At 36.1% G+C, this 66,568-nt stretch overlaps 6 protein-coding genes across 9 annotated transcripts in view; 1 reads left to right on the plus strand and 5 right to left on the minus strand.

The window, feature by feature from the left end:
- Positions 1-39, minus strand: part of LOC133863293 (uncharacterized) — a 1,765-nt gene extending 1,726 nt beyond the window's left edge. The window contains exon 1 of the mRNA XM_062299244.1: positions 1-39. This exon is cut by the window's left edge and continues 461 nt beyond it. Coding sequence (XP_062155228.1) covers positions 1-39 — 39 coding nt within the window.
- Positions 40-249: 210 nt separating this feature from the next.
- LOC133863294 (uncharacterized) lies at positions 250-1,851 on the minus strand. The gene has a single exon (XM_062299246.1). It carries the CDS (start codon positions 1,849-1,851, stop codon positions 250-252), a length of 1,602 nt encoding a protein of 533 aa, XP_062155230.1.
- Positions 1,852-16,227: 14,376 nt separating this feature from the next.
- LOC133864979 (pseudo histidine-containing phosphotransfer protein 6-like) lies at positions 16,228-17,625 on the plus strand. Of its 3 annotated transcripts, none has more exons than XM_062301436.1 (5): positions 16,228-16,613; positions 16,711-16,841; positions 16,939-17,082; positions 17,260-17,332; positions 17,435-17,625. In XM_062301436.1, exons 1-5 carry the CDS (start codon positions 16,545-16,547, stop codon positions 17,486-17,488), a joined length of 471 nt encoding a protein of 156 aa, XP_062157420.1. In that variant the 5' UTR covers positions 16,228-16,544; the 3' UTR covers positions 17,489-17,625. The 3 variants fall into 3 exon arrangements, with proteins under 3 accessions (XP_062157420.1, XP_062157421.1, XP_062157422.1); XM_062301437.1 differs by having other exon boundaries at positions 17,414-17,512; XM_062301438.1 differs by having other exon boundaries at positions 16,939-17,086; positions 17,435-17,500.
- Positions 17,626-32,035: 14,410 nt separating this feature from the next.
- On the minus strand, positions 32,036-34,093 carry LOC133863296 (uncharacterized). The gene has a single exon (XM_062299247.1). It carries the CDS (start codon positions 34,091-34,093, stop codon positions 32,036-32,038), a length of 2,058 nt encoding a protein of 685 aa, XP_062155231.1.
- A 12,765-nt stretch (positions 34,094-46,858) lies between these two features.
- Positions 46,859-48,179, minus strand: LOC133864867 (pseudo histidine-containing phosphotransfer protein 6-like). Of its 2 annotated transcripts, none has more exons than XM_062301297.1 (5): positions 47,953-48,179; positions 47,720-47,850; positions 47,482-47,625; positions 47,229-47,301; positions 46,859-47,145 (listed from the first exon to the last, which is right to left on the minus strand). In XM_062301297.1, the coding sequence occupies exons 1-5, from the start codon at positions 48,019-48,021 to the stop codon at positions 47,134-47,136; spliced, it is 429 nt and encodes a 142-aa protein (XP_062157281.1). In that variant the 5' UTR covers positions 48,022-48,179; the 3' UTR covers positions 46,859-47,133. The 2 variants fall into 2 exon arrangements, with proteins under 2 accessions (XP_062157281.1, XP_062157280.1); XM_062301296.1 differs by having other exon boundaries at positions 46,859-47,124; positions 47,953-48,175.
- Positions 48,180-64,840: 16,661 nt separating this feature from the next.
- Positions 64,841-66,568, minus strand: part of LOC133862546 (palmitoyl-monogalactosyldiacylglycerol delta-7 desaturase, chloroplastic-like) — a 2,158-nt gene continuing 430 nt past the window's right edge. Inside the window, exons 1-5 of the mRNA XM_062298378.1 lie at positions 66,297-66,568; positions 66,066-66,206; positions 65,832-65,972; positions 65,451-65,557; positions 64,841-65,349 (exon numbers count right to left, since the gene is read on the minus strand). The exon at positions 66,297-66,568 is cut by the window's right edge and continues 430 nt beyond it. Coding sequence (XP_062154362.1) covers positions 65,136-65,349; positions 65,451-65,557; positions 65,832-65,972; positions 66,066-66,206; positions 66,297-66,568 — 875 coding nt within the window. The 3' untranslated portion in view covers positions 64,841-65,135. The remainder of the gene's footprint in view (positions 65,350-65,450; positions 65,558-65,831; positions 65,973-66,065; positions 66,207-66,296) is intronic.

The raw sequence follows: 66,568 nt of genomic DNA on the forward strand, positions 1-66,568 counted from the left end.
ATCGTTAGTAAATGGATGTAGTGTTGGTCTCAAACACATTTTTTGTAGGTCCTTACGTGCTTCATGGTTGTCTTTTGTTTTTCCTTTTATGTCCAACAGTGTACATATAATATTATCGAGCACATTTTTCTCTAAGTGCATCACATCAATGTTGTGGCGTAAAATATTATCTTTCCAATAGGGCAATGTAAAGAAAATACTACGCTTCTTCCATATTATCCCGTCATCATCGGCAACAGTACTCCTTTGTCATTTCTCCGCAACATGGCCAACAACATGTCCAAATACCTCTAATTGTCTCATGATCTCATCACCGCTTGGCACAAGAGGCGGAGTACCCATTTCTTGTGTACCATCAAACGCTCTCTTATTTCTTCTCCAACTATGATCCAAAGGCAACCATCGCCTATGCCCCATATAACATTGTTTATTGCCATAAGTTAACCAGGTAGACCGTGTAGAGTGCATACAACAAAGACACGCCTTTTTGCCTTTCGTACTCCAACCAGACAAATCTGCATAAGCTGGAAAATCGTTTATTGTCCACATCAAGGCTGCACGCATCGTGAACTTCTTTTTCACTGATACATCAAAAGTTGACACTCCGACCTCCCATAATTCCTTTAATTCTGATATAAAAGGTTGTAGATAGACATCTATTTTCATTCCAGGTGAACTTGGGCCTGAGATAATCAATGATAACATAAAATATGGTTGTTTCATGCACATCCAAGGAGGCAAGTTGTACGGTATCAACATTACCGGCCAAGTACTGTGAGTTGTGCTCATATTCCCAAAAGGATTAAATCCATCAGAGGATAAGCCAAGCCTCACACTACGTGGATCTGAGGCAAAGTCTGGGTAGCATGAATCGAATGTCTTCCAGGCTTCACCATCTGCCGGATGCCTTAGTACACCATCTTTTGTACGCCCATGAGCATGCCACTTCATGTGTTTAGCTGTGTGATGTGACGTAAACAACCGTTGCAACCTTGGTATCAACGGAAACCACCGCAACACCTTTGCCGGCTTTCGTTTAGATGTTCGTGATGACTCTTCTTCCTCACTAATGTCCTCCTTCCACTTCGATGCCTTGCATGACGTACATCGTTCTAACTTCTCGGTGTCCCTCCAAAACAACATACAATCATTGGGACAAGCAAGAATCTTTTCATATCCAAGTCCCAAGTCTCTCATATACTTTTTTGCCTCGTACGTGTCCTTAGGCAAAACAGCATTTGTTGGTAGCAACTCATTAATAAATTCAAGGAGGAGTGAGAATATCGTGTTACTGAATCCACCCATACACTTCAAATTATATAGACGCACAATAGCCCCCAATTTGCTATGCTTTGTATTCTCGTGGAGTGGGGTATCAGCATCCTTAAGTAAATCGAAGAACTTCCTCGTCTTCTCGTCAAAGTCATTTGAATCCTCTTGTACGGCTTCGGCTTGTGCACCAACTTCGGACCCACCTTCTTCGGCTCGTACGTCGTGCATGTTGAAAATGTCATGCAACATGGCATGCATCCCACTAGACCCGTCAAGGGGAGGCATCCTATTGGTGGGAGCCGTTACAGGGCCGTGAGATACGGACTCCCTATTAACAGAAGCGTTAATCTTTTCCCCATGCAATACCCAATCGGTATAACCCTCCAAGATTCCTGGGCCCGTCATCAAATGGTCGTAGACAACTTCATGTGTCAATGAGTTGCTCATGCGACAACGCTTACATGGGCACAAAATGAAGCCTGGTGTATTGGTGTTGCTAAATGCAAAATTCAGAAATGCTTGGATACCATCTAGATGCTCTTTTGAACCTCTAGACATTCTCATCCAACTCTTGTCCATGGCTTGACTACAATTAATTTGACAAAACAGAGATCTACAAAATAATTATTAACATGAACAAACAAATAGAAAATGAAAAGGCAAAAACAGAGCATGAAGAGAAGATGAGCATACTATTGGTGTGTGTGTGTGTGAATGGCAAAAAATCCCTCCAAACAGGTGCAAACTACTCAGAGCAGAGTGGACAACAACTAAGGAAAAATCAACTAAGAAAAAACAAACCATCACCTACACTTTCTGAATCAAATCAGATTCCATAGCAGAAACAAAAACAAAAAAATTACTTTTGCAAACATGCTCATCATGTTCGATCCATTGCAGGCAGGCAGGCAGCTCTAATGGTATGGAATTATTTGCTTATGAACTAACATATATTGAATTCTCTCTCTCATTAACTGTGTCTAGAAGAATGTATATATACAATGCCGATCGATAACTTCGCATAGAAAATGAAGGGTTGGTTGGTTTATTATGTCTTCCTCATATCACAAGCTACCATGTGGCAACAGTACTTGTTTCATTTCGTGGATTTCATATGTAATTATTATAAAATCACTTTACCTGAATTTGTTCATGCCCGGATGCCCCTTCCTAGCTTCAAGTTTCTTAAGTACTAATTACTTGTTCAACGACAGAGACAGAAAAACCATAAAATCAAGTGGATAATATCTAGCCTCAAAATATGATTATTTCATAGCTAGAAGTGCATTAACATATATAAGGGTTAAAAACATGTATATCATTATATATTTTTCCCTTCCAACAAAAAATAAAAAAAGAAAAATAAAAAGTTCAACATATATATATATATATAAATTAAAAGGCAAAAACAGAGCATGAAGAGAAGATGAGCATACTATTGGTGTGTGTGTGTGTGTGAATGGCAAAAAATGAGTAAGATGAGTAAACTTCTTCTAATATATTAATTTGCTTTGAAAGGTCTAGGTACAGCAAGCAACTTATTATTTTGATTAAAAGGATCTAAGCTTCTCGGAACTTCTTTTACATGGAACTTCTTTCACTATTAATTAATTAAACTTTATAAAGAGTTGGCTGCGTCTCCTTTCTAGCATGGAACTTCTTTTACTATTAATTAATTAAACTTTGTCCACATGCATAGCAAATCCTACTTTCTATGTTTCCTGGACATAACTGATGAGAAAGGTGTAGCCTGGCCCCCATCTTGAACCTAAATTTCCATAGGAAAGAAAATTATATATATAACAATTAAAGTCCAACAACCAATGTAGTCAACAACCCATCATTGGGTCTAGAGTTTCTTGACAGCACGCATCTTCTTGGTGAACAGGAATGCAAATCAAACTTCCTCTAAAACATGCTCAGCATGAACAAAATCATTACTTTTTTGTTTTTTTGGATGAAAAAAAACTTTATAAAGCCCAAAAAACAACAACAAAATCCCTCCAAACAAGTGCAAACTACTCAGAGCAGAGTGGACAACAACTAAGGAAAAACCAACAACTAAGAAAAAACAAACCATCACCTACACTTTCTGAATCAAATCAAATTCCATAGCAGAAACAAAAACAAAAAAATTACTTTTGCAAACATGCTCATCATGTTCGATCCATTGCAGGCAGGCAGGCAGCTCTAATGGTATGGAATTATTTGCTTATGAACTAACATATATTGAATTCTCTCTCTCATTAACTGTGTCTAGAAGAATGTATATATACAGTGCCGATCGATAACTTCGCATAGAAAATGAAGGGTTGGTTGGTTTATTATGTCTTCCTCATATCACAAGCTGCCATGTGGCAACAGTACTTGTTTCATTTCGTGGATTTCATATGTAATTATTATAAAATCACTTTACCTGAATTTGTTCATGCCCGGATGCCCCTTCCTAGCTTCAAGTTTCTTAAGTACTAATTACTTGTTCAACGATAGAGACAGAAAAACCATAAAATCAAGTGGATAATATCTAGCCTCAAAATATGATTATTTCATAGCTAGAAGTGCATTAACATATATAAGGGTTAAAAACACGTATATCAGTATATATTTTTCCTTCCAACCAAAAAAAAAAAAAAGAAAAAGAAAAAGTTCAACATATATATATATATATATAAATTATTAAAAAGAGGTCCTCAAAGACAGAAGCAGCCGGGGTGCTTATGCCTTATAGCGTGGACCTTGAAAAGCTGTGTCTCTCTAGCTAATGTGGTAAAGGATCTGATAGAATAAAGTTGGGGCATCTCAGAAAGCCAGTGTTGTCGTCCTTAGGGACCCCTCTCAGCTCTTGGCTGGCTATGGTGCCTACACTTTATCCGCTGATTTTTTTTTTTTTTTTTGGATGAATCAAAAAACTTTATAAACCAAACACCAAAGAATCACACCTAAAGGTACAAGCTAATCACAGGGCAAAAGGATCAAACAAACCATAATCCCTACCACAATCTAACAAACTACACAACAGACAAAGAACACGCCCAAAACCACCAGGCCTCAAACAAAACCACTCAACAAATACAACCTCAAACCTGCAAAAATCAAATACAAGCAGCTAACTACAGAAAAAATGCCATGAAGATTCCACAAATCAGCAAGATGAAGATTCAAAGATGAACGTTTACCTCCATAATGCCTCTGTTTTTAAACCATCGCCCTGGACTACTTGGGATTTACTGATTTTTTTTTTCCTTTTCATAAGAAAAACAATGGGTTTTCAGCTATATCCAAGCACTGATGTTCAGTTTTTAAAAACACTTCAATTACAATATACCCAAACAGTCAAAGTTTCCCAGATTTTTCATCTCTTAACCTAAGGTCAAAAAACAGGGGAATCAAAGAACAAAAATAGGGTAATCAACAAATGGGAGAGAAGAGAGCAGAGGTTATCTGCAATATCCTTTAGAGTGACGAAGAGAGCGCGCGGCTGCCGGCTGGAGGTGTGAGATTGTGCGAGCTTGTGAAAAGAGAGAGAGTTCAGGAGATTGTACGTGAATAACCTAACTAGATGGAGTTCTTTTCCTTTCAAAACAATCAGATGAGAACTAGCTAGGAATTATTCACGTGCTGTAATTAATCGTACGTGCTGTGAGACGTGGGAAATCAACGTGCGCGGGTGTTTTGAAATATTTGTTTCTGTCGTTTCTATTAACAAAGGACGTTGGCTAATTGAATAATTCAAGTCGTTTTGTTGTGCAAATGACATGAATTATTTTAAAAAGGACGTGAGTTTTACGACCCTTTCCAAATGACGTGAATTCATGTCGTTTAACCAACAAACGACGTAAATTCACGTCGTTTGTTATAGGAAAAGTCATAATTTATTTAGTTAACGACGTTTATAAAAAAACGACATTAAATTTTATAATTTAGCGTCTTTTTAAAGGAAAGGACGTGAAAATAGCGTCATTTTAATAAAAATGACGCTAACTCAACAATTAATGTCCCTTGTTTTAAACGACACAAAAACAAACGTCGCGAAATGCCGGTTTTTTTTGTAGTGAACCTCCCCCTTAATTTTAGATATAATCATCTCCTCCGAACTCAAAACATTCCCATGTAGAATATCATTTCTATGCTTCCACAAGTTATAAACCGTAGCACCCAAGCTCAAGATACACAACCTGCTTCTAAGATAGTCATGCCTCATCTCAAACACACTCCAATCAACAACTTCCTCCCAATATTTCTTCGGCTCAAAAATCAAACAAAGGCCAAGAATTTCCTTCCATATTCTGTAGCTAAAGCTACACTCAAAGAAGAGATGATCCCTTGACTCCATACCACTTCGACAAAAAGAACAAAGACAATCTCCCTCATATCCCAACCACACATACGGCTTTTAGTAATCATAGCATCCCTGAAAACAAGCCATAACATAAAAGCATGCTTAAGAATTGCCACAAAATGCCAAACCACCTTCCACCATTGTCCTCGAGCCTCCTTCTTTCTAATAGCATCCCAAGTTTCAGAACAAGCATATTTCCCCTTCTTACAATTCCAAACAGGTAGATCATAATCACCAATTTCCACCTCCGGAAGCTTACTTTGTAAGGTAACTAAATAGTCTGACCTTGCAGCAGCCCAAAACCAATCACCATTACGAATAATGGTAGACAATTTGGCACCAATTGAACTTCCAGCATCATAAACAACACGATGCCCATAGTTATCTAAAAGACAACCATCCGGGTGCCATACATCCAACCAAAGAAAAATTTTACACCTATCACCCACCTTGAAGCTTAAGAAAGTTTTAGCAATACCTCTAAGCTTAAGGAGTTGTTTCCAGCTCCAAGAGCAAACTTGAGGAATTGGGATTTGCCAAAAACTCCTCCCCCTCAACCAGTTCTCCTGCACCCAAGCCACCCACAAAGATCCAGATTGGGCGAAGAGATTCCAGATATGTCGAAGCATAGCTGCTTTATTCCAAGCACCTATCCTCTTGAGCCCCAACCCTCCTTCTTTCTTTGGAACACAAATTTTCTCCCATGAGACCTTAGCCTTAGCTTTTTCATCTTTCCCACTCCACAAAAACCGATTAAGTTTTTGTTCTAAGAGATTGATAACACCTTTAGGAAGAATAAAGATACTTGACCAAAAAACTTGAATACTAAACAGGAGCGAAGAGATAAGTTGTGGTCTTCCAGCAAAAGAAAGGTGTTTAGAACACCAGGAATCAATTCGGGCTGTAAACTAGGCCACCAATCCCTCACAATCTACTGCAGTAAGCCTAGAAGTAATTAATGGAACTCCCAAATAACGGACCAACAATTTACCCTCTGTCATCTGCAGCAAACTCAGAATCTCTTGCTTAACCATATCTGAAAGACCAACACAAAAAATAGAACTCTTCAAAGGGTTAGCCTTCAACCCAGTAATCTCCTCAAAATCCTTCAAAACACCCAAAATAATACTAATGGAATCTGAATCAGCAACAGAGAATATGAGTAGATCATCTGCAAAACACAGATGAGTGAGACCTAAAACTTGGCATCTAGGATGAAAACCAAATCTAGGAATATTGGCAACTGCATCAGCCAACAGCAAGGAAAGAACCTCCATAGCCATAACAAATAGGTAAGGAGAGATGGGGTCTCCTTGCCTAAGTCCCTTCCTACCCGGGAAAAAACCCACCAGATTTCCATTAAGAGCAATGGAGAAATATGGGCTAGTTAGACAAACCTTAATCCAATTAACAAAAATATGAGGAGCACCAAAACACTTCAAGCAATGCACAATGAAGTCTCAACTCACCAAATCATAGGCCTTCATTAGGTCTATTTTAAGAGTACATCTAGGCTTCCCATTGGTCTTATGATCTTGGTTTGCTTGTCTTTCTTTTGGTTTGTCTATGGTTTGCAATCCCTCTTAGTTTCTCTGTTTGGTTGATTTTGTTGTTGGTGTCCATGTGGTTTGATCTTACTGTTTGGTACGTTGCTCTCCATGTCTTAATTTCTCATGGAATTCTCTTTTTATTCCATTGCCAACATATCATTTAAATTGTATTTTGTAAGGGCTAGCAAAAAATTGATTCCAAAAGTTTGCTGGTGCTGATTTTAGAATACTTACCAGAATAAAATATACATTGATTTTGAATTGATTCTATATTTAACGCCTCTTAAATAATTGTGAAATTAACGAATGACTTCTTACATGCTTAACTTTCTACTTTTAAGATGAAAGGGCTTCCATCTCTGAAGAAAAGAAGCTAGCTTTAACGTCCAACAATGACAATGATGAATGTATGACAAGGTCGAATTCTGTAGCATTATTCTTTTCTTTTCTTTTTTTCTTTTTGTTTTTCTATAGATCTTATACTCGCTTCAAGTCATCTCTTTGTAGTAGAGACATGTCAGTTACAAAGGCTTTGCGCCTGCAAATTGAAATTCAAAAGCAGCTACATGAACAACTCGAGGTGCAGACATGTAGACTTGTGCCCAAGAAATTCAAGGGAGAATGTGTTTTTGCAAAGTGGAAATTGTAAGAGGTTGCTAGTTCAGTGTTATTGCTGCCCTTTCAGATAATTTTCTATTTGTTTGTTTTAGTTTTGTTGTTGGTTTCTCCATTGTGAGTTGTATTCTGTTTTAGCCAGAGGTAGCAAATTGTATAATTTTTGGTGTTATTTTGACTTGTTTGCCTGTTTGTAGCCTCTTGGCATAAAATTCTCTTGTTTGGTTAGTAAAATTCATTCATCCAAAAAATAGATCCCACACATGAAAATAACAAAATCAATTGTGATTAGTCTTTAATTCTCCTTTCATTCTCAATCAAGAAATCTGTGTATATAATGCTCCATGCATCCTCTATATTTTTCAAGCTTTGCAATACAACGTTGCTTCCTAAATTTTCATTTTGTTATGGAGCATTATGTTACTTGTACACATTCATTCATTCAAAAGGTATACGGTTTACCAATTGAGCAATACAACTTTATGCTTTGAAAAATAAAGACTCTTAATTAACGTGAGTGTGTGATCAATTGTGCAATAAAATATTAAATGTGGAATTTAAAAGAGACAAATATGTTGTTGATGAAGTGGAAACTCTTACTAATAGAAAAATCATTCTGGGGCAGTCAAACCCAAGAAATTCACTATTCAGAAGACAAAGCTAGTTACAAAGCAGTAATACTCACATAACCCGATGTAATAGTTGTACCTCTAATTTTGACACGTACCTATACATGAACGCTTCCCAACCAAACCTCATTTACCTTAGAGCTCCTCTCTAAACTAGACTTCAATTGATCAAATCACACAACACAAAAGCTCTAAGAGAGCTAGCAAATCTAACAATCTCTGTCTAAACACCATTTCTTAGCACACTGGAATTCAGTACCGAATTCTCTGAAAAATTTATGCCTAGAGACCTCTATATATAGTATGAAACGGTCAACACCTATCAGTATGCATGATCTCAAGAATTTCAAAAACACTCTTTACCACCTTTAGTAGTCTTGTTGGTATGATTTCCCTCATGCAGTCCACACACGTACCAAAATCAATAAATAATCATTTACCAACCTTTTATGGAGATATATTTCAACCTCCAATACCATAACGAGAGCATTTTTTATTCACAAGACTCCACTTTACGTCAACATCAATATGCAGAAATAAACAATAAATTTTGTTTCAAAAGTTGGGATATAGGTCAATTTTAAATAGACCATCAACTGATATTCCACCCTAAATAAAAATTTCAAGTTTAAAATAAAATTGAAATTTGATTTAACAAACAAAAATAGAAATAAATTTCTAAAAAATTATGGAATATACAAAACATTATTGAGGTCCAAAATATAACTAAATTTTAAAAAATTTGTAGATCCCAACAACCTCCAATTGTAACCACATGTTATTCATTTTAAAAAAAAAAACTCTGCATTTGTGTTAACAACGTGGATTGTTAAACTATAATCAATCCACAACCTATTTAAAGAAGTCAATAAAAGAGATTCACGACACACTAGATATATGAGATTATCATTATTTTAAGTCATTTATCATACTTCATGCAATATTTCTTTATATGCCCTTAATTTTCCTTATTGTAAGAGAAATAGGTATCTTGATTGTCATAATACTTTATTGGCACCTTATTCTCATGCTTTAACTGTTGGGCATGGTTGCATTTATCGGTATTTTCCTAAGCATGAGTAGCCATGTGAATACTTTATGGATTCTCTCATATTCTTGAATATACATGGTCAAAAGTTCATTTACCAACCATTTATCCTTATATATACCTCAATATAAAATTTCATATTTAAAAGAGAGAATTCAAAATGAAATAGACAACAATGACTCAAAAATCTTAACCCTTAGGGACTTAAATCAAGCTATTATATCCTTCATTCTCATAATGGGATTAGAAACTGTAAAAGGTTTTGCTTTAAAGTTTTTTCTATTAGAGTGATGGCCAAAACTTTATTTGAACTTACTAAATGTTCATAAACAGCCTTTAAAAATCTTTGGCCCCAAACCGTTCAGGAATAAATTCCCGATGCCTTTAGTGACATGAGATTTCATGAACATCTAATTTAGGTAATTAAATCACTCCCACTATTTATGCTTTAATAATCTCATGTAGCGTACTTAATTACATGAGAGTACGTAGTTTGTCCACATGGAGCGCCAAATTTCTAGCACCTCAAGTGAAAAAGCATATTAATTTTTTCCCAGTCAGAAAAATTCTTACCATAAAGTATTGGAACATAAAACTACCAAAAGTAGAGTAATAGGAATAGCTGAAATGACCAAGAAAATAAACAAAAGAATACTTTAATGCTATGAAGTAATTTAATTTTAAATTGACCAATGTCAATTTAATAGTAAATTTCAACCTATCTTTGAGCAAAGGTTGCATCACGCATAAAATTTACTCTTTATTAATAAGACTAATAAATTTAAATATTAATAAATAAAATTCTCCGTACCTTTGGGCAACCGAGATAAATTTTACTTTTAATACTAAATTTGTTATCTTATTCTAATTAAGTCATAAAAATAAAAAATAAAAATAAAAACTTCCCTTTGGGGATAAGTAATTAAATTTATGATTTAATTACAACAAAATGTTAAATTTTTCTATATGAAGTTCATATGTTTAATCTTGATGAAATTATCATTCAAAATTGGGATGCTTTGGCTCTCTCAAAATTATCATAATAATTGCGGCTTCATTAACATCTAACAACAGTATATAATTATAACACGAAGTTAATTTTTCTATATAAAGTTCATATGTTTAATCCTGATACAATTATCATTCAAAATTTGGATGCTTTAGCTCTCCTAAAATTATTATAATAATTGTGACTTCATTAACATCTAATAACTTTATAAATACCTACAAATGGCCCCAAGAACAAAATAAATCAATACGTAAATGAGGTATAGCATTGTCCAATGTGCAACCAGGTAAGTTCCTAGAAAAGTGAAAGGGTCTGTTGGATACACTTAAATCCCAAGACTTTCCTATCCAGAACTTTTTTAAACATTACATTCTTGGATAGTGTCTTAAATATACACCAGCATATATAATATTGTTAATTATTCTTAGATATAGGCATAAAGCAATTTATATTTAAACAATATAAATTAAACAATTAAAATACATTCCTCAATTCATATATTAAAGAAACAATAATTCTAATACAGAACAATGTAAATCATAAATACAATAAAACTTTAATAAGAAAACATATTAAAAAGCATGGCTCAATAGTCTTAGTGAGTGGCCTTAAGCCCTTTGTACTTAGACATCCCAAGTTTTAAACCCTATATATGTCTGATTTATTTTTAATACTGGATGGGTTTACTGTATTGGTTGGGTCAGCCCACTTTATTTATTTATTTACTGTAACCAGATGGGCTGGCCCATTCGGGTCAGCCCACTTAGTAACCCAAAAATCTTAATGGATTTGAAACCCTACCCGGATAAGACCCGGTTCCCCATGTTTCAACCCGAAAACCCTCCAAATCCTAGCGGCCGCCACCGCCCTTCCTCATGCCAGCCGCCGCCGCCCTCAGCCCCACTGCCACCTTATGCAGCAGCCACGGGGGTCTGGGTCTCTGTTTACCGAGAACCTACGGGCCGCCGGTACTATCACGGGAGGCCCGCAAGGGCCGCCAGTGACAGTGACGGGACGACGGAACGACGCCGCTATACCGGCCAACCCACAGGCAGCCCTAACATGTTAGACTTCCGCTGCCAATCATCACAGGCGACCCGTATGCGGCGTTTTGCCGTTGGCAGCAGCCGGGGCTATCGCTCAGCCAAATGCGGTGCTTTTCCCGTGCCTGCTGCCGTCGAACGGCCGGTGGCCAGAGGTTCAGCCATCCACCGAGAACCATCTTCAAACACCACCCATTGGGTTTCAAGGTGGTTTCACGAGATTACAGTGGGGTTTCACAAGGGCAAAACAGTAAATACGGATAGAAAAAACACATATCAAAGTTTTCATGCTTTTCAACAATACGTAAACAATAAACGTAGGCAAATATTATTCATAAAAAATCTATTGATCTAACAAAACTTAAAGTTAAGCAAAACAGTATAAAGGTTACACTGATACCACATGTTTTAACAGATATACGAAGATAAAATCTTACAAATGAGCCTTAATTAAGTGGGATGCATACGTTTTTTTAATATTGCTTTCAAACATAAAAGTAAAAGTATTAATAAATAACACAACACACAAAATACTCCATGTCATTTTTACTTTCACATCACAACCAAAAACAATAATATATTTGCTCTATATTTATTTAATTTCCCTGAGCCCCACGCAAATTAAGGACACGTGTAGTAGAATGCCACCTAAGAAGGGCCAAAAACTTTAGTGGCTGCAACAAGTCCTTTACACTGTTGCAAGAGTGAATATACCTCGAGCAATGAGTCCTCTACCCTATTATTAAATATATAACAAGCTTCCCCCTAATTAGAGTTTAATTAATAGCTTTCCCATGCAATGTGTCCTGAAAATAAAACACTAGACTAATACATTGACAGTTATCAACTTTAGGGTGTAAGGAAGGAGGAAACATTTGGAATTTCGAAGCCTAAAGTGCATAAAATATAATATATATAAGAATGAGATAGGACAAAAAGAGAATATATAGTTTGTTCCCCATGAATAATGAGTATGGTAAGCAAGCATGGGAGCTCAAAAGTATGAGCATGATTATCAGGTCTGTGTTAAACAGAAGCTTTTCTGTTCTTCTCCATTGATATCATCGCCTTCAAAAGTTGTTCCTATAAACAACATTCTGCTTACGCCAATACAAAGCATGCTTTCGTACTTTAATTTCTCTCATTAACCCATTTGAACTGGCCTAAAAATACACTTAATAATATTGTTAGAACAGCTTTTCTGGTGCCGGAATATCGATTCAAAGTACCCACAAAGAATGAGAAAAATTGATCACTTTGATGCTTAAGTTACAAGAAGTGTTTAGAAAATTGTTCAATTCCTGCATTATCCTTCTTTTTATGTGTGTGTGCTTCATCCAACGTTTTATCACATTGTTGCACGCTCTATACTTAGGTATGGAGGTCGTGAGTCGATTATATATAAACATGACCCAGATGGCATGAAAATAGCAAGGTGGCATGACCGTGATGTAGAAGTGGATTCTGTACTTCAATAATTACAATTACTGATTAAACTCAAATTAGGGGATTAATTAAACTCCAATTATGTGGGGTTGCTTGCCCATAAAACCAACAAATATAATCTGACAAATTAAACAAAAGGATAATTTCAGATTATTAAGTATAATATGGATTAGGATCCTCTACAATTTCAAAAAAATTTGAGATTCTCAAAGTTCTTTGAAATCAAGCTGTTTTTTACATTAAAATTACGTGAAAAATGCTGCATATTAAAGATATGACATGTTAACAATGAAACCAAAAAAAAAAAAAAAAATCATTCCAAAAAATGTTTTCTTAACTTTTGAAAAGATGCTTCTTTTTTACTAAATCAAAAAATAGTTTTTTTGTTCAAAGTTTTTATACAACATTAAGTGTGAGAAAAAACCATTTGGAATTTTTTTTTTTTTTTTATTTCATTGTTAACCTATTACATCTTTAATATGCAGTATTTTGCACGTCATTTCGATGTAAAAAACAGCTTGATTTCAAAGAAATTTGAGAATCTCAAATTTTTTGAAATTATAGTGGATCCTAATCCGTATAATATAGAGCATCAGTACAAAGCATGCTTTTCAAGTGAGTAAATCGAGGGGAGTTATAATAAACAAATTTAACTTTGCTTCACGAGTGAAACTAAACTATAGCAAACCCCATCATCTAGATTAGGTCTCCTGCACACTCCGTATGGTTAAACTAGTATAAAAGAGTACCAGCTACTTTGGAGTCATATGAAACATCAAATTTTGTATCCTTCCATTATAATTATACTTATATATATATATATATATATATATATATATATATATATATATATATCGAGAGAGAGAGAGAGAGAGAGAGAGAGAGAGAGAGAGACTACAGAAAAACATGTCAATCCTTTAATATTCAATGATAAAGACTTTATCATGATTTAATTAAGCAAATTAACACTAGTGTTTTTATAAATTTCATGACATGATTGAAACATTATTTTATTTAATATCATCGAGGCTTTTCGTTGGTGAATATAGTTATTATTATATTCCATAAAACATTCAACACAAAAACTTCAAACTAATAGATGAAGAGGCTTATATTATGTATAGAAACACATAACCATCAATTGATATGGCAATTCGATCTGAATGACAGTATTCACGAAACATATAAAAGAACCAAAAATTCTTTGAGAAGGTTAAAGAAGAAAAAGGTTTCAATAATATATATAAAAGTTTCAAGACCTGGCATGTTTGCTGGAAAGAATCGAGTCCTTTATAGTCATGAATGGTCTTTTCCTTCAGGTGGGACGAAAGTTAGAGGATAAAACGTACTAATATTTTTAATTAAATGATGTCGATCTTTAATGAGTTCAGCAGCAAAAGAAAAATGACATGATTGTGAAAAAAAAAAAATCAGAATTACCTCATTTATGTATGTTACAGAAGTTAAGCATGATTTTTCTTGTGAATAAATATCTTATTTTATTTTTTATTTGGAAATTTTTGTCTTCCTAGGAAATATATATTGTATTTTTTTAAAAAAAAAATAAATTATCAAAATTTCATTAATCATGAAGAAACTCTTGCTCAGCAAGAACAATATTCTAAATAAAATAAGGACATTCCTTAATCCAGACTTTGACTAACAAATTAAATAAGAGATTGCTACTTTAGCCGTGGGATATGATGGGCTACTCTCTTGCCGTCCCGTGAAATATGTCTAACATCCCTTTATAAGGGAACGCTCTTAAGTTGATGCTGAAGGTCTTCTATCAATTGCCCATAACTACACCAACTAGAGCATTAGATAGAGTAATCAAATTAATTATCTAAATTATGACTTTTTTTAATCGATACAAGAGGCCGGCTGATTGAGACATGGAGCTAATCCAGGCTGCCGAACCCACGAGATCGTACGATAAATATAGTTTGTCGTGCTTTGAGTAGAAATTAAGAAGATAATTAATTACCTGCATTAACTGTTTGTAAATTTTGTTACTCGAGGTCTTCTTGGTCTAGTGCTAAAGTCATTGTTAAGACCTGTTTAGCTTAGATTTGTCAGTGTGGTTTTGATTGAATAATCAATTAAGAAAAATCAATTCCAATAAGTAAAAATTGTAACATGCTTCAATGTATATCCCATACCGTACGTCTTTGATTAAAAAAATAATTAATCCACCTGATTGTGACTACCTATTATTTTCAACTTTTTCTTTTATCACGTCTTATCTTTGAGTTAACCAAACATTGTTTTGGTACTTCTTTTAATTTTTTTTTTTTTTAGAAAAGGAATAAAAAAAATAAAAAAACACAATCTCTCAAAAAATCTAGGCAATTAACTGTATTTGCTTTATCCGTGTGTCGCATAATGAGACAATAGTGTAATATATAAAGGCAGATAACATATTAGTTAATCAACCTAGCATAATTTGGTATGCTTTGAAATGCTCTTTAATTATTTAATAGTAATATTGAAAAGCGTCATGATTCAATTTAATTAAGAGATTTATGATTCAAATCGCCATGATTCAAATCGCCATGATTCAAATCCTTTTTGTCAAATGATAATGCTAACACTTTCCTAATTAATAAGAAAAAAGAAGGGGTTGAATTTTATTTTTTTTTTCTTGAAATTGTGAGTGGTGTGCTAATTAGACAAAGCCAAATGAGTGGTCCAATAATATACAATCACATATGATTTTGTGCTTCAATCACCACCCTTTACAAAATGACAACCCAAGCGGCAATACCCATTACGCCACGTGTCCAGCCCACGCCATGAGGAGCTTTGTCAGAATTGTCAGCAGCAGCACCTTCACCACCTGTCACCCAGAGCCTTGTTTACCGGGCGCTCCTGTTCCTCTTCTGCCCATGCTTCGATGCAGGCTCGCTAAGCTGTGTGAAAGCAGCAACATTTTTCTCGAGAAAGTCAAATAAAAAGTGCAGCGAGAAAAGGTGAATTAGGCCCGTTTGAAATCTCCTTTCCCTTTCTCTTTCCTTTGGAATTTTTTTTTAATGATTAAAAGATATGATTGATGTGATATAAAGTTGAAATAATTTATATGAAAAAGTGAGAAAAATTTGTATTGTAGTGAGTTTTTTATTTAAAAAGTAATAAAAAAAGTGTTGATGTGATATAAAAAGTGAAAAAAGTAAGAATATTTTGAAATTGATATTTTTTGGGAGAAGTGAAGGGAAGGGGAGGGAAGGGGAATGGGGATTTCAAACAAGGCCTTAGTCTGTGTTTGGCAGCGTGTAAAAGAATGGAAGAGAAACTTTTTTTGAAGGAGGCTACCGTTGCTGGGCCTGCGGTTTGTAGGCTGGTCCGGTGGATAACCCACATTCGCCTCGATAACTTCCACACTGCACGCCCTCTCCACCCAAATGTTAGTTGCATGCCCGCTGGTCGTCTTTAAATACTTGTTATGACCACCTTGTTATATATTCCCGCTCTTCATCTACACAAAACCCTAAAACCCGAAGCAAGTGAAGCCAAAAAAATCTAGTATAGTTGCTTCTTTTTTTGCTGTTTTTGGGTTCAACAACTGAATTGACAAAACGGGTCTTCCTGTGTGGATGCTTGGGTTGGGTGTGGATCGGTTGCGGGCCGACATGAATCGTTTGCTGGCCTTACTCTTCCACCAGGTGATTAATTAATTAACCTCCATTTCTGCTAGCTGTTTGTTTTTGTCAGTTATTTTTCTAGTTATATGGTTGGTTTGATTTTGGTGTTCTTGTTCAGGGAGTATTGGATGAGCAGTTCTTGCAGCTTCAGCAGCTACAAGATGAGAGCTCCCCGAACTTTGTCTCCGAGGTTGTTAACATCTACTTCCATGAGTCGGAAAAGCTCTTAAAAAACCTCAGAGGATTCTTGTGAGTCTCTTTTTCTCTGTGTACGTATTGGTAGCTAAAGCCTAGAGGTAGTAACAAGTATTTGAATTCCTAACGTCAACTTTTGCGACGGCAACAGGATGGAGAGGGAGTTTTCGGACTACAAGAAAATGGGAATCCATTTGAATCAGTTTATGGGAAGCAGCTCCAGCATCGGCGCCAAGAGAGTCAGAAACGTTTGCGTCGCTTTTCGCGCCGCTTCTGAACAGAACAACCGTGCCGGGTGGGTGCGCTATTTCCTCCTCTGTACTCGTGCTTCCATCACTATTTTGACTATTTACTCGCACAGAGAGAACAACAAATAAAAATATATAATAGTCTCTCTTTTTAACAAAACTTTGTTACTTGCTCCGAACAACAAATGTATATATTATATGGCATCTGGGATTTTGGTTTTCAGGTGTTTGAGAGCTTTGGAGCTGCTAGAACATGAGTATTGCTACCTGAAAAACAAATTGCACGAACTGTTCCAAGTATAGAGCTCAAACCTTTTTAATACTTTTTTTTTTTTGTCTTCTGGCATCGAATCTGATTCATTAAACAGTAAAACCTAGTGGGTTGGCTGATATATACAGATACAACAGCAGAGAGTTTTGGCAGCCGGAGTTATATACCCGATGCACAACTAATAACTGGTGGGCATTTGAGTGGCGCCCTGCTGTTTGATGCGGACTGTGAATTCCTGGCTGGCTGTCATTTTCCTACCGCCTCCTCTAACTTCTCTAATAGAGTTGTTTGTACGTTTTAAATAATAATAATAATAATATATAATGCCTGGCTGTGAGTTTGAATGCGAATGAATGAATTCCAACTGTCAAAACTCTGCTCCATCGATTAATTACCGCCTCCTCTAACTTCTAATAGAGCTGTCATTTTCCTACCGCGAGCACATTAAAACCAGCATCAAAATCAGCTACGAACTATCAATCTCCCTCTGCTTTACTGTGACCGATCAATCAATCATTCTCTCCTCCAGCCAAAACTTGTCAAAATAACGAGGGTTTTTTTTGTATTATAACTGAAACAATTTTGTTAACGCTTTTTTTTTTTTTTTTAATAGGATAATTACACCGTTGGTCATAATTATTTTTCATTCCCTATGTTTTAAAAAGTTTATAGGAGGTCCTTGTGGTTAGCAATAATCACAAATCGATCCCTGGCGTCAAATTTCGTCAGAATTTTTAACAAATTCTGTCAGAATTTTTAACAAATTCTGTCAGAATTTTTAACAAATTCCGTCCAATAAGATGGCGACACGTATCCATCTTAATAAAAAAATATAAATTTATTAATAAATAAATAAATATACTTAATTTTAAAAAAAAAAAAAAAAAAAAAAAAAAAAAAAGGGGGTAAGGGATGGCATTTGACGGAATCTGTTAAAAATTCTAACAGAATTTGACTCCAACGAACGATTTGTAATTATTGCTAACTACAAGGACCTCACATGAACTTTCTAAACCATAGGGAGTGAAAAATAATTATGACATACCACAAGGAGCAACGGTGCAATTATCCATTTTTCTATTAATAAACATTTAAAATATTTAAAATTTTCTAAAAAGTTTTGGCAAATGCTGTTCAGCAATACAATTTTTTTTTTTTTTTTTGGTTATTTTCTTACATTAAATCTTCTAAAAACAAGAAAATCTTTTGTTTGGCAAGGGAGCAAAAAATTCTCTCTCTCTTCATTTTTTTAAAAAAACATTCAACTTTAAAACATTCTAACTTTATATCACATCAATAATTTTTTTTATTATTATTTGTTAAATAACTTTGATATTATGTGAAATATATAGAAGAGAAAAAAAAAAGCGGAAGAGAATAATGGATTAAATTGTATCAGTCTTGTTCATAATAACAATATTACATAGGTCTCTATTTATGGAAAGACAATGAGTAGTGAACAAGAAATATAAGACTAAATAAAGTAGGGAATAAACCCTAATAGGAAAGACAATAAATACATAATAATATAATATAATATATTCTAACATCCCCCCTCAAATTCAAGGTATAACCTTGTGTTTGGGAAAAAGAAATCGATTTTTTTTTTTTTAATTTTTCTTTCGCCAAAAAAGTTGCTGGAGAAGGCCGGAAAGTGGCAGTCAGAGGCGAAGGACGACGACTGCTAGCTACCGACAGCGGATGGTGGTGGCTGGTGGTGGCAGTGAACTATTTGGACCTTGAATTGGGCTTGAGATTGGACTCTTATAAAATAGGCTAAACTAGGCCAATTTAATTGGGCCAAAATAGGGCAAAACCCATGGACCATTGAATATGGTTTGACTCGAAACTAAGTGAACCGGGTCTCACCCGCTGGGTAAGGTTGACAACTTAGGGCTGGTTAGAAAACTGTGAAGAAACTTGGTCTAACCCGCTGGGTCGGGTTGACAAACACCAGTTTGAAAAATGTGAAGAAACCGGGTCTAACCCGCTGGGTGGGTTGACAACTTAGGGCCGATTTACATGGCAATCCGGATGGATAGTAGGTTAAACCCGATTGGATGACCTGTAGGGCTTACGTGGCGTTATGACAAGTTGACACGTCGCAAGTAGCAGCACGGGAGGCGTGTACACGCTCGGCAGGAGGGTGGCGCGTTGGTGCGTGAAACATATATCCAGAGAATTCGGACGATGCGTGGCAGGTCCGATGGCGGAGATCGAGCCAGATTTGGAATCTGCGGCACTATATCTACCGATTGGCAGGGCCACAGATGCAATTCACAGAACATAGCGACGCGTGGGTGTGTGGTCTAGAAGGGTCGAAGCTGTGCTCGACGTGTCACGCCCCCGTTTTGGGAAATAAGGGAAACGTGAGTTTGAGTACTAAAATCATAAAATGGAAGCGTGCAATTACAACAAATAATTTAAAACTCATATTTTAATTAAACCTTTCTATTAATAATCTATACAAAATCATGAACTCCAAAAGGAACAAATCATACTATACAATATTAGGGTTTGGCTGGTTCATCACGAACTATCGTTCTCAGTGAGGTCTACGCCCTTACAAGAAAAAGACTTCGTCTTACGGTTGTCATCTGGAGAGGGGTAGAGGAAGAAGGGGTGAGTTCGACAACTCAGTAAGGAAAATACAACACCAGGGGAAATAAAACATGCTATAAACCTTTATGCCATAATCTTTAGTCATGCATAATGACAGATTTATTCTACTCACTGATAAGAATTATTTTCACATATGATGAATTGCATAAAGTAAATTGAATTACAACCTAAACCAATAGTATATTGATTTTAATTTATTTTAGATGATTTAAGTGTTTTTGTATAGATTAAGATTACGATGATGTTAGAAGTATGAATATGTGATTAGAGATTCAAGTTATGAAAAATTGTCTGAGAAGTGATATGCTAGGCTGTTTATGTTTTATAAGAAAACACGTATTAAAGCATGATTCATAAATGAAATGTATTATTTTAGGACAGGTGGCATAGCATATGAACAATTAAAAAGAATTTGTAGAATATGAATAATGATATAAGAATGACAGTTTATAAATGAGAATGACAGTTTATTATGATCCAGTATATTCCTTTTTATCAGTTTTCTCTTTAATCCTTTCTCTGTGGTTTAACCTCTTATAGACTCTACACCGCCAATTCCCGTGAACGGCGCACGTTGGCTTTGTCCAAAGGACCTATAGACTCAGCCTGTCGTCACAGAGAAGAGTCGCCGGGTTGGGGATCTTCCCTAGGTGAAGGCCAACCTCGGATGGTAGCACACATCGATTTACGGTATGCTTGCCATGCTACCCTATGGGTACCAATTCTAACTGTAGTAGTGCCTCAAGGTTAAACAATTACTGCACATAAACGTTTTCTGTAATACTGTAGGCTCTGCTTTATCTGTAAACTTTATTTCAAAACTGTAAGAGCCGCTTTTATAACTGTAGTCATGTGCAGAATTTAACTTTAGATTCTCTTTTCTTTCAAAACTGTATTCATAAATAGAGTCATTTATTTTGGAATGCTCTATAGTCATAACTTTCAAATGCTCTCTTTTTCATCATTGCATATTTCACAACTTTGAAATGCTTTTAATTATGACTGTAATTATACATAAATCATAACTTTAAAATATGCTCTTAATCATATTTGTGAGTATGCATAATTCATAATTTTAAAATGCTCTTAGTCTTAACTATAATTATGCATAAATCATAATTCTTAAAAATGCTCTTAACCAAAACTGTGATTTATGCTCAAAATTCTTAAACAATATCATATGAGTAATAAAGTTTGGCATTAAAAATCACATGAGCAACGCTTTGTAAAATTCCCCAACACTTTTTCAAAAGATTTATAATAAAATCTTGTTGGGATTTTTCGGTGTTATATCCCCTTACCTGGACTTTCCATTAGCATCGGGATCGAGCTTTTACCTAAATAAATTGAAAGAATAAGCTTAGAAGAATATTCTAAAATTTGAAGTCTACAACTTAATTAAAATAACATGTATCAAGAGGTCTCCAAATTGTACTACCCAAAACAACCCCCTTGAATTTACTAATCCTTAGTCCGAAACTTCATATCCAAACAACCCAAATTTTTAAGTTGAACTCATTAAAGTTTATAACAACAAAATAGAACCTTATCCAAAATAAACATCATCCAACCATCACGAGAAAACTCATTTCTCATTAATTTGTCCAAAACATGATAATCCTCCAACCTTTAAGCAAGAACTTAATAATAAATCGTAATTTTTACTAATTTCGAAAACAACTTCACTTTCATCCGAAGTCATTAATCCAAAATATTGTACATGGTCAAAACTCATCAAAATAATATTTAATCCTTTAACCAAATTCTCCTACTCAATTACATACTCAATAAGCTACTCCAAAATACAACCGGAAACACTATCAACAAAACCCACAAGAAAGGGAACACTGCCCAACCGAACACAGTCAACCATCACACCCAAAACATACGGACTGAGCTTCCCACACACACAGGTTCTACCCAAATCCACAACTACACAAACCCACTGACCGAAACACCACATAGTAAAACAAAACATCATCTTCATACCCATGAACCTACAGACCATTCACATGACCGAAAACGCCCACTCACACCAACATTCAGCGGCAACCGTACATAATCACAACTACCCAAAACAGAGTATACACACACCAAAACTTCAACCGGTCACTTAGAACAATATTCAATATCTTGATTTTACTGTAAAGACTAAACTCAAAGGGGGATTCACAATTGATCAAACACCATTCAACCTCAAATCCACAACACGGCTCAGCCAAAACATAGATGAGAAACACCATCAATAACCAATCGAAACTGGGGATAAAATACAACAAAATAATCAACATAATTGGTCCAAAAACAGGGGAAAAGAATCGTCTTCTCAAATCACAATTTCGTCGGAATTCACACCTTCAAACCGCCGGAAATTCCCCGGAAACACCCAGGATGAACCGGGCCTTCCTCTCGGGTCTTCGGGTCACAGGGTTCGGGTTCTGGGTCACGTGGCTTCGGGTCTTCGGGTCTTCGTCTGGGTTGCTGTACCCAGGTCACAACTCGCCGGAAACCACTGCTGGAACCACCGGACATCGCCGAAAAACCGCCATGGAGAACCGGGTCTCACTCGGGTTCAATGATTCACGGCTTCAGAGGATCGGGTTGCGGGTTTGGCGGGTCGCACGGACTTCACGGCTTCACGATCGGAGCTCCTCCATCGCCGGACTTCAATCCCAGCCGCCGATCATGGAGGATCGAAGCTCCTGGGCTCACGGGTCCACGAACCGCCCCGTCGGGTCACCCACTCACGGATCCACCGAACCCCCTCTCTCCCGATCTCACAATCTCCCCCCCCCTCTCTCACGCTCCCTGACTCTCTCTTTCCCCCCTCAGTCTCTCGATCTCCCTCTCAGTCTCTCTGTGTCTCTGCTTCGGGCGACAAGAAGAAAAGAACCGAAGAAGGAAGAAGAATAGAAAGGAGGAAAGAACAGAGAGGTATCGGGCAGGGAGAATAAAAGATAAAAAGAAAAGTTTGGTGTTTTTTTTTTTTTTTTATAAAAAGAAGAAACTTGCTGATGAAGTTTGAACAAAACTTATCAATTAAGTTTGCTTAACTTACTCAACAAGTCCTTTTTTTTTTTTTTTTTTTTTTCTTTCTTTATAAATATTATTAAAAATTTGGGATATTACACGACGCGTCAGATGTCGGATGACAGTGATCTCTGCGGATTTGGATTGTACATCTCCTTATCTGTCGACTGGTACTGTCATGGAGGCTATTGGCCTAATATGGAGGTGCGTGATAGCACGGGCAATGTGCTTAAGGGGCACGTGGAGGCACGTGCGGTTGTTGTCAGCGACGGATCTTCTCCAGATCATAAGATCTGTACCTTGCAGACCTGATTTAGGGATTGGTTTTCCAGATGTGGCTGCGATGAAGGCATGGAAGAGACAGACAGCAATTTTAAAGGTGGCGCGTGGACGACTGAAAAACGGAGGTCGCCTGAGGGAGCACCAGGAAACTTCAAAGACGTTTATTGGCGGCCACAAGGCAGTGGCTATGATACCATGTTAAATATCTTTGATACTATGTGAAATATATTGGAGAAATATATAGAAGAGAAAAAGAGCGGAAGAGAACAATGGACTACATTGTATTGAGTCTTGTTTATAATAACAATATTACATAAGTCTCTATTTATAGAGAGACAATGAGTAGTAAACAATAAATCTAAGACTACATAAGGTAGGGAATAAACTCTAATAGAAAATACAATAAACATAGAATAATATAATATAATATATTCTAACACTATTTAAATAAAAAAATTCACTGCAATACAAAATTTTTTTACTTTTTCATACAAAATTTTTTTACTTTATATCATATCTATCACTTCTTACTACTATCCATAGCTCAGAATCCCTTACCAAACAAGAATGTTGGGAGATGACACTTGAAATTGTTTGTTAATGATTTTTTTTTTTTTTTTTTTAAAAAAAAAACAAAAGCTTTTAAAAAAAACGTTTTCAAACTGGCGAGTCAGGTTTCCTTTAAGAGATCCTGGTCATATATCTGTTACATAACCCCTCTCCTCGCTTCCCAAGCTACTCCTCGTCAAGGAGTAATAAAATTTAAGCATTTTTTTTTTCTTTTTAAACTAAAAATGTTATTTATCATAATATTATAAGATTTTCGTATAATTAAAAGGGTAATTACCTTTTCTCATGAATTACTAATTTTTACAGATAACCCCCACGAATTATCAATTTGACCAAAATAGAGCATTCAACTACTACAGTTATATACTTTAGCCCTTCCGTCGGTCAGAGTAGTTAAAATAGACGGTCAACGGGTCATGTGCGGGTCACGTGCCATTTTAATGATTTTTCTTCCACTTTTGCCCTCAGCTTCATTGTACACCGACCCTTCCGTTTTTGACCTTTAACTTCACCGCGTCTTCTACCGAGGCTTCAGCAACACATGTTCACAGACCCTGTAAAAATGGAGGAGACTTCCTTCTTTAGTGGCAATTAAAACTTGTTGATAAATTCATATATGTGTGCACTGATCTCCTCTACCTTTTCTTGGTTGATGAAATGAGAGGTGGAAGCCACAGCAATGAAGAAGATGAAGTGCAATCAACAGTTGGCAACTTCCTCTGTTTCAGTTCCCATAAACAGAGTGTAACAGAGTATGAGAGAGGTTGTCCATGAGATCTGTAAGGCTGATATCTGGGCACCTAATGGATAAAAGTCACGGTCAATTAGTCTTCCTGCATGGTTTTGTACGTGGTGGAAGGCAACTCTAACATGTATTATCATTTTTTACCCTTTTCGTTCAGATTGTCATTTTTTCTTTTCTTTTCTTTTCAGAAACAAGTTTCCATGACTCCATTTAACCCACTATCGAAGCAACAGTAGCCTAAATCAGATTAATGTGATTGAAGAACAAAGACACACCAGACAAAGCAATTGACGATAAACAACAGCACTTGATGCTTGTTGTGTGCTGGCAGTACGTATATTCCACTTGGATAACTTGCAATGTAGGAATTTGTGCTTCATTTGGAGCTAGTTCAACACGTGGATAGCTACTTTGTGTGCTGGCAGTAGGTTCAACTTGGATAACTTGCAATGCAGTATTTTGTGTCTTATTTGGAGCTACTTCAACACGTGGATAGCCACCTGTAAGAAACATTTCCGAAGGGGGCGCAGGTGCAAGGTTATCACATGAAGGAGTTTCAATTTTCAAATCATGAGGATTTTTATCCTTCTCCTTATCTTGTGCTTCAATACTATTTACCATTTCACCATTCTAGTCTCACTTCTCTTGCTTTTCTCTCTGCCTAACCCTGCTATCACCACCGCATGCATGCTCTCTCTCGTTAAACGACAGCCGGTTATCCTCAAGTACCACAACGGCCCATTGCTGAAGGGAAATATCACTATTAATCTCCTGTGGTATGGCAAGTTCTCTTCAATCCAACGATCCATACTCGTAGACTTCGTACTTTCTCTTAACGCCCGCAAAACCCCACAGCACCCATCCGTCGACATGCAGAAAACATGGATAAAGACTAGGGTGGTGCTCGTGGAAAAGGTGGGTTGGGGGGACTATTCAAAGATACTGGAAATCTTCATGGCCCATGGGGATCCAAGTTTGCCAGCCAAGATGATCACGTGGTCCAAAACAACAACTAAACCCACCGTCAAAACCATCTTAATTTGATTGCCCTCTCGTACTGCAATGATATTCGTCCACACGAATGTGCATGAAGACTGAGCAAAGCAAAAGTCATAGAGTCCGTGAATGATATTGCAAGCTAAATAAAGTTGGTGCTTTTGTGCCGGTGACAGTCAAAGTGGCACGTGAGGTTGAAAATGGAGGGTGGGACATTTTCGAAGGAGGCTTGCTCCACAGGACACTCATTCGCCCTCAGTGAACCTTTTTTTAATAAAAAATTAATTTTTTATTATAAATGGGTGATGGAGAACAGTTGAGTGTCCCATCAAGCATTTCCCTGTTCGAAGAGGTAGTAGTTGAAGGAGTAGTGATTGGGGGGAGGCCATTAACCGGCTCCCTCCCCCTTTTATATTAAAAAAATCACTTTCAATCTAAAAGAATGAATAAAATAAGAGAAATAATTCCTACACTCATTTTTTACAACAGCCCCACAACAAGCTGATGTGGATGGTAATATTTTATTATTTTTTTACAAAAAGAAAACAAAAAAATAATAATAATAATAAAATATTACCAACCACGTCAGTTTGTTATGGGGCTGTTGTGAGAAATGAGTGTAGGGATAATTTCTCATAAAATAATATAAAAAACAAAAAGTGGATTGAAAGTGAATTTTTTAATATAAAAGGGGGGAGGGACACTACTAAAAAAACCCAGTTTCTAGACGGTTTTAAACCGTCCAGAAATTGGATAAAACCGTCTGGAAAAGGATCCAGACGGTTTTTTCTAGACGGTTTGAAACCGTCCATGAAAATGCGTCGGCATTTAAAATTGCAGACGGTTTTAGTAAAACCGTTCGCAATTACGGACGGTTTTTTACAAACCGTCTAGAAACTATTGCGGACGGTTTTATCCAAACCGTCTGTAAAATTCCAGACGGTTTGGGCCCAAACCGTCTGTAAAATTCCAGACGGTTTGAGCCCAAACCGTCCAGAATTTTTTTTTTAATTTTTTTTCCCAATACATATATTTAATTTCTGAAAAAAAAAAATCCCTAATACAACAAAATATATCAAATCCATTTCCAAAATCCTAAATTCATCTCCAAAGTCAATACAAATTCAAATCCAAAAATATTTGGAAATTTTAACTATTTACAACAACAGTCAAAATAAATACATACTTAAAATGAAAAAAAATATAAAACCTAAATTCCATACATCATTAATTATAATCATCAATGTATGCAAGCCGACCCAAAGGAAAATCCGGTTTACGACCTTGTGTGCATCTTCTTCATTTATGCTTTTATGTGTTCGCTGCAATAAGTATACAAATCCCAAATTGTTAGTTAGGTAAGAATCATCTTTATGAAGCTAAAATTAACATGTTACAAGGTGAAAATTAACTGCCTAGATTAACATTCATCCTCAATCATAATACAACTTATAATATGAAACTAATTAGAAAACAATTTTTGCAATCAGATACAAGTTTCTAAATGTTTGAGACAAACAAGAACAAGAACAAGTGAACAAAGTGAACTAGCCAAATAAAAAACATATTTGGGAGAGTTGATTTCATTTTCAAAAAACTGAATTTTTTTTAAAATTAGCATTTGGACGAGTGATTTTCATAGTTTATTTTCACGTATATCAAGGGAAGCTAATGAGCTGGCGCATCGGATGGTAACGGCAGATCAACTACTCAGATGATCCATAAAGCAAGGGGCAGATTTCGTGTACATCACGGTTGCAGGGATTGCATGTACTCTCTCACTTTCAACCATAGGATTAGGAAAAAAAAAAAAAACACAAAGTCGATCTGTGTAGGCGGTAGCCTGTAGAATTGCACTATTGCCAATAAATACCGGTAGGCAGTAGCCTGTAGGATTGTACTATTGCTGTAGAGAGTAGATGGAGGACAAAGTCCGTGTCAATATGAAGAGCTTCTAGAGAAGATTACAAAAGTCTACGACATTATTTTAAAGGGAAATGATAACATTGCACAACTCCCCCCGCACGCACACTAAACATGAGAAAAATAATGCATTACTTCAGTATTTCAAATTAATAAGCCATGATAAACAAGCTTGTCCAACAAAAACCCCCGACCAGAATATGCAATCGTACCAATTTAGAATATATTATCACATTATGATACTTGTACTTAATAGAATTATCAATTCAGAGTAGTCTCGTTCTAAATTCGCTTGGGTTTTTAATACGGTAGATTCGAATCTTTCAAGATGTGGCATCTTACGTGATAAGTTTGAATGTCTTCCTTCGTTCTAACGCCACATAGGTCGTTCCGACTCGTTTGTATGCGGCAGTTGATTCCATCAATACCTAACTGTTTTTGCATCCATTTTCCTTTGTTTTTATAATTATTAGTCCAATCCTCCTAGTTATGATTACCTTCTAGCCCTACTTATTTTCATGTTAAATTGTATGTTTTTCTTTTACATTGAGTTTTTTTTTTCTTTTTTATTAGACAGAGTATTACAACAAGTTTTTTGGGCTAGGTAACCATGCGTCTTTGAGGCTTTTAGGTTAACAAACCTATACTACTAAAAAATAAAAAATTCCCGGGAAATACAAGGAAAAACCAAAAATATAAAGAGCAATACTTCCTACAACCACCTCAAACTAACAAATACAATACCAATGAAATGCATTAATTGATTGTCTTATAGGGACTTCAACCCTTGTTTCCTTCATCATGGAAGGCTAAGAAATTGCTAACTATCAAATCAAAAAGTAATAATCTCATGTAACACTTCATACATTTCTATTTACTTTTGAGAGATTTTTTGTCATATCATACTATGCAACCACAACGATGAAAAATGACTCATGACCATAAAAAGTTTAAAAATAAACCAAGTCCAATAAATTTGAAAGTAACACAAAATAAATCAAGTTCAGCTCACCTTCTTGGTTGTTTCCCATTGATGATTGTTTCTCTGCCATAATCATTGCAACCATACGTTTGACGGCTGCCAGCTCTTCTTGTTGCGCTTCATACTTGTTGTTTTGCTCTTGCAGTTTGATGTTTGTCGTTTCGTACAAATTATTCAAACGTTCCATCTCAGCAGCCATCTCTAGTTCTTTGGGAGTAGGCGCACTAGAGATCGATCCTTGTCCGGAGGTACTGTAAGAGCTTGATTTCCCGGGAGTTGGCCCTAGCCCCAAGCCACACACACGACCGGAATGTTCTCGTCCTAGCACTTGTGCACATGCATCATTTTGCGACCAACAGACTGACCCCTGTGAACACACTCGTTCTGTAGGCGACTGATTCTCGATAATCTCTCTCATCTTCGCCTGCACATAATGTCCAAGGGTGAAAACGTCCGTAATAGAACTAATTTAAATTACATATTTACCACTTACAATAGCTTCCCCAGCTGCTTCATTTACAGGGTTTCCATCTTTCTTGGTATGCGAGACAATGAACATATCATCTCGGTTCGGTGTTTCTCCCATGTCTTCCTCCTGCATTAATATCCTTAACATTATCAGTTACAAGCTTATTATCTTACTACAATACGTACATGCCGTAAACGTTTATCTACTATACGTACCATTTCTCGTGCAACTTGTGCGATACTCTTCGATCCCAGAGTGTGAAGAAATACATTTTGGGCACGGCTTATCTTGGCCTTCAACGCTCTCTCCTATAAATTTGGTAATGTTAATATGTAGCATATTTCTTCAACAAATTTAATAAACAAATAAATAAATAAATGTATATACCATATCAGCCGAAGACAACCACGTATCAACTTGCATTTCAAAGTCTTCAGAATCGAAGACTGCCACTGCCGAAGCCCTAGTGATCACAGACTCTAAGGTATCACCCTGTTTCAATTTTAGACCGCTCTTGATCTCGTATCTGTATTGCCTTCTTTTCGTTGCTAGGTCCTTCATTGTTAATTTCTTAATTTGATCAACTAGGTGGACAGGCTCAAAATGAAATTTTTTCTACACCAAAAATGAAATCAACGCAAGTTCAATTTAAAATGTAGGACTACAAAACTATAAATAAGTGATAGACATGAAAATAAATCGTTTCATACCGTTAGGGTGTTCGACATATCTTCCTTCTCTTGCAATGGTACTTTCCTCCAGTTACCATGCAACTTTACAAATCGACCATTTCTGATGATCTTCCCACAAATCCTTCTAAATTTCTCGACCCCCGGGCCGGTTGGTTGGCACAACGTGTTGAACTCGATCACCACCTTTTCTCCAGCAGGTATGTGCCATATGTCCTTAGGACTACCAACAGTCCTAACATTTCTTCTACCCTGCTCATCTGCAAACCATTAAATAAATTTATGTCACACTTGATTATCACTAATTAGTAGAATATTATAAAAGTATTTGATAAAAAAAAAAAAAAAAAAACAAAAAAACAAAATTAATTCATACCTATTGTGTAAACTTTCCCACCCCGTAACATACGTGGCACCCGAGTAGTACCATTATGATGTGAAGTATCAGGTCCTGATTGTTCGGAATTTATCGGCCCTTGTGTCTCGTCAGGGTCCTGTGTCGTTTCGTCTGACCCCACAACCGGTTGCTCATGTCGTACATGCTGAGAATCTATGTTCCCTTGTGTCTCGTCAGGGTCCTGTGTCGTTTCGTCTGACCCCACAACCGGTTGCTCATGTCGTACATGCTGAGAATCTATGTTCCCTTGTGTCTCGTTAGGGTCCTGTGTCGTATCATCTGACCCCACAACCGATCGCCCCTCTGATGTGCAGTCCATAGGCGTCCAAAAATCATTTCCCGATTGCGGCTTCCATTTTTTAGGGGCCATGTCTATCTGCAAACACATTAAAATGAGTCACATTTCATACAATATAAAATATACAATATGCAGCATGCAAAAACGACATGCTTAAAGAATTAAAAAATGATTGAACTATAAGTAAATCCTCCTGGACACACCATGTATTTAGATTCTATTTAATAGTTTAACCATATTCATACATACAATTATTATGTTGCTTCGGTGGCCGGTACATCAGTACGTGCACAATCAAAGTCATCAAAACCAACGTCCCCCGTCACGTTGACGTTGAAAGGCTCATGCTCATGATAACTATCAGCCTCGGCCCCGTCATCACTTTCACCACTGCCAACATTTTTACACATTTCTTGGTTTTGTCCTTACAGCAACAGCCCAATTTGGATTTTTGGGATTCTCGACATAATACACTTGCGATACTTGACTAGGTAGTACAAACGGATCATCAGTGATTCGCGCACCCGTGTGTATTAGGTTCTTGAAATTTACCAAATCGAATCCATATTCGTCCTTTTTGTATCCCTTATTCGGTTGAATATCGGCCCAATCGCACTTGAAAAGGACATACCGCGTCAAGTCGTAGTATGTAACCTCGATTATTTGAGTTAGCCTACCGTAGTAGGTGGGACCATCTTCAGTGGTGACACACAATCCACTGTTTTGACTTTTTTTCTCTTCGTCGACATCCAGGGTGCGGTACAACACGCCGTTAACCACATACCGCTTACATTCGACAGCATCGAACATTGGGCCTTTGGCATGACTAACAAGTTTCTCTCCTAATGTCATCCACACCGCCTCGGTCAACTTATCAACCTGTGATTTAGACACCTTATTTAAAAATCAAAGTTTCATGATGCTGTTATAGGTAAATAATTATTCAAACCAACAATTTTCTTACGTATGACTTGTACCAGCTACAGAATTGGTCTCGTTGTTGCTTCAGCAACGGTTGATGCGAGGTACGTTCCCTATTGTTTTGTTCCATTAACGACTCCATGTGCATCTTATACGTCAACAACATATGATGTTGGTTACTTTTCATCGTATTTAGCAACTAACAATATCTAACAATAATGTGACTCACGTGTGAAATTGGAGGAAATCATCAGAGTTGAATAAAATATATCGGTGTACTTGCTCCAACGTGCAAGTATCAAGTTTAAACCAATTGGTCGCCCCTCTTGATTCATCTTGGTATCTTGGGGTCTTATTGTGAACCGTTGGCGCGTTGACTAAATACCGAGAGCAAAATGTCAACAATTCGTCTACAATGTAACCCTCTGCAATAAACCCTTCGGGTGCGCCCTTATTACGAACACTACGTTTATATCTACCAAGGCACCTACATTAAAGTTAGACCATAAGACTGCCATATAAGAACAAACCTTAATTTAACAAAATTTTAACATTACCTCTCAATAGGATACATCCACCTGTAGTGTACCGGTCCACCCAGTTTGCATTCACGTACTAAATGTATGCTTACGTGCACCATAGATGTAAAAAAACCCGGAGGGAATATTCGTTCCAATTTGCACAATATTATAGGAATTTGATTTTCAAGACGATCCAGATCTTCCACCCGCAGTGTTTTTGAACAAATATCCCTAAAGAACGCACATAGCTCGATTAAAGGCCTCACAACATCATCCGATAAGGTTCATCGAAGTGCAATTGGCATGAGTTGTTGCATGATTATGTGATTGTCATGACTCTTCAAACCCCCAACAGTACATTCCTTGAGCTTCACACCACGTGACACATTTGAAGAATATCCATCTGGCACTCTAACATCATGTAATACTTGCAGAAAGTCAGTCTTCTCTTTTTTCGTCATTGTGAAACAAGCTGCAGGCAAAAGTGTTTTGCCGTTTTCCGCGGTAAATGGATGAAGTTCTGGTCTCAATTTCATCTTATGCAAGTCTTGACGTGCTTCTTTGTTGTCTTTGGTTTTACCACTCATGTTCAATAGCGTGCCAAGTATGTTATCAACGATGTTTTTTTCTGTATGCATCACATCAATGTTATGGCGTAGTAACTGATCTTTCCAATACGGCAAATCGTATAGTATACTTCGCCTCTTCCAATCAACTTCTCCAGGCGGTAGCTTCTGTCCGGTCCTTGCCCGATTGACAACACATTCTAATTGTCGGATGATCTCATCGCCATTCGGCACATTGGGAGGACTACCCATTTCCTGCGCACCATTGAATCGTCTCTTATTTCTTCTCCATGGATGATCAAGAGGCAACCATCGCCTATGTCCCATAAAGCAGAACTTTTTACCATAAGTTAGCCACGTTGATTGCGTTTCATGCATACAACAAGGACATGCTTTTCGTCCATGTGTACTCCAACCTGACAAATCACCATATGCCGGGAAATCATTTATCGTCCACATCAAGGCCGAACGCATTGTAAAATATTTCCTCGAGGTTACATCAAAAGTCTGTACCCCTACTTCCCATAGTTTTTTCAACTCACTTACAAGGGGAGCTAGGTACACATCTATATTCTGTCCTGGTACACTCGGACCAGGGAGAATCAAGGTTAACATAAAATACGGCTGCTTCATACACATCCAAGGAGGTAAATTGTAAGGTACTAATATTACTGGCCAAGTACTGTGACTAGAGGACATGTTCCCAAAAGGATTGAAGCCATCTGACGCTAAACCTAGCCAGACATTTCGCGGGTCTGATGCGAATATTGGGTAACGTGAATCGAATGCCTTCCATGCTTCTCCATCGGCCGGATGCCTCAACACACCGTCTTTTGTACGGCCTTGAGCGTGCCACTTCATATGTGGCGACGTATGATGTGACATAAATAACCTCTGCAGCCTTGGTATTAGAGGAAACCAACGCAACACTTTGACCGGCTTCTTTTTCGAACATTTTATCGACCCATCTTCATTAATTAAGTTATCCTTCCACCTGGACTCATTGCAGAATGTACATTTGTCTAATTTTTCATTTTCCTTCCAAAACAACATACAGCCATTGCGACAAGCCGATATCTTCTCATACTCAAGGCCCAAATCCTTCAAGTATTTTTTTGCCTCGTATGTGTCTTTAGGCAGCAAACTTGCATCTGGATGCATTAGTTCATTAATGAATTCAAGCAACATGGAGAACGATGTATTGCTCCAACCACCCATATACTTAATACTAAATAGGCGCACAATAGCTCCCAATTTGCTATGTTTTGTATTTCCATGGAGTGGCGTATCGGCATCCTTTAGCAATTCTTCTAACTTATTCGGCACCCTGTTAGAGTCTTCAATTTCAACATCCACGGGCTCAGCTTCGGCTTCGACTTCATCTCGCACTTGAGACCCACCGGCTTCTACACAGATATCGTGCATCATGAAAACATCATTAAGCATGTCTTGCATCCCACTGGACCCCCCATGTAGTGGAATGCCATCCACTTGAAGCCTCCTGGGAGCTTCATGTATTGTCTCGCTCTGAACAGGAGGGACAAGTGATTCCCCATGCATTATCCACTCAGTGTAACCCTCAATAATCCCAGTACCTGATGTTAAATGAGTAAATACGACTTCACTGGACCATGATTTGCCCAACGAACACTTCTTACAGGGGCACACAATGACATCTTTTCTACTCTCATGTTCACGTGCAAATTTCACAAATTCCATAACCCCGCGAATATACTCTCGCGAACTTCGCGGCAACTTTATCCAACTCTTGTCCATCTTTAATTCTAACTACATCACAAAATAGTCCAAATATTTCAAGTTAAGATAATTCAAGAGTACTAATTAACCCCTACGACAGATTGGGACTGAGATAGTCTATACGAAACCCATTTTAAAGGGGATGCATGTGCTTCTCAATTTAGTATATACTTCCTATACGAAACCCATTTTAAAAATAATACAAAAATGGGTTTAAAGATTTTATTCTTATTCTAGCAAGGAAATTATTGTTATGTACGTGTCTGAAAAAAAAAATAAAAAAAAAAACCCTAATAAACAAGATTTTTTTCAATCATGAATCTATGAAGACTTTTTGGTGGCCTTCGACTTTATCTTTCTAAATGTGATTTACATGCAGGGGGTGCAAGATGCGAAGAAGGCAAAGCTATATTCAAGGATTGGAAAGGAAATCATTTATGCGTAAGTTACTCCATTTTTAGTTAACTTTTTCTTGAATTCACAGTCTGAAAGCAAATTAAAAAAAGGTCTAGAACATTGCTCTTTCTGGTATTAAAATGAACTCATAGATTTCTCAGGTATGCCAAAAAAATAATTCACTCTCGACAATCAAATTCTGTTAGTGTGACAAGCCAAGAAAATTATGATACGTGTGTTATTTAAGTCAGTGTTACACTAACGGAATTTGTTAAATCATTGGATGGAATTTGACTATAGAGAGTAAACTTTTTTTTTGGCATACTTAAAAAAACTTTTTTTGAATTCATTTTAATACCACAAAAAGTTAATTTTAAATGAGGTAAATTAAATAAACTAATTTTAGAAAGTAAGTTCAAAAAGTATCATTACTATTTTGAAAATTAAAGAACTTTATTCAATTTATATTCAATACTTTTCGTTTTCCAAAAGAGCATATGCTACAATTTTAGACACTTTATCTTTGTATTTTTGTTTAATTTTGTATTAGTACCTACATTACGCTATCGATATATCAATCTTAACACATTTATAAAGTTTGAGTATACTTTTTATGATACACATAATGTGGTATAAAATACTTTATTTCTATTTTGTACATAATTTTTATCAATTGGTTATTGCAATTCAGATTTTATTTGGCTATGTTCACCCAAAAAAATGAAAAAAGAAACAGCCCGTTACAAATTACAATGCCTAGGAAGGGCAAACACAGCAATTGAGTCAAAGCCAAACTCAGATATATCAAACTGATCAAGTGATCCATTAACTTCATGCACTCTATAAGAACAGGTTTGACAAATCCTAAACCAACTTGATCGAAGATTCTCAACAGGAACAAATTCAACCAGGTAATTTTTTCAGACAAATTTCAATGTTTTTTATTGAAAACGGAGGCTGAAAAGCTTCCCCAATTGGGTTATGCCACTTTTTGAATTCTTTTACAGAACATTTTTCTGGTTTGGAGGCTCATTAAGATTGGTTATATAACAAAAGAGATAATTCTCTCTTCTCTTAAACCTTATTCTATCTTTAAGATATCAATATCTTTGGTTTCATGGTTTTGCACAGAAAATCAAAACCCCAAGAAAACAATACCATTCGGCCACCCCTTCAAAACCCTAAAAATAAATCTCCATTTCAACACATATAACATACGGCTAATCCCCAAAAAGTACCATGCAAACTTGAGCATCAAAGGGCCAATCGGCCATTCACAACCTAGAACCATAACCCAATCGGTTTGAACCAAAGAGGACCCAATCGATTCAACAAAAATCAAAGGAAAATTACATCAATTTTAGTTGAAAAGTAAAGAAGGAGAAGGGAAAAAAAAAAACCAACCTTTAAATCGGGCGTCGGGAAAACGGAGGCAATGTTTGGCTCCCGGGATAGCTGAGATGTTTGGGGGCGTCGCCGGAGAAGATGACTTCCAGAGGGAGAGGCCGGATGAGCTGGTGGAGGCAGAGAGAGCCGGCGGAGGCAGAGAGAGCTGGCGGAGGCAGAGAGAGCCGGCGGAGGCAGAGAGAGCCGGCGGAGGCAGAGAACGCCGGCAGAGGGCGAGAGCGCCGGAGAAGGGAGAGAGTGCTGGGCGACCGGGGGTGTGAGAGACTCTGAGAGGGAGGGGGATGAACTTTCTGGCCGGGTAGTGTACGTGCAGATGAGAGACGGGGGAGGATAAGACTCTGCGTTTTTTCCCTATTTAGATCTAGGGTTGAGACGGTTTTTTAAAACCGTCCGGAATTAGAAATTCCGGACGGTTATTTTATAACCGTCTAAGAATATTATCGACGGTTCTAAAAAAACCGTCCGGAATTAGAAAATTCCATACGATTTTTTAAAACCATCTATACTATTTATAGACGGTTTAAAAATAACCGTCCGGAATTTCTAAGTCCAGACGGTTTTTTTAAAACCGTCAATATATTTTTTACAGACGGTTTTTTAAACCGTCTATAATTCGATAATTTCGGACGGTTTGAATTAAACCGTCCGTATTTTTAAGGACGGTTTTATTAAACCGTCTGTATATTATTTTTCCCGACGGTTTACCCAAAAAATGTCCAGAAATGTTTTTTTATAGACGGTTTTTAAAACCGTCTATAAAAAAACCGTCTGTAATTCCCTTTTTTTTGGTAGTGGGAGCCTGTCAATGGCCTCCCCCCAATCACTACCCGTAGTTGAAGAGATGAAGAAACAAGAGAGGGATAGGACTGAGGGACTGAGGGCAAAAGTGGAAGAAAAATCATTAAAATGGCACGTGACCCGCACATGATCCGTTGACCGTCTATTTTAACCATTCTGACTGACAGAAGGGGGCAAAATATGTAACTGTGGTAGTTGAATGCTCTATTTTGGTCAAGTTGGTAGTTCGTGGGGGGTATCTGCAAAAGTTGGTAGTTCATTGGGAAAAAGGTAATTACCCCATAATTAAAATGACGTGATAATGAAAATTAATTATTAATTTTTTTTAAAGCTCTTGTCAATTTAAAAATTAATTTTTATTGTTAAATTATTCTAATTATATAGTAGTCTACTAAATAGTATTTAACTCTTTTTAAAAATAGCGAATAATACTATTTAGTAAACTCAATAAAGACTTGTAAAGAATTAAATATTAATTTTTACTGTAACATTATTCAAATTATATGAGTCGTATAATAACAATTTATAAAGTAGTATTTTTCAACTAACAAAAGTATTTAACAGCAGTATACAGTTTTGACTTTTTTTCTTCGTTTTTTTTTGGGATGAATAAAAAAAAAAAAAAAAAAACCCCACATATATGGTAGCCTACCATATATGCATGTTAAGTGGTCTCCACCTGATCGTCCTAATTTCGTGCCGGCAAAGGAAATCTATTAATAGGAAGTAATTGAAGGTACCAGTAGAGTAGAGACCACCACATAACGCTAATTAATGTCGGGTTTATTCCCAATTTTGGTATTAAATCACCAATATTGGGTTCTTTTGATAAAAAAATAAAATTAAAAAAAATAAAATTGTTCCAATATGAGATAAAGATAAAAATAATTTTAAATATTTTGTGTTTAAAATTATTGATAATCTTTACTTTTTCGTTAAAAAGCAAAAAGCATTTCAAAAAGGGAAAAGGGAGATCACCAAGAAGAACCAGAACCCTAGCATAATTGAAGGCTAAAATTTGGAGCCAGTTAACAGCATTTGCCTAACTCAAACATAGTGCCGAAACGACACCCAACCTAAATAAGGTCAGTAGGAGGCCAGTCATAGGTACACTCTCACATACTCTTAGACATCTTTCTTTACTCTCTTATGTTTATTAGCATTGGAGGTGGTGCCGCCAACCCCTCCAATGACGCACCATTTTGACCCTTTTGATGTCTCGCAAGGTTCATGCATTGTGGGCCCAGCTAAATGACGTTAATTTTACAACTTTTTAAGAAAAATGTCGCAAAATAAAGATGTTAGTGTCTTATTTTTAAAAGGACACTAAAAAAACAACACTAATGAACCCTTTTTTCATAGTATGTTGGTGATAACCTAATGTAACGAGGTATTCCAAAGTAGCTGATGTGGGCCCGCTGATATGGGTATACCCAAAAATGATGATTTAACAAAGGCCTATGCTTTAGCCCAATTAAGGCTACAGGCTCAACAGAATGTAAAAGTCTAAATTAAAGAAATCCTGATGCAATCTAAAGAATTCTAAAAACCCTTGTGGCTGTCCAATTATCCATCATTTCAAAGACATTCGTAGGTCTAATTTGAAGTTCAGAATCTTATCTTTCCAACGAAAAAGATATCAGTCCATATGGAGTTGCACACTGAAAGTTATGACCATTTTAAGTAGAGTGGTAAGGCTTCTCGGGAATATGCATTAAGGTGGTTGTTTGTCCCATTGTCTACTGCACTAATTGATCATTGTTTTCTTTCATTATTGCTTGTTTAACTACCTTACATACTTATCCTATGCTTGGAGGGTTATTCTAAGCTTATATAATACTTGTGTGTGCAAGTGTAGGGTATATTAGAGTTTTGTGTTAAACACCAACCTTTGGCTTGTAAGAAGAGAGTTCTCCTTGTATCTCTGTATCTATTTGGTGTGATCCTTAGAGTGGTAAGTTTCTAAAGTTCTGTATCCCTTGTTGTAATTGATGTGAATTTTAAATGTACTCGCAAGTGCACGAATCGTTTGCAATAAAGAGTTTTACAAGTGCGAGGTCGATCTCACAGGGAATTGTGTTCTTGAAAACAAATTTATGACTAAATTAATCAAATCCTAACCTAGTTCCAAAAATTAATAGATTTTGATTTTTGATAAATAATAATAATAAAAAAAACATAAACTAAATAAAGTAAAATAAAACAAAAGAAAATATATTAAGGTTTTGGAATCCACACCCACCAAATCATAGCAACATATTCTCATGTTCATCAATACACATACGAAGTTCTCACCATACAAATCTTATGTATGTTCTACTATGCTTAAAAAAAAAATCATTAAATCATTCAATGAATCCGTTCTTTGCACAAATCACAAAAGATATCCGGTTTAAGCCAAATCACCGAATGTATCTGTAGAACGAAACACAATGAATATTCAACGTTTTGATAAATAAAAACCCAAGCAATCAATTATGTGAAATTATTTTAAATCATCAAATGTATCCTTGAATCACAAAAGATATCCAAGAATCATTCCACAAATTGAAAAGAAGTAAAACATTGGAAAAATTAAACCTAATAAAATCGGATAGTATAAACTTATATGAAAATATTGTTGTTCTTCAATGGTGAGGCTTCATCCTCAACTTTAGTTGAAAATCTAGCTATTCATGATTATTGAAAATAAAAACCTACCCTAAAGAAAAACTAAAGTAAAAAGAAAAGAATATATTTGGTCTCTAGCTTCTCCCAATTTTTCTTGAGGCTTAGATGTCTATTTATAGGGAGAAAACAAATCCTAGAAGCCCTAGAATTTCTAGAAAAATCAGAAGTTAGTCTTCTAATTTGAGTAAGAGACTCAAAACTCAATCCAAGAAGGAAAATGACTCTAAATTCGTCCAAATTTGTGGCCTTTTATTGTGGGACACTTTTGGCATAGCAGACGTCCGAATTACGAAAATAATATTTCACAATGATTTGTATAAAATTGAGTTAGCTTTTCAACGGAGCTTGATTCACCTCAATCGAATATTTGAGGTGAAAGTTATGGTCAAAATACTATGACATATTCAGAATCTGAATTCTAATCCGATTTTGACTCCAATTAGAGAAATTCTGATTTAGTTATCTCATTGATTTGGTTGAACATAACCACATCATCTAGGTCTTCTTAAAGTGTGCTTTCTTTCACCTTAAAGCTATGGTTTTCTCTCAATGACCTGCAAAATACTAAAATACCAAAACTAACAAAAAAACATTAGAAAATAACAAAGCTAAATGTTTAGTAAATGCAAATTAAGGGGTCCATATATGCAATATTTGTAAGTGTGAGTTTGTGTAGTTGTTTCCATCTCCATTTATGTCCGGTATCAAGTTGGTATCAGAGTAAATGTTGCTCAAAGTCTTGATTTCTATGGCTGTTCGTGGTCGTCGTGCTCAGGCTAACCAACTCCCGGCAGCTCTAGAAAAAGACTTGCAAGATATCGAAATGGACGACTTGAGGAGACAAATACAACAGCTCCCAGAACATTTAGAACGTTATGAAACCTTTGAACATGGAGATATTCATGATGATGTTGAATATGAAGATGTGGAAGATCCTTCACAAGTATTCATCGATTGGGATTCTCTACCAACCTATGATATCGACATCGATATAAATAATGAAGATCTTGTGGGAGATTCTTTATCATATGATCAAGAAATAAATCTATAGTAGATTGGGTCTCTGCACTAATCTACAATATTTATCGTGAGAAAGAGGACCCGTTGGAAAAGGTAAATCCCTCAGATGATATTGAAAATTTTGTTCATGAGAGTTTTACACATCATGTACTTGATGAAAACCCTAAAAGTGAAGTCTTTGATTTAGATGTTAATGAAGTTGATTTCCTTGGGGTAGAAAGTATTTTATCAAATTCTCTTGATGTTCATGCTTTTGATGATTTTTATGCGGAGAAGAATTTTATATTTAAAAATGAAGAGATCATTGATCCTTTTTGGAAGATATTAATGGCTCATAAACGAGAAAAGATGTATGACAATTGTGTGAAGCAAAAGTTCTTTAAATTTAGAAAGAAAAGTTTTCAAATTGATCATCGCAGTCTTGTGGTGCTCAGTGAAAAATTATTTCTTGTGGAATGTTACATTGTTTTACTTTTGAAGAGAAAGGGATAGAATGAATTGATTGGGCATCCAAAGGATTGGGGCAAGAATCATCTGAATTCGTGGACGAATTCTCTCCAACCAGGTGAGAATGATGTAGGTCAGCTGACATGGGTATACCTAAGAAGGATGATTTAACAAAGGCCCATGCTTCAGCCCAATTAAGTCCACAGGCTCAACAGAATGTAAAGGCCTAAATTGACACTACAAAAATACATAAGATTTGTGACCGAGTTTTAGTGGCCTTTCAAGATGTCTGAAAGGCCACTAATCAAAGGTCATGAAAGGTCACTAAACAATAGTGGCCTTTTTGGACGATCAGTAATCAGGGAGTCAGTAATTCTGAGTTAGTAGCGTGTCATTGGTTGACACACCACTATATATATAGTGGCGTTTCTTTCTGACACGCCACTAATTAAGGTAATTTTTTTTTTTTGAAAAAAATTGCTACAATCCATCTATTAAAAACCATGCATTTTTACATATCCATTCTGCAATACATTCTATTACATTTCCATCAATCTATGATCAACACAATCACAACAAGCCTGTATTTTTATCGATAATCAACAATCATAGCTATTAAAAAATCAAAACAAAAGTTTCTACAATCTATTACATTTCCATGTATCCCTGGTTAACACAATAACAAAAATTTGCCTTTTTGTCGATGATCAACAATCTCTCTCTCTCACACACACACACACACATATATACAGATTACAATAAGGGAACAAAATAACCCTAAATGTTACCCAATATCAGTTGTTAGCAAGATTTTCATGACCGGGTAACTGCACAACATTTTTCGCTGCAGCTACGAGTAATAAAACAAACATTATTAATAAACAATACGATTGACTCATATCAAGTTCTAAGCATTGAGCAATGCGTGAATTTAAACAAACGTAATCATACCAAGAAAAAAAAAAAGCCATTAATTATTACCTAATCCGCTATCAACAGACGATATGACATTGATTTGATGTATGGAATTTTTGTTTGGCGTTGCGTTATCATTAGAGACGGATAATGACCGGTACCACAATGACTCCATTTGGCTAAAATGGGACATAATATGAGACTGTGCCACCAACACCGCATCAATTTGTGCCTTGTGTCGTGCTTTCTCGATCTCAGAAACAACTATTTCTTACGAGAAGATGGCGTGCCCTTGATTCTGTGATTGTGATTGTGAGGGTGTATGGTATGAGCATATGGACCGCCGCATAGGACAAGTATTTGACCCAACCTGCCGAATTATGCATGCGTACCCTGGCTTATTGCCAAGCACCTGGGCGTACGCATCTTCATGTCTCTAGAGTATCATTCCTTGTGTTATGCTTGACGATTCGGTAGGGTCGGTTAGTATTAGCTCTGCCATCATCTCCTATATGTTGTATTAAATGTTGGTGCGTCAAACACAACCTTTGGCTTGTAAGAGAAGAGTGCTTCTTGTATCTCTGTATCTCTTTAGTGTGATCCTTAGAGTGATGAGTTTCTAAAGTTTTGTATATTTTGTTGTAATCTTTTGGGTGATAATATTCTATATCCCTTTAGTGTTATCTCTTAGGTGGTGAACTTCTACATTTCATTTTGAGTGTGAGTTTGTGTAGTTGTTTCCATCTCCATTTCTGTCCGGTGTCAATACCTCTCTTTTAAAATGTTTCCTATAGTTTTAGGTAAATGTATTTCCACACACTCATATTTGGTGTAGGACCTATCTTATATGCATGAACCTCATACCAAATGTGAGTTTATGTACAAAGTATGTATAAAAAAGTGTGTACAAACAAGAAATAAGACATCTCATAGTTTTAATTGTAATACTATACATATACAAGAGTGCTACTTGAACAATTTTTCTAGGGTGAATTGTTGTATGTAATAGAATAATAAAGCATAAGTTGAGGGCAAAAGTAAAAAATCGAGGCAACTCGGTCATTGGGAAACGAAATTTTCATAATCTATTATAAGAGCACTAGTAGCAGTTACTCTATAATGGTTCACTTCCCTATATATAGGGAAAATTTCAGAAAAAACCACAAAATAGCTCCTACAGCAGATGCTCTAAATATACATTAGGGCCTTGGGAAGATACAGTGATTCCCTATATATTGGGTAGCTCTGTAGCTACCCAATGGATTATTATAATCCTAAAAATTCGTTCTCTCTCCTCTCACGTCTCTCAATACACGCATATCGCAATCCCTATCTCCTCCTCCTCTTCTTCTTCGTTCAAGCATCTCCCCTCCTCACTGGTTCAAGCATCGTCGCCTCACCTCCTCACACTAATTCTATTTTTTCACACAGAAATCCCATTCTCTCTTTGTCTCCATCGATCTCTCTCTGGGTTACCTCATTCTCGCCTTGATCTCTCTCCACGTCATCTCTTGCGAACCCAAAGGAGCCGATCGTCGATGGGTCGCCACCAGTGAACCCAGGTGAGGCGATTTTCGGCGAAGTAGAGGGTGATTTCCGGTGGGTCTTCGGTTGATCGACCGGTGGGTGGTACTGGATTTAATAATTGTGAGGACTGGGCTGGTTTTTGTTTTGCTTCTGCTCTGTTTGTGGGTTTGGGGAATTTGTTGGCATTCTTCTGCAAGTGGAACCAGATTTGTTGATTTTCATTTGGTTTTCATCCAGGATTAGCCGGAGAAGACGAGAGCAAGAGAGTCTAGAGAGAGAAGACGAGTGGGAGAAGAAAAGAAAGTGATAAAAAAAATAAAAAAAAAAGTAGGAAAGAGAAAAAATAATATTTAATTGATATAAGGAAAATTAAGAGAATCTATTGTGTGGTGTTTTTTTTTAGAGAAACAAAAAGTGGTTTTGTTCCCTAAATATAGGGAAAATGGTTAGGAAGCTGCTGCTAGTGTAGCAGTCTCCTTATATTAGTTCCCTTCCCTATATTTAGGAAAAAAATCATGAAAAATACCAAAATACCTTCTACAGCAAATGCCCTATATTTAGATAACTCCATTGGGAATCTGCAGTAACTCCCTATATATATGGAGTCACTGTAGACACCCAATCCTTATTTTAATAATTAAAAAAAAGTCTCTCCTCTCTCCTCTTTCCTCTCTCTGCTCCTCCTCTTCTCCTTCTCTTCCCTCTTCGAGTCCGACCACCCCGCTTTCTTGCTTCTTCGCCATGCCAACTCCCATCCACGCCGCCGCCGCGTGCTCGCTTCTTCGCCACTACTAGCCTTTTGTTGCAAGGCCGGGGACTCGCCAATATCATCCTTCCGCCTTCCCCCTCCCTCTCTCTCTCTCTCTCTCTCTCTCTCTCTCTCTCTCTCTCTCTCTCTCTCGCAAAACGCTTCTCAACAAGCGTAGACCCCAAGATTTATAGCATAATCAGTTAATTGACAACAAAACAACATACATCTCTTTACTCTGCCGCTCCTAAATTTTAGGACAACAAATCCAATCATTTAGCTCCCAACCCTCTCAGATAAAATCCTAACTCTCCCATCCAAATGCCCAAATTATAATTTATTTTAGAACGCAAAGAAAAAGCCTAGAGCTAATTCTGAAGAGGCCCCAACCCACGGCATCCTTTTCCTTTTTTTTCTAAGTCACTGCTAAGTCTGCTATGTGTTGCAAAAGCAGGACAATCTAGTATTAGCCAGAGAAGACGAGAGCAAGGGAGAGAAGATGAGTGAGAGAAGAAAAGAAACGGATAAAAAAATAAAAGTAAGAATGAGAAAAAAATAATAAAATAAGAGTAAAAAAGAATATTTAATTGATATAAGAAAAATTAAGAGAATCTATTGTGGGGTGTTTTTTAATAAGGAAACAAAAAGTAATTTTATTCTTTAAATATAAGAAAAATGGTTGGAGGACTGATGCTAGTGCTCCAACTATTTAGTTTTAATTTCATTCCACCGAGTTTAACCAAAATTGCCAAATCAATCATCTTAATATTCAAATGAAAAACAGTTTTGTGCTTTTTTTTTTTTTTACACCATATATGAATTTATTTCCTTTTTTTCCCCCCCTTTTGTTCTTTTACTTTTTCTATTATCATTTATTTTGTTATATATATATATATACACCCAGTTCTTGTAAATTTCACCCAGATTAGAGGATCGTCCCTTCTAAGGCAAAACCATTTGTGTACAGCTTAGATATGTTACCCACCGGTGATTCCAGTCGGTAATTCGCTCATTTAATTTTCACCCATAACATAACTATTTTAATTCGTAATGGATTTCTGACTGCTAGTACTCTGCCCCTTTCAGCTTTTGAAAGCTCAACATAAATCTAAATAAAATGTTATCCCTACAAAAATTCTAGGTGCATGGGAGTAGATCATCGATCAAAGTACTCCTTTAAAGCATAATTAATTTGTTTCAATTTTTTTTTTTTTTTTAAAAAAATTTTTAAGCTAAGGAAATGTCTAAAGCTCTTTAAATACCCCATGACTGGTCCTCAAGAATGCTATCATGGAACACCACCTACATATATATAGAGGCTAGGGACGTTGATTATGATACTCCCATTAAAAGAATGGACCGATCGAAGCTTTGATTGAGATTCAACACAAACTGTGAGTTAGATTCAACGGTTAGATAGGATTCATTCAAAGCAAGCAACTTGCAGTCCTTTTCTTAAGCGTTCAAAATTCAATTATACCGGCTTTGTTCAACAACGCTTTTTTGAAATGCTCTTTACTTTTTAACCAAAACGTAAAGATTATTAATAATAATTTTAAATACAAAATATTTAAAATTATTTTTATGTTTATCTCATATTGGAACATTTTTTTTTTTCTAAAAAAATTTATCAAAAGAAGGCAATATTGGTGATTTAATACCAAAATTGGGAATAAACCCAACATTAATTAGGGTTATGGGGTGGTCTCTAATGGTACCTTCGGTTGCTTCCTATAATAGATTTCCTTTGCCAGCACGAAATTAGGACGTACGATCAGGTGAAGACCACTTAATCAGCTGTTTGTTGGGTTAGTTGAAAAGAAGTCAAAAGTGCATATATACTGCAATTATTGGGTAATTGATCGTTTGGAATTGTACAAATGCTTTTGTTAGCTGAGAAATGGTGTATTTAGCAAATTGTTTTTATATGATTGTCATATATAATTTAGATGGTATGCATGGTTATAAAAATTAATTTTTAATTTTTTTACAAGTTTTTATTGATTATCAACACGTTATTCTAGTTGTATGATAATTGTATAACAATATACTAGACATTATTGTTTACTATTTAATAAACTGCTATATAACTAAAATCAATGATTGAAAACCAATTTTTAAATTCACAAGAGCTTTAAAAAAATAATTAATAATTAATTTTTATTATCACATCATTTTAAATTATATAACAGTCTTATAATATTAACAAAATCAACATTTTAAACTTCTTAAAAAACAAATGCTTAAATTTTATTACTCTTTCACGAGGAGTAGCTTGGGATGCAAGGAGAGGGCCTCCGGTAACATTTATCTATGTCAGATGGATGGATAATCATTCAAACTGCCGCTCATGTTAAGTTATGTAACAGATATATGACCAGGATCTCTTAAAGGAAACCTCATGACTCCCCAGTTACGTTTGAAAACGTTTTTTTAGAAGTTTTTTTTTAAAAAAAAAAAAAAAAACTCATTAACAAAAAACTTCAACATGTTTGTCCACCTTAAACTAAAAGAAAATAACAAACAAACAAAAAAAATGATAAAGTTGAGAATGCTGAATAGCATTTGCCAAAACTTTTTTGAAGATTTTAAATGTTTATTAATAGAAAAAAGCAAAAAGCGTTTACAAAACTATTTCAGTTGATTTTTATAATACAAAAAAAAACCCTCGTTATTTTGAGCAGTTTTGGCTGGACGAGAATGATTGATTGATCGGTCAGAGTAACAGAGAGGGAGAGTGAAAGTTCGTAGCTGATTTTGATGCTGGTTTTAATGTGCGGTAGGAAAATGACAGCTCTGTTAGAAGTTAGAAGAGGCGGTAATTAATTGATGGAGCAGAGTTTTGACAGTTGGAATTCATTCGCATTCAAACTCACAGCCAGGCATTATTATTCAAAACAAACAACTCTACATTCAAGAGTCAAGAGACGCAGCTAGCTGACGGAGGTGACAGTCCGCATCAAAACTCATCAAAGTACCATTACCCATCTCTCTTTTGGGGGATCATAGCTTGGTTTTTAGCGAAGAACCTCGAACAGCAGGGCGCCACTCAAATGCCCACCAGTTATTAGTTGTGCATCGGGTATATAACTCCGGCTGCCAAAACTCTCTGCTGTTGTATCTGTATATATCAGCCAACCCACTAGATTTTACTATTTAATGAATCAGATTCGATGCCAGAAGAAAAAGAAAAAAAAAAGAATTAAAAAGGTTTGAGCTCTATACTTGGAACAGTTCGTGCAATTTGTTTTTCAGGTAGCAATACTCATGTTCTAGCAGCTCCAAAGCTCTCAAACACCTGAAAACCAAAATCCCAGATGCCATATAATATATTCATTTGTTGCTCGGAGCAAGTAACAAAGTTTTTTTAAAAAAAAGAGAGACTATTATATATTTTTATTTGTTGTTCTCTCTGTGTGAGTAAATAGTCAAAAAAGTGATGGAAGCACGAGTACAGAGGAGGAAATAGCGCACCCACCCGGCACGGTTGTTCTGTTCAGAAGCGGCGCGAAAAGCGACGCAAACGTTTCTGACTCTCTTGGCGCCGATGCTGGAGCTGCTTCCCATAAACTGATTCAAATGGATTCCCATTTTCTTGTAGTCCGAAAACTCCCTCTCCATCCTGTTCCCGTCGCAAAAGTTGACGTTAGAAATTCAAATACTAGCTTGTTACTACCTCTAGCTAGCTACCAATACACAGAGAAAAAGAGACTCACAAGAATCCTCTAAGGTGTTTTAAGAGCTTTTCCGACTCATGGAAGTAGATGTTAACAACCTCGGAGACAAAGTTCGGGGAGCTCTCATCCTGTAGCTGCTGAAGCTGCAAGAACTGCTCATCCAATACTCCCTGAACAAGAACACCAAAATCAAACCAACCATCTAACTAGAAAAAAAAAACTGACAAAAACAAATCGCTAGCAGAAATGGAAGTTAATTAATTAATGATCACCTGGTGGAAGAGTAAGGCCAGTAAACGATTCATGTCGGCCCGCAACCGATCCACGCCCAACCCAAGCATCCACACAGGAAGACCCGTCTTGTCAATTCAGTTGTTGAACCCAAAAACAGCAAAAAACAGAAGCAGCTATACTTGGATTTTTTTGGCTTCACTGGTTTCGGGGTTTAGGGTTTTGTGTAGATGAAGAGCGGGAATACATATTACAAGGTGGTCATAACAAGTATTTAAAGGCGACCAGCGGGCAAGCTAGGGAAGGGACCCCACTCTTGCAACAGTGTAAAGGACTTGCTGCAGCCACTAAAGTTTTGGCCCTTCTTAGGTGGCATTGTACTACAAGTGTCCTTCACTTGCGTGGGACTCACGGTAATGAAATAAATCCTTGTGCACAACATAAAATACATTAAGGCCTCGTTTGGTTTGCGGATTAGACCCATGGAAAGGAATAGTTATTCTTTTGTTTGATTATATATTATTTAAGGGAATAGTTATTCCCACGGAATAGCTATTCCCTTACGAAGAGGGATAGGTATTCCACTCAAAAAGGAGTGGAATGCCTATTCCTTTCCTATGGGAATAAATTAAATTCGTCTTTTGCCCAAAAACCCCAACCTTCTCAACACCCAAGTCTCTTATCCCACTCTCTCTGTCTGTTTCTCAACTCATGGTGTGTTTTGATACGAAATTTTGACAATAAAATATAATTCTGATTCTACTTTTTTTCAGAAATAAATCATATTTTATTCAACTTTTTAAAAAACAAATTATATTTTATTCAACTTTTTATAAACAAATTATATTTTATTCAATTTTTTATAAAAAGTCAAATTTCAAAATTCGCAAACAAAATAAGAATTTAATTCTGATTTCAAAAATTCATCACTTAAGTGCACCATCAATATCTTTTTCCATCTCTGCAATTATATTCTCATCCCCCTCTCTCTGTTTCTCAACCCAACTTAATTTGTTGTGGGGTAGTCTTTCTTCTTCTTCTTCTTCTTCTTCTTCTTCTTCTTCTTTTTTTTTTTTTTTTTTTTCTCCTCCTATGATTTAGCCTACAGAATGCACTTAGACGTAGCAAAACGAGTACCTCTTAATATCGGGGGGACTCCAATTGCCTTGCGGAGGTTTGAGAAAAACTTTGTAAGCAAAGAACGAATGTTTGTTACTGAAAAACAAATAAAAAATAATAAAATAAAAAATGTTTGTAGATGATTTATTTTTTTATGATGATTATGTTTTTTTTTTTTTTTTTTTTTTTTTTCTCTTATAAATCATTTTACTTTGTAAGCAAAGAATGAATGTTTGTTGCTGGAAAACAAATAAAAAAGAATAAAAAAAAAGGGCTTTGCAGATGATCTATTTTTTTATGATGATTATGTGTGTGTTTTTTTTTTTTTTTTTTTTTCTTTATAAATCATTTTGTAGCGTAATTGTATATGAAAAAAAAAAAAAAAAACAAAAACAAAAAGGGTCATAGTATGATTGTTTATGTTTCTTAAATAAAGAAAAAAAAAATGTCCTCAAGAATATAAATTATATTTGTATTATAAGGGTATTTTAGAAAATTTGATTATAATATGATTCCATTCACCAATGTATTGCATTGTACCAAACAAAAGAATACATATGCAATGTTCTATTCCACCGTTACAACCAAACAAAAGAATAGGAATAGTTATTCCATTCCACCTTCATCTATTCTCATGAATAATTATTCCTTTTCTTAATGGAATAGACATTCCGCAAACCAAACGAGGCCTAAATAAAATTTATGCGAGTAAGATTTATCATATAGGTTTCATCTCTTGTAAATCGATCTCTTATATATTAATACCTCAAAATGATAAATAAAAAGTTGCACACGTGGAAAGTGAAGTGATTTATGCATACGAAGTCATTAGGTGGTAAAGAATTGAAGAGCGGTAAAGAATTCATATTTTTTACCATATTTTCATATATGATATAAATGTGAAAATTATTTTCATATTTTTAAAAATATTTTAATTGTATTTTTGTTAATACATAGTAAATGCCGAACTTTTTAGGTGGTAAAGAATTTGAAGAGTGATTTCACGCGCCACGGTGAGAATGGGACGGAGTAACATTTGGGTAGAGAGGGCGTGCAGTGTGGAAGTTATCGAGGCGAATGTGGGGTATCCACCGGACCAGCCCACAAACAGCAGGCTAAGCAACGGTAGCCTCCTCCATTCTTTTCTTTTACACTCTGCCAAATACAGAGTTAAGCCTCCTCTAATTCACCTTTTCTCGCTGCACTTTCTATCTGACTTTCTCGAGAAAAATGATGGTTGCTGCTTTCACACAGCTTAGTGAGCCTGCATCGAAGCATGGGCAGGAGAGGAACAGGAGCGCCCGGTAAATAAGGCTCTGGGTGACAGGTGGTGGAGTTGCTTATGCTGACAAAGCTCCTCATGGTGTGGGTTGGACACGTGGCGTAATGGGTATTGCCATTTGCCGCTTGGGTTGTCATTTTCTAAAGGGTGGTGATTGAAGCACTAAATCATAGGTGATTGTATATTATTGGACCACTCATTTGGCTTTTGTCTAATTAGCACACCACTCATAATTTGAAGAAAAAAAATTCAACACCTTCTTTTTTCATTATCATTTGACAAAAAGGATTTGAATCATGGCGATTTTCAAGATAAATCTCTTAATTAAATTTAATCATTACGCTTTTCAATATTACTTTTAACTAAAGAGCATTTCAAAGCATGTCAAATATGTTTTGTTGATTAACTCATACGTTATTGAATTGAGCAAATGCAGCTAAGTACTGTCCGATAAGGATTTTTTCAAATTTTTTTCACGAATTTAAAAGAATTCAAGCATATGATTGTGAAAGAACATTTTATGGAGCTTATCTGATCAAGTAAAAATTAGACTTCCAACTATTTATCTGGTAGGTGGGTTTCATAAGTGCTTTCTCACAATTATCTGTTTGAACAGAGAATTTGAAGGGATCCTAATCCAAGTAATGTTTAGATTTTTTTAGAGAGATTCTGTTTCTTTTTTATTCTTTTTTAAAAAAAAAATTAAAAAAAATTATCAAAACAATGTTTGGTTAACTCTAAGATAAGATGTGACAAAAAAAAAAAAAAAAAAGGTTGAAAATAATAGGTAGTCACAATCAGGTGGATTAATTATTATTTTTTAATCAAAGACGGTGTTAAAGTACTAATTATTAAATGATTAAATTTATCTCTTTCTATCGGCTTAAACTTTTGAGGTAAGGGGTGACTTAACACGGTATCAGAGTAAATGTCATAAGTTTGAACCCTGTTTCCTTCATTTACTTTTTATTTTAATTAAATATTTCACATATTAAGCCTTACCTATTAAAAAAGAATTGAACCCACGCATGAGGAGAAAGTCGAGATATTGAAGCATGTTACAATTTTTACTTATAGGAATTGATTTTTCTTAATTGATTATTCAAACAAAACCACACCGACAAATCTAAGCTAAACAGGTCCTAACAATGACTTTAGCACTAGACCAAGACCACCTCGAGTAACAAAATTTACAAACAGTTAATGCAGGTAGTTAATTATCTTCTTAATTTCTACTCAAAGCACGCCAAACTATATTTATCGTACGATCTCGTGGGTTCGGCAGCCTGGATTAGCTCCATGTCTCAATCAGCCGGCCTCTTGTATCGAAAACAAAAAGTCATAATTTAGATAATTAATTTGATAACTTCTGTATAGCTTAACATACATAAATGAGGTAATTCTGATTTTTTTTTTTTTTTTTTTTCACAATCATGTCATTTTTCTCCTTTAGTTAAAAATATTAATTAGTACGTACGTTTTATCCTTTAAACTTTCGTCCCACCTGAAGGAAAAGACCATTCATGACTATTAAGTACTTGATTCTTTCCAGCAAACAGGCTAGGTCTTGAAACTTTTATATATATATTATTGAAACCTTTATCTTCATTCCTCTTCTCAATCGTGAATACTGTTCAGAATTGCTGTATCAATTGATGGTTAAGTGTTTTTATACATGTTATAAGCCTCTACAGCTATTAATTGGTTTTAAGTTTTATCGATCGAATATAATAAGAACTATATTCATTATTCACCAACGAAAAGCCTCGATGATATTAAATAAAATAATTTTCAATCATGCCATGAAATTTATAAAAAACCACTAGTAGTGTTAATTTGCTTAATTAAATCATGATAAAGTCTTTATCATTGAATATTAAAGGATTGACATGATTTTCTGTAGTCTATATATATATATTTATTAGAAGTATAATTAATTATAATGGAAGGATACAAAATTTGATGTTTCATATGACTCCAAAGTTAGTACTCTTTTATACAAGTTTAACCATACGGAGTGTGCAGGAGACCTAATCTAGATGATGGGGTTTGCTATAGTTTAGTTTCACTCGTGAAGCAAAGTTAAATTTGTTTATTATAACTTTCCTCGATTTACTCACTTGAAAAGCATGCTTTGTACTGACGTAAGCAGGCTCTATATTATACTTACTGATCTGAGATTATCCTTTTGTTTAATTTGTCAGATTATATTTGTTGGTTTTATGGGCAAGCAACCCCACATAATTGGAGTTTAATTAATTAATCTCCTAATTTGAGTTTAATCAGTAATTGTAATTGAAGTACAAATCCACTTCTACATCACTCTCATGCCACTTTGCTATTTTCATGCCATCTAGGTCATGTTTATAATCGACTCATGACCTCCGTACCTCAAGTATAGAGGGTGCAACAATGTGATCGATAAAACGTGAGATGAATCGTACACATAAAAAGAAGGCTAATGCAAGAATTGAACTATTCTCTAAACACTTTTATAACTTAAGCTTCGAAGTGATCGATCCATATTTCTCATTCTTTGTGGGTACTTTAAATCGATATTCCGGCACAAGAAAAGATGTTCTAACAATATTATTAAGTGTATATTTAGGTCCATGTATAAATTTCTTTCTAAAAAGATCGACCAGCCCTGCAATTCAAATGGGGTAATGAGAGAAGAACGGAGGAAACGAGCGCCTAGTAGGGAGGCCAGGGAGAGGGAGAGAGAGAGAGAGAGAAAAGAAGCAAGGAAAAAAAAGGAGTGCTCGTCGTTGTCGGGGGAGGCTGGTCAGCCTCCCTCCCCCCCGGCTCTAGTCTTGGCCCTTAGTCCTCTAGGACTAAGGTGTTTTGTTTTCTACCTGAGCAGTGGAGGCTAGATTTCTTTCAGCCTTTAGAACTGTGGAGCTTTTGTTCCCCTAGCCTTGTTAGGCTATGGTGGTTTATATTTGTGTTTTTTCTTTTTCTTTCTTTTGTTTCTGTCAGGAAAACTCAAATCTAGGTATTCCAGCTTGAAGGTGTGGCGGTAATCATGTCTTTAATGGTGGTTGTTTGGCCCTTTTTTCCAGATTTCATCTTCATTTTTGGAGCCAGATCTACACAACTCCGTTGATTTTTCCAAGAGACGCGCCCCTCAACCGTGTTCCCCGTCATCGTCCGCTCCAGTCGCCGGAAGCTCGAGCCACGGTGGTCGTCGGTGTCCGGCGCATGGCCTGAACGCACCAGAGAGCTTGTTGCTCTTTGGCGCGCGTGACGGCCACGCCCCGCTTCTTTTGGCTGTGCACGGTACTGGTTGAGGTTACGATGGTTGATCTACAGCTAGGGGAGATCAGTGACGGCGCGTGTTCTCCACGTGCTGCCGTCTCTGGCGGATTCGCTTCTTCCTCTACTGTCGACAGCCTTTTTTTGGGTTTTTTCTGCTTTGTGTTATGTATTCATCTTGTTTCCTCTATTACAGTCTGTCTGTATATTGCTCAAATTTTATTGAAATTTTTGTTGGCTAGTTGCTAGATCGGGCCTCTTTTATTTAAGAGTGAGCGTTAATGTAAGATAGACTCAAATATAATTCTGGTAAAATTTGATGTTTTTACTCCGATAGTTATTTTTAAGTCAGATCCTTCTAACTTAGAGTGTATGGAGTCTTATTGACTTCCCTTTCTTTGTACCGGTCTTTGGGCTTTCTTAGTACGTTATATATAGTAGCAAATGCTGCATGTTCATTAAAAGAAAAAAAAAAAGGGTAATGAGAGGAAGTACGAAAGCATGCTTTGTATTGACGTAAGCAGAATGTTGTTTTTGGGAAGAACTTTTGCAGGCGATGATATCAATGGAGAAGAACAGAAAAGCTTCTGTTTAACACAGACCTGATAATCATGCTCATACTTTTGAGCTCCCATGCTTGCTTACCATACTCATTATTCATGGGGAACAAACTATATATTCTCCTTTTGTCCTATCTCATTCTTATATATATTGTATTTTATGCACTTTAGGCTTCGAAATTCCAAATGTTTCCTCCTTCCTTACACCCTAAAGTTGATAACTGTCAATGTATTAGTCTAGTGTTTTGTTTTCAGGACACATTGAGAAAGCTATTAATTAAACTCTAATTAGGGGAAAGCTTATTATATATTTAATATTAGGGTAGAGGACTCATTGCTCGAGGTATATTCACTCTTGCAACAGTGTAAAGGACTCGTTGCAGCCACTAAAGTTTTTGGCCCTTCTTAGGTGGCATTGTACTACACGTGACCTTAATTTGCGTGGGGCTCAGGGAAATTAAATAAATCCTTTGCGTGCTAATTAGTAATTAGTATAGCTACCTTTTCTATTACTTTCTGCAAGTTGGCTTTTTTCTAATAGTTCATATTTAATTTTACTTATTTTTTCTTTTATATATATATAAAAAAAAAAAAACTGATAACTTAAATTTAGATCATTGAAAAATATAAAGCAAATATATTATCGTTTTTGGTTGTGATGTGAAAGTAAAAATAGTTTTGAGTATTTTGTGTGTTGTGTTATTTGTTAATACTTTTACTTTTATGTTTGAAAGCAATCTTAAAAAAAGGTAAGCGATTAAGGCCATTTTTTTTTTAGCCGGCGACTACAATGTAGTTGTAAAGTGAAGGTTATTTTAGTCATGAAATTTTTTTAAGTATTATAGTTTTTATTGAAAAGTTATTTACAAATTAATGTGGTAATTTATAATAGGTAAAATAATTAAGAGAAATTGATAAGTCAATTTTTTTTGCTTAATTAATTTTCACTTACGAAATGGGGCCACGTCAGCTCATAAATAATTTTGTAGTAAAAATTACAGTATCTCTTACACAAGTCTTTACTCGTATGCATCCCACTTAAGGCTCACTTACCATAAATCTTTTATATACATATTTACCATACAAGTGATCGATCTATATAGATCTTAATACCCCCAAAATGGTAAGTAAGAAGTTGTACACGTGAAAAGTGAGGTCATTGTAGGACTCATGGTATTTATTGTGTATGAATCAAATTCCATATGAACTTTTGATGTATGAACAAAAATGACAAAAAGATCGGTTTATTCCTTCCTTTATTCGTAAAAAAAGATTTTACATTATATAAGTGTGAAAATTATTTTCATATTTGTAAGAATATTTTAATTGTATTTTTGTTAATACATAGTAAATGCCGAACTTTTTAGGTAGTAAAGAATTGAAGGGTGATTTCACGCGCCACGGTGAGAATGGGATGGAGTAACGTTTGGGTAGAGGGCGTGCGGTGCGGAAGTTATCGAGGCGAATGTTGTGGGGTATCCACCGGAACAGCCTACAAACCGCAGGCTCAGCGACGGTGGCCTCCTCTTAAAAACGTTTCTCTTCCATTCTTTTACACGCTGCCAAACACAGACTAAGCCTCCTCTAATTCACCTTTTCTCGCTGTACTTTTTATCTGACTTTCTCGAGAAAAATGTTGCTGCTTTCACGCAGCCTAGTGAGCCTGCATCGAAGCATGGGCAGGAGAGGAACAGAAGCGCCCGGTAAACAAGGCTCTGGGTGACAGGTGGTGGAGGTGCTGCTGCTGACAAAGCTCCTCATGGCGTGGGCTGAACACGTGGCGTAATGGGTATTGCCATTTTCTGCTTGGATTGTCATTTTGTAAAGGGTGGTGATTGAAGCACCAAATCATAGGTGATTGCATATTATTGGACCACTCATTTCCCTTTGTCTAATTAGCACACCACTCTTTCAAGAAAAGAAAAAAAAAATTAAACCCCTTCTTTTTTCTTATTCGGATCTTAATTAAATTCAATCATTACGCTTTTCAATATTACTTATAGGGTTTAGTACCTTTTTGTTCTACGTGGTTTTAAGTTTTTATGTTTTGCCTCTTGTGCTTTATTTTTTTTATCGTAGATAATACATGTGTTATGGGAAAAGACGGAGGTGAAACTTTTGTCTATTTTTCTGTTTAAAATTAACAGTTTTTCACATCAGCAACACGTGATACACTTTAAAACATGACACCAGTCCCTAGATGCCACGTAAGTCGCCATTTCAACGTTGACATGACTGCCACATTTTTGTAATGCTTTTTCAAAAAATAAAAAGAAGAAGAAGAAGAAGATGAAGAACATGGGGTGTTCGGTCACCCCCAATGGTCAAAATGGGGTGCCCCCCCTTTTTTTTCCTCTCTTTAGGGGTAGTCAAACCACCTCATAGGCCACGTGGGTGATTCAGCCACCACCAAATTGGCCAGTCTGGGGGTGGCCCTAAGGCTTTTGAGTGTGGTTTCCGAAACCAAAACTGGCCTTGGGGGTGACTCTTTGGCCAAAATGGGGGTACAATTTTTTTTTTTTTTTTTTAAAAGAAGTCAATTTTTTTAAAAAAATATATATGTGGCAGCCATGTCAGCGTTGATGTGACAACTTACATGGCATCTAGAGATAGATGTCGCAATTTTAAGTGTGTTACAAGTCGATGACATAGTAATTCGTTAGTTTTAGGCGAAAAATTGGACTAAGGTATCATCTGTGATAAAAAAAAAAAAAAAAAAAATGAAGCACATGGGGCAAAATGATACTTAACCCTTCTTTTTAATTAAAGACGGCAAACCATAAGGGGCAACTGGTTCATCTAGTACCCCATGTGGTTTCAAATTTTTATTTTTTGTCACCATCAGAGGGATCATAGATGGTGGTAGCAGGAAGTTGCACGTGTTTGTTGACTATGAACCAGAGGAATCAGTTGAATCGATTCCGATTGAAGTGGTGGCCCCAATGCTGCTTATCTCTCAATCTCCTTCAAAGGTTGAGATTCACTATTGCGAGGAGGATGTGACACATCACACATCACAACCACTAGCACATGAGCCACCAAAGCATCCACCACAGCAACTACCACAGCAATCTACTGTGTAGCCAGCCCGACAGCCTCAACGACGGTCAGCTCAGCAACCTTGGAAGCAGTCAGTGTGGCAGCCTCGACGACAGCCAGCAGAGCAGCCTCCATGGTAGTTTCAGAATGAGGAGGATGACATTGAGTTGAGTGATTTTGATGTTATGGATGGCGAGGAAGAAAACATTTTTACATAAAAAAGATGATGATGTTATACGCGAAGTGAGGGAGGAAACAAACAAATGGTTTTAGTCGTTGGAAAAAGCATCTACATCGAAGGATGGAGTTGATGCAATAAATGACCCCAATGCGGAGTCTTCTAATAGTGAAACCTTTCATAGTATGGATAGAGAAGAAGACGACGGTGAAAGGTCTCCTAGACAAGTGAGAGGTACCCCGAATGGAAGCCCAAGCAAGACTTGAAAGAAAAAGTCGAGTTATCAGTAGGGTTGAAGTTTGCCAACCCCACTCAGTTCAAGGAAGCGTTACGAGTATTTGCAGTGCAGAATTTATTTGACTATAAATATCAGCACAATAAGAAGACACGGGTCTCTACAGAGTGTAAGAAGAAAAAAAAAAAAGTGGCTGGAGAATACACATATCTTGGTCGAATTGTAAAAAAATTTCTAGATCAAAACTTTTGAGCATGTTCATAATTGTGGCAGCCACTACCACAATAATAGGTCAACAATTAAGTGGGCTACACATAGATATTTAGACAATTTTCGGGACCAAAGAGATTTTATACCGAAAGCTTTGAAGGAGATGATACGAAGGGATTACAATATTGAGTTGTCATTGTTGAGCTACCACCGTGCAAAAAAAAAATAGCATTAGACATTTTGGATGGAAAAGATGGTGAGCAATATAAGCACACCAGAAAGTACGCCAATGTATTACCGCAGTGGAATCAGGGTACCTCATCATACATTCAGAGGGATAAAGTATTTTTCTAACGGATGTATGTAACAGCCTTGCATGTTACATTCAGGATACCTCAGTCAAGGCTTATTGGCTGGATGCAGGACAATGATTTGTGTAGATGCATGTTTTATGAAGGGAAAGTGGGGTGGTCAGCTACATACAACAGTTGCTCGGGATGCAAACGATGATATTTTCCAGATAGCATATGCAACATGTAAGGCTAAAACTAAAAAGGCATGGACCTGGTTCTTGGGAATACTGTTGAAGGATATTGGGTATCATCGGGATCATATGTTGTCATTCATGTCCGACAGACAGAAGGTAATATTTAATGCAATTGTTTTGTGCTCCTAAAAAATATTATCAAAAATATTTTGACATGTTTTTTTTTTTTTTTTTTTCCCTAAAACAGAAGTTGATCCATTCTTTGGAGGATCTGATACCTAGCTTGGAGCACAAGTATTGTATCAAGCATTTGTATGCGAATCTCAAGGGCAAAGGATTTAGGAGAAAGGAGTTTAAGGATGTATTGTGGGGTGCAGCTAGGGCACCCAACGAGATACAGTTCAAATACTACTATAACGACCCACCCCCAATGACACAATATTGTCCGCTTTTGACTCCCCAAACCAGACTTCCCAGGAGGTTACCCATCCTGGGATTGCTCTCGTAAAAGCACGCTTAACTGCGGAGTTCTGATAGGTTCATGACTATCACGGCTTTAAAACGCGTTGTGTCATATAGGGTGCATTTATACATATAAGCACATCCTCATTCCTAGGCGATGTGGGACGTCACAATCACCCTCCCTTGGGACCCAGCATCCTCGCTGGCAACCCTCATGGGATCACCCCATTCTTGTCATCCCAGCGAGTGCCCGCCGGCAACCCTCTTGGGTTTGTGCACGCTCTCACCATCTCAGGCTGGGCAATGGCTCTGATACCATTTGTAACGACCCACCCCCAATGACACAATATTGTCCGCTTTTGGCTCCCCAAACCAGACTTCCCAGGAGGTCACCCATCCTGAGATTGCTCTCGCAGCAACACGCTTAACTGCGGAGTTCTGATCGGTTCATGGCCATCACGGCTTTAAAAAGCGTTGTGTCATATAGGGTGCATTTATACATATAAGCACATCCTTATTCCCAGGCGATGAGGGACGTCACAACTACCTTGAGGTGATTAGAGGTATGGACCAGAGAGCATACAATTACCTTGAGAAAGTAAACCCCAAGATGTGGTCATGGCATGCATTCAAAACCAGTAGCTCCAGTGACATCTTGCTAAAAAACAATGCTGAGAGTTTCAATGCATTTTGGTGTTGGAAGCAAGGGACAAGTCAATTCTCACTTGTTTGGAGACAATAAGGCAGCAACTAATGAATCTGTTTGATTAGAAAAGGGTTGGAGCAGCAACTTCAACTCAACTAATTTGCCCTAAGATCGTGAAAAAGTTGGAAAGGAACAAGAAAGAGGCTAGGGACTACATATATCACTAGAGTAATAAACTGCAGTTTGAGATTGACCACAACCATGAGCCTAGGAGGGTCGTTGATATGGAAACAAGAACATGTCGATGTGGCAGGTGGCAGTTGAATGGTATTCCTTGCCCATATGTAGTCTTTGCAATATATAGAAATAGACACTACCTTGAGGATTATATCAGCAAATTGTACTTAATGGAAATGTACAGATTGTCATATGCCCCTAGTATCAATCCCATGTCTGCGCCTAATGAGTGGCCTGTTGACCATGATGGGAACCCTATAGAGCCATCAATTTCTAAGAAACAACGCAGTAGGCCAAGAAAGCTCAAAAAGAGAGGAGCTGATGAGATTGAACTAGTTGAAAGTGTTCGGGTCACTAGAAAGGGGTACGATGTATGCTGTGGAAATTGTGGTAAAAAAGGCCACAATGCTAGGAGTTGTCGGCAACCAGAAAATCCAAATAGGAAGAAGTATCCCAAAAGGGTTCGGAAGTCAAAGCCAACTGATGTGAGTTTTTTTTATTTTTTTATTTTTCTTTATGTCATTGACATGTTTGGTTATACTATGTGACAGGGAGGACCCTCAGATACAACGTCACCCCCTAGAACAACCAAAAACATCGACGCGATTAGTCAACCATCAAGGGACAACCCTCCTACTACAACTGAACAAATCAGACGTAGGCAAAGGCGGGTCTCTGACCGATTAAGGAGGAAATCAATGGTGAACTTCTTACAAATTTTGTAATGGACCTGCTGTCGTCTGGATTTTCCTTTAATACCTTTTGTTAATTTGTTGATATTGTTGCAACTTGGGGGACCCTCAATCACAATGGACCAAATGCAAAAAGGAACACAGCGGGATTTAGAAATTGATTCACAATCACAAACTTTGAGACATTAACATTTGATACATTAACACACGCTTAATTTTTGAGACATTAACATTTGATGATTTTTATGAAGTTGTGCAACCAATAGCATGTGACTTTTGATGTAATTTTGTATTTTGGTCAGTTTGTGCACATGTGAAGTGGTGTATGTAATTTTTGATGTATTAGTGCACATGTGAAATGTATGTAATTTTTGATGTATTGATATGGATGAATTGTTGGCAATGGTAAAACAGGATATTTTGGAATATGGTCATTTTGTGCAAATGTGAAGTGTGTGTAATTTTTGATGTATTGATATGGATGAATTGTTGGCAATGGTGAAACAAGTTATTTTTGGTTTTGATCATTTTGTGCAAATGTGAAGTGTATGTAATTTTTGATTTATTGATATGGATGAATTGTTGGCAATGGTGAAACAGGTTATTTAGGGTTTTGGTCATTTTTGAAACATGATTGATTATGTTTTGTTAATTTTTTTTGTTTATGAAGGATTGAATTGTTGTCAACAGGTTATTTTAATACACAACAGGCATACATGTTATTTTGATACAAAACATACCAAATATACCAATTATTGATTGTGTACCGAGGTACCATTTATGATACACAATTTAAAACCAAGGTAGCATTTGTGATACCTAGTGAAACCACATGGGGCAAATCATGAAATTTATAAAACCACAATGAAAAAAAAAAAAAAAAAAAAAAAAAAAAAAAAAAAAAAATTGTGTTTAAGACATAAACATTTGGTCATTTTTTTTTTTTTTTTTTGGTTATTTTAGATTGTCAATTGTTAAACAGATAATTTTGGGTGGTCAATTACACACGAATGTACCATTTATGATATATTCAAAATCAAGGTACCATTTGTGGTACCTAGTAAACCACATTGAGCAGATCATGAAATTTATAAAACCACAGGGGGTATAAGACGTAAACATTTAGTCATTTTTTTGGGGTTATTTTGAGTTGTTAATTGTTAAACAGATTATTTTGGGTTATCAATTACAAAAGAATGCACCATTTGTGATACTTTATGAAATCACAAGGGGTAAAAAAACATGACATTAATAAAACCACAGGGGGTTCAAAGTTACATAATTCACATACATATGTCATTGACTACAAGTCATTTACTAAGTCCAACACAAATAACCAATAACATTGTAAACCATGACAACAACAAAGCATACATAAAAGTTTTCTCTCTTACCCTATAGATGTCATTTTCCTTCTCTAGACACTTGATGATTTTCATGTGTTTATCATCCACTTCTACAACCCTTTTTATGCAACTGTCATTTTATGTTCGTGTCGTGTCTGGAGCCCCAACCCGTTAACATAAACGGGTCGTGTTTGGGTCTAGGCTAAACGGGTCGCGGGTCTTAACGGGTCGTGTCGGGTGACCAGTTTTGCCAGCCCTAAAGAAAATTATACTGGAAAAAAACTTCACTTAACCTCCTTGAATTGTTGTTGTTTTTGCAATTATCCTCATAAAGTTTAAAAACTTTCAATTTGGAGTATCCATCTTTAAATTTTTTTCAATTTCACCCATCCGTCAAGATTTTTCGTTAAATTCTATCAAGATTTCTAAAATATCCCTGTTTTTTAAGTAAAATAAATATTTTCAAAGATTTAGGCATGAATATTTTGAAAATTCTGTTATATCTTGACCAACTCCTAAATCCTTATTTTTTCTTTATTTTTCTAAAAAAGAAATGAGAGGGGTATTTTAGAAATTTTAATATCCCTCTTTTAGGATTTAACGAAAAGTCCTAATGGATAGGTGAAATTGAACAAAATTGAAAGATTGATATATAAAATTAAGAGTTTTGAAATTTAAAGAGTAATTGCAAATGTGATGAAAGTTCAAGGGGATACGTCAAGTTTTTCCAATATAGTAATTATGGAAAGACTTAGCCTTAAAGGCACTCTAAAGATGAGAATCTTCTAAATGGAAAATCAGAAAAATTATAGAAATCTATTATGCGGGAGATCTTCCAAATCCCAATCTACCAATTAGTTTGATCTTTCCTTTTCTTGGCCATTACTCCATTTGGGACATCATAAATAAACTAATCAATCTTGTTGGTATTGAAAGGAACAGATGGTAATTCCCCATTCACCTTGGATCCGATGGTAAACCCAATCTCCTTCAATACGTGAGCAAACCCTTATTTGCTTCCGACCCCGATGATAATGTGTAGTACCTCCCATCCCACATCATCGAATCCCTTTTACTATGATGCAGGAACGACTCTGATATTATTTGTTACAAGCAAAATGACATGAAAAACCAATCAATACACACCTTGTAGAATTTGTGTAAAACTAATGGATAATTGCACCGTTGGTCCCTGTGGTATGCCATAATTATTTTTCACTCCCTATGGTTTAAAAAGTGCATGGGAGGTTCCTGTGGTATGCAATAATTATGTTTTATTCCCTGGGTCGATTTTTCGTCCACCATTTTGACAGAATTTGTTAGCCCTACACGTCAGCGCCACGTGTCGCCAATAAGATGGCGACATGTGTCCATCTTAATAAAAAAAAAATGAAAATGAAAAATGGCAGGCAATGGGGCGCGGCCACCCCCAGAGGCCGCCGGGGGTGGCGCGCAGCCACCCCTAGATCTACTAGGGGTGGCCCGATGGCCACCCCTTGCCTGCCATTTTTCTTTTTTTAAAAAAAATAAATTTATTTATTTTTTAATAAATTTATATTTTTTTATTAAGATGGACACGTGTCGCTGACGTGGCATATGACGGAATCTGTTAAAATTTTTAACGGAATTTGACTGTAGGGATCGATTTGTAATTATTGCATACTACATAGACCTCTCATGCACTTTTTAAACCATAAGGAGTGAAAAATAATTATGGCATACCACAGGGAATAACGGTGCAATTATTCCTAAAACTAAATAAGTAATTCAACATTATTCTATCGAGCATTTGATGATTTATATTTAGCATGAATCAATACTATTCTTACACATTAAAAGAATATTCGTCTATTTTGGCGTTGGGCTTTTTGTTGTTATTGACACTGAAAATAATGGGTTTTGAGAATCCAAACAGTTCTTCCCCAAAGACGGCGAAAAAGTATCGCATCACAAAGCCACTGTCTCTTGCGGGACACACCGAAGCCTATGGAATTGGAAAAGGATTTCTGCACTTAAATTATTTTAAAATAAACTAAATTCTAATGAAAGAGTTTTTTAAATTAAATTACAATAAAAAAAATATTAAAAAAAAAACTGCGCATTTCGCATAGTATTATTATATTTAATTTAATTACATTTATTTTGAAACTCGTAAATTACTATACGAGACGAGGCTTATAGTTTTTTTATGGGAAAAGTACACATAACCCCCTCAAACTACAACTCAATTGTCAATGTACCCCCTAAACTACCAATTGTGTCAAGATCCCCCCTAAACTACCAAAAAATGTCAATGTCCCCTCTAAGATCAACAAAAAGACAAAAATGACCCTAATTTTTTTTGAATAAGACAAAAATGTCCTCATAAATTCAAAAAATTAAAACTAAAACAAAAAACTTAAAAAATAATAAAAAAAAAGAAATAAAAAAAACTAAAAAAGAAATATTTTTAAAAAATTAAATAAAAAACGATTTTTTTTTTTTTTAAAAAAAAAAAGAACAAATTTTTTTATTTTTTTTTTAAAAAAAAGCAAACAAAAAATAACTGAAATTTATTTTAATTTATTTTTTTAAAAAAAACAAATGAAAAAAAAAAAGAAAAAAGAAAAACCAGTTTTTATTAAATTAAAAAACGAAAATTTTTTAAAGAAAAAAAAAACGAAAAAACAAAAAATAACTGAAATTTATTTATTTAAAAAGAAAACCTATTTTTATTAAATTAAAAAAACGAAAAAGAACAATTTTTTTTAAAAGAAAAAAAAAACGAAAAAAAAAGCTGAAAATTATTTTTTTTTTTTTGAAAAAAAAAAACGTAAAAAACAGTTTTAATTTTTTTTTTTTGGAATAAATTTTTGTTATTTTATATGTTTTTAATAATTTTTTGTAGTTTTTATTTTATTTTAATAATTTTATGAAGGGCATTTTTGTCATTAGGGGGACATTGACATTTTCTGGTAGTTTAAGGGGGAGACATTGACACAATTGGTAGTTTGAGGGGTACATTGACAATGATGTGGTAGTTTGAGGGGATTATTTGTACTTTTCCCTATTTTTTTTTTGTTAGGGGAGTTAAAAATATTTTTATACATTTGATTCTTACAAAAAATCAACAAATTAATATTTTTTAAATTTTCATATAGTCTCAGGAGTTGTAAGGAAGAGAAAAACGACAAACAGGAGCTGCAAAAGAATAGATGACCTTTGAGAATGGAATTAAGATCAAGTGTAATTGTATGTCCATGTTATTTGTAATTTCAACATGGAATTGTCAAAACCCACCTGCTAAACAAGTAAGCCCCATAACGGGCCCTCTCATAATAGCGTGTTTGGAGGTGCATGTGGTAGAGCGCATAGTAAATCATTTTCCGCCTCATGATTTATTGGTCAACAGAAAACAAATTTCTCTCTATATGCAGATCTGATACAAACAAAATGGAAGTAAAAAAAACATGTCATGATCTGAGACAAGCACACTTTTAAGTGGCCATGCTTCCATTGTTTAACGCCATCCTCTGCTTCTGAACTTCAGTCGGCAACTTCACATCAGTTGTCAATCCAACAGCTTGGAGAAATCTTATTACATACCAAGTCATGTCAAGCTGCCACCATTCTAGCCCATGTCTAGCTGAGTACTCAAATGCATGGTGATTATTGTGCCACCCCTCTCCAAATGCAAGCAATGCCACCCACCTGATACCACAATTTTAAATTCAAAACTATAAACCAAATCCCAATTCAAAACTAGCCTCAAGGGTTAGATATGCCAGCAAGAGTGCAGAAATTTGCAATACCAGTTGTTCCTAGACAGATCACCAGTATTCCACTGTTGCTTTCCCCAGACATGGCAAGCCGAATTTACTAGCCAAGTTATGTGGTAAACCCATACAATCCTCACACCCTGCAGCACAACATGACTGTGTTAAGCCTTAAGCAGCAATCAGGGTTTAATAATGCAGGAGAATCATAGGCTGAATTGTCAGATTCTGAATTAATAGCACTGGAATATCTTGACAATGAATATCAGCACAAGAATGATAAGAATCAAGTTCCATTTACAATTTTCAATTAAAAAATAACAGGACGGAAGAATCTGTATTAAAAATAACTTATTTTCAGTTACAGATGTTTTTACACCAAACAAAGCAAATAATCCTAAGAAGAATCTTCCTCACCATTCCCCACACAAGGAAGGGAAGTCCTCCCAATGCATATAGCAGAACACCAAGAGCAATTGGATGAAAAATGTAAGTCCTTTGGAGAAACCTGTAGAAGGGCTGCTTCTGTAAATCCGCAGCATTGCTTGGTCCTCCACACTGCAAACAATCCCAAAAAGAATATTAAACTAGAAAATCACCTTACAGTATCATTAGCCTGTGATTAAGTGTGATAATGAAAGATATTCATACCCTTTCCATCACAGAATTGGTATCAAATAGCCAACTCATATGACTATACCAAAATCCTTCAGTTGGGCTATGTGGGTCTCTCTCAGAATCACAAAACTGGTGGTGGTACCTATGTGTGCTCACCCAGTCAATTGGGCTCCCCTGCAAACCAAGAAAAAAAAAACAGAACCATGAAAAAACCAAACAGAACCCAGAATTCCTCGTTCCTATTCACAATGAAATTCTACCAACCTGAAGTGCGAGGGAACCACAGTAGGCAAACAAGTACTCGAGCCATTTGGGAAGCTTGAAACTCCGGTGTGAGAGATTCCTATGAAACGACAGAGTAATACCAAAAAGACCTGTCACAACGTACAGCGCCATTGCCACCAAAACGGCACCCCAACTGAACTGAAACGGTGCAAAAAGACACAGGCCATGGATTGCCAAAACAACACAAGCAGTTCCAATATCCTTAGAGTTCCATTTTCTCCCAAAAAATACTCTACTTTGCCGCTTCACGA

This window comes from Alnus glutinosa, chromosome 3 (genome assembly GCF_958979055.1).
Source record: "Alnus glutinosa chromosome 3, dhAlnGlut1.1, whole genome shotgun sequence".
In the NCBI taxonomy this organism is placed as follows: Eukaryota; Viridiplantae; Streptophyta; class Magnoliopsida; order Fagales; family Betulaceae; genus Alnus; species Alnus glutinosa.

What these genes read in the sequence shown, in the direction of transcription:
- LOC133863294 (XM_062299246.1), bottom strand. Translation starts at nt 1,851, where the DNA reads ATGGACAAGAGTTGGATGAGAATGTCTAGAGGTTCAAAAGAGCATCTA.
- LOC133863296 (XM_062299247.1), bottom strand. Translation starts at nt 34,093, where the DNA reads ATGGACAAGAGTTGGATAAAGTTGCCGCGAAGTTCGCGAGAGTATATT.
- LOC133864979 (XM_062301436.1), top strand. Translation starts at nt 16,545, where the DNA reads ATGCTTGGGTTGGGTGTGGATCGGTTGCGGGCCGACATGAATCGTTTG. An exon ending in TGGCCTTACTCTTCCACCAG is followed by an intron (nt 16,614 to 16,710) that starts GTGATTAATTAA and finishes GTTCTTGTTCAG; the next exon opens with GGAGTATTGGATGAGCAGTT. An exon ending in AAAAACCTCAGAGGATTCTT is followed by an intron (nt 16,842 to 16,938) that starts GTGAGTCTCTTT and finishes CGACGGCAACAG; the next exon opens with GATGGAGAGGGAGTTTTCGG.
- LOC133864867 (XM_062301296.1), bottom strand. Translation starts at nt 48,021, where the DNA reads ATGCTTGGGTTGGGCGTGGATCGGTTGCGGGCCGACATGAATCGTTTA. An exon ending in TGGCCTTACTCTTCCACCAG is followed by an intron (nt 47,851 to 47,952) that starts GTGATCATTAAT and finishes GTTCTTGTTCAG; the next exon opens with GGAGTATTGGATGAGCAGTT. An exon ending in GAACAGAACAACCGTGCCGG is followed by an intron (nt 47,302 to 47,481) that starts GTGGGTGCGCTA and finishes TTTGGTTTTCAG; the next exon opens with GTGTTTGAGAGCTTTGGAGC.